This window comes from Periplaneta americana, chromosome 6 (assembly GCF_040183065.1).
Source record: "Periplaneta americana isolate PAMFEO1 chromosome 6, P.americana_PAMFEO1_priV1, whole genome shotgun sequence".
NCBI classification, from domain to species: Eukaryota; Metazoa; Arthropoda; class Insecta; order Blattodea; family Blattidae; genus Periplaneta; species Periplaneta americana.
Genome location: NC_091122.1, coordinates 101,720,339 through 101,792,427, shown reverse-complemented (window position 1 = coordinate 101,792,427; position 72,089 = coordinate 101,720,339). Strand labels below are relative to the sequence as shown.

The 72,089-nt window shown below is 34.9% G+C and overlaps 1 protein-coding gene across 2 annotated transcripts; it reads left to right on the top strand.

The window, feature by feature from the left end:
- Positions 1 to 22,618: 22,618 nt before the first annotated feature.
- On the top strand, positions 22,619 to 71,006 carry LOC138701568 (prenylated Rab acceptor protein 1). 2 transcript variants are annotated; one of them, XM_069828591.1, is made up of 4 exons: positions 22,619 to 22,765; positions 34,141 to 34,362; positions 36,991 to 37,190; positions 42,540 to 71,006. In XM_069828591.1, the coding sequence occupies exons 1-4, from the start codon at positions 22,698 to 22,700 to the stop codon at positions 42,641 to 42,643; spliced, it is 594 nt and encodes a 197-aa protein (XP_069684692.1). In that variant the 5' UTR covers positions 22,619 to 22,697; the 3' UTR covers positions 42,644 to 71,006. The 2 variants fall into 2 exon arrangements, with proteins under 2 accessions (XP_069684692.1, XP_069684693.1); XM_069828592.1 differs by having other exon boundaries at positions 22,672 to 22,765; positions 34,151 to 34,362.
- The last annotated feature ends 1,083 nt before the right edge of the window (positions 71,007 to 72,089 follow it).

Genomic DNA, 72,089 nt, shown 5'->3' with positions numbered 1-72,089 from the left:
AAAAATAATAAAGTCAAAAAGTGGAGGTACCGGTAATATAAATATGAAAAATATAAGTTAACATAACTTAAATCAGCAAAGAACTTCTTTGGAGAACAATCATGTTGTGTTTCATCTGGATCTTAAATGTCAGCGATTTCTTGCTCTAAATAACAAAAATAACAATCTCTCATATTTTTCCATCTATTTTTCACAGCATCGGCTGAAAGTAACAAAAGATACAAATTATTAGGTTTAATTTTGTCCTATCACAGTGTTAATATATTTTTCTTCTTCTTTCAGATTTTTAGCGACTGGAGATAATTTGTACACCAACAGGCCATAGTTTTAGGGTTGGTTTTCAACCATTAGTGCAATTGTGATGGAAGTATGTGCAGCTATGTGAGAAAACATGAGATCTGAATTCATGCCAGAGCCTTCACGACGACTATGGGAAAGTTGAGCTCAACGGTTTGAAGAAAAATCGAGTTTTCCAAACCGTGTTGGCGCCAAAGATGGAAAACACATCACCATCAAGTGTCCTGATAACGCTTGGTCATCTTACTTCTCATATTTGAAGAAACATTCCATCGTGCTTTTAGTTTGAAAATTTGCAGCCTACTTCAGACGAGCGGCATAAAAATGAAACTGCTGTAGGCGTAAATCCAGGGTTTAAGCCACAGTCGCATTTTGCTACTCCACTCCTAAAAATGTAACACACTTTGAATGTAAATGTGCAAAATTTCGACAATCACATTGGAGTTCAGAAAAGAAGATGGTAATGGATAAAATGAAATCAGAGATGTGTTTGAACTAATTTGAATTTAAATGAAATGCTAATGGCATGGACAATGTTCAAAAAGGTATTGAGCAATGTTCAGGAATTGATTTCAAAGAGTTGGTGCAATTCATGTAAGTTGAGTGAACAATTTCTTCTAATTTATTTACATAATTCCAGCGCATACTGTAAATTGTGAGCGAGCATTTAGTTGCATGAATCTTGTAAAAATTAGAATTAGAAACCTCCTTTCAATAAAAGAGTTAGCATTCGGCTAACAATAAATCTTGAAGGATCTACTAGTAAAGAATTTCAGTGTTTAGAGTTCCCATCAAATAACGTATTTTAATGTGATGTAAATTCAGTAGTAATTGATTCTAAACATACCTACGTCTAATGATTTACTTACATAAGTATATATAGAGTGTGATAAGATGTATTGAAAATAATAAAATTCCGACAAACAAATTACATACTGTAACTTTTTGTTTCCACATACTTTATTCATTTTATCTTTCTGCACAATTATTTATAATATTATACAAGCATTTTGCAATTTGCACAAATATATATTTTTTTCATTTATGCATTTTTGCGACAAATATTTATTAAAACTTGCGTAAATCTACAAGCCAGTATGACATCAAATTATAAATAACTAATCGCACTTATTGTTTACATCTAACATTGTAGCTATTCCTTCTCATATTGCCTGCTGTATTTGTACGATGTGTTCTGATAATCATAAAGCCACGGATTTTTCTTTGTGAATTCAATAAAAAAATTCCACGTTCATTTACAAGCAATCCGACATCGCATTCTGTGAGCACATACATCTGCTGAAGGTAACTGGTCTTTGTGGCTGTGGTTGGAGAACTAAAATCCGCGTATGTGGTCACCCACTACGATAATCTGATTGGCTGGGGACGTTAGGATATCGTACATCGCGGACGTGTCAGTTTGGGCACCTCTTCGCGATAGTGTGATATTGCGTTATCGCGAAATCGTAACGCTATCGTAACGCATTCCGTATCACGTCTGTTTGGGGGAGTCTAGTACTTGGTTTTCCTCAAAAGGGGCTATATTAATTACTAGCCGTACCCGTGCGCTCCGCTGCACCTGTTAGAAATAAATATAAAGTAATTACATAATTAAAATAGGACATTTGATCCAGGGAACAACTTTTACAACAGCGCAAGATAATCTGCTTAACTCATTACCCAATTTTTTTGCATTGCATTTATGGCATATATATTTTATGTATTTTAACACGATTCAATTGAACATAGTTAAAATTTGAATTATAAAATAATGGATTGCTAAGCTAACGTACTATTACTGCATACTAAATATCAATACACTCTTGTTGTTCGTTAATTCTCTGAGATAAAAATGAATTGATACATAAAAATTATTTTAGGAAATACATGAAATGAATGTACAGAATAGCCTATCAAGTTTTCTGTGCATAAGAAGCTATTTTAATCTTACCTGTCCTCAATTCACTGAGACATTACTGTAATAACATTATAGCATTATGTCCATCTAGAGAAACTACACTTTCCAATGGTGAAATAATAATTATTCAAATCGGTTATTTAGCTTCCGATATTACTTCTTACAAACGCAGAAACATTGTCTGTAGGCTATGTTTAATAGCTTTCGATTGTTGATGTCCAAGGCCCCTGTTTCGATAGTTGTTGTCCAGGGCCCCTTATAGACGAAGTCATTTGTTATTTCATTGCACCGTCTTAGATGGAGTTATTTTAATTTTAAAACTCATTTATCTCATTAAATATCAGTCCTATCAAACTTTTGTAAAGAATAAAACTTATCGGAAATCAATCATTTTCAAAGAAACTTTTGTTATGTAACATTTTTTACAAAAATCAATAATAAGCGAGATATTTCGATTTATTTAATTCAGGCCCCCTTATAACCCCCCTTTTAAATAAAGTATTTTGAATGCCATATAGCCTAAAATCTAAGTTACAACGAACTTAATTTATATTCCAATTTTCATATAAATCGGTTCAGCCATTATCGCGTGAAAAGGTAACAAACATACAGACATACAAACAAAAATTTCAAAAATGCGATTTTCGGTTTCAGGGTGGTTAATTATATATGTTAGGACCAATTATTTTTGGAAAATCGAAAATTACCGGAAAAATTTCGGCTACAGATTTATTATTAGTATAGATAGTGCGTTTGGTAACTTAAAGTTATGCAGTGAGAGACAAGTTTAGACTTGCAGTATTTGTTACTCATGTTTGAGTTAGAGAAAATAGATGGCATTGCTAGCCCTGGAGTTGATGAATGCCAGATCAATGAATGGAAAGTATCAACTAATTTACTTGAAGGGTAAATTACCAGTGATTGCATGTTTAGTATGGCAACGGAGTACAGTCATTTTTCCTGTTGGATAGTTAATAAATGTTCTTTGAGTGAATTTAAGTTTGTATTATGTGTTTTTCCTGAATCACCTTGGCAAAGAGATTGCCATCCCGATCATAACGTTCTACGGCAGGGTAAGCTTATACTTTGTAATATTGTTGGTTCAATATTTTTAACAATTAGTCAGAGTGCGCAGTGCCAGAACGTTCCAAAGGAAACTTATGGACACATTACACTAAATAAAACTTAGCTATGATACGCAATAAAGTTATAATATAATAATTCACTGAGCTCCATACACTGAAATAGAAAACCCGAACATATATTACGGTCTGGTCTAGATCGAAAAGGCATTGACTGTGCCGTATTTCGCATGGTTGTGAAAAGTTGTGTAAACTGTGAAATGTTCGTTATCGGTTGTAATAACTGTAAATGGCTAAAATACAATAATTTGAGTAATAATATGGGACAAGGAGACGTTTGTTGCACTATAAATTCTAAGAAAAAGAGGTCAGAGTTATCCTACCGAATGATCCATGCAGGCGAGTTTATAAAATATAATATATACTTTATGAAAATAATATATAAACCTCATGTATTTCGTATTTCAATAGTGGAAGGAAGGCGTTAATTTTTCAGAAGAACACGATATCAAAAGTACAATACATTTATCGTCTGCTAGGGAAAGAGTCTGTGATGAGGCAATAGTAGCGATCCTGGTGGCTAGCAACTATCTATGGATGCATATTTCAACTGTATATGTTTGCATATTTAGTAAGTATTGAGCTTCGCAACTGTATATATATATATATATATATATATATATATATATATATATATATATATATACTAAACTGTGGTTGTAGTGTGTCATCAAGGCTTTTTAACTTTACCGATCATCCCATGCTTCCTGACTATACCTGTTTCTTTGAAAGATGGGACATGAGAGTTAAGCGGCCGAGCTTAGAACTACAGTGCCATGTTGCTAATATCAACTACTACGCTGCCAGCTGATGGAAGCTAGCAATTGTCGTTAAGATGGCTGACGTTAGAACATTGACAATTGACGGGAAGGTAAGAAAACGATACAAAAATCGACAGAGAATCAAAGACGAAACGTACCGATGCTAACATTGTGTGTGCAATAAATGTCGCCAAGAGAGCACTCGCCACGTGGGAATTGTAAGTTGGTAACTCAACCGTTATTATAAAAACAGACCATAGACATATAAATGTCTATGAAACAGACCTACCATGCTATGTAACATTCAGTTGTTTTTTCGATCGCAACGCTCCTGTCATGTCGCATCTTTCAAAAAAATAAGTATAGGCTTAAGCCAGGGCTGGGCACATTACGTGATTCTGAGAAATGAGCGCTGTGTGCTTTAAAGAGCGGTTGTTCCGAGCGCTGTGACGTATGCATACTGTACGTCATTCAGTGTCGATGCAGTGATGGACTCTGCAGTATGATGGCGAACATTGAAGATGGAGCTTCCGCTCATACACTAAAGCGGCCCGCTACTCCCAATGTTTTTAATGTATCATGGAAGGAGGTGTTCTTTTTCGTAGAGAGCAGTGGATTAGCAAAGTGTTTAATTTGTCATAAAACACTCCAACTGATTAATAAGTTCAATATCCAACGGCATTATTCTTTACAACATGCTACTGAATATAACAAATATGTTGGTAATGAACGCCATAAATTAATACAACAGCTTAATGAAAATGTTTCTCAGGTATATTAGAGTATATATTTGATATTTATATTGCATTATAAGTTATTATAGGCCTACGTTTAGTAATATATAATTTTAAATTATACAAATATTATGTTATAACATTGTATAGCATATTACAGTTTTTGATCTATCATATACCATATGAAGAGTTCGCGGGAAAAACGATGAATGTCACATTTCTGTTAAGGATTACATAATGATGTAATTGAGTCTATAACTGCAAGATGTAGTGCTGTTTCAATAGAAAATAAAGGAAAGGATTACTGTATCCGTGGTGATAATTCTCCTTTTTACCATTTTTCATAAGAACAACATTAAATTTCGCAGTGTTCCATTGAATTAGATAATGACATCAACCTTAAGAAAACTGTGGCATTCATCGTTTTTCTCGCGAACTCTTCATATCATATCATATCATATCATATCATATCATATCATATCATATCATATCATGTAAAGTTACATATATTATATTATATTATATTATATTATATTATATTATATTATATTATATTATATTATATTATATTATATTACTTATATTATATTATATTATATTATATTATATTATATTATATTATATTATATTATATTATATTATATTATTGTAATCCTTTATTACATATGTTTATATTATTAATACCCTACCATTATGTCTGATTGTAATCCTTTATGTTTATATTGTTAATTGCCTACCATTATGTAATTGTTAAAGCACTGTGCGTATGGATTATGTAAATAAGCCTAATGATTTGTGTGTGTGCATAGAGCGAAGTTTATTTCATTAAATGAATAAGAGTGTTATAAAGTCTGTACTGTACAATGGATTGATATAATATCCTTATAAACTGTTATGTACTGACAAACTGAATGACTAGAACGACCGTGGCTCTTGTTATATTAATGCAGGGAAGGTAGCTGTAATGTGAGTCCGCTACTGCGTGAGCGCTCTGCTCCGGCTTGCCTTGCGGAGCGAGAGCAGCTCTGGCCAGCTAAATGGAGCCGCTCTCATGCCCGGCCCTGGCTTATGCAAAATAACGGCAGTGACATCAGCGAATAGGGATTATAAAGAATGGACACTGAGCGAATTTTCCTATGTTTTGTTTTTTCTGTGCGCCGGCGTTTAGTTCCACTTTCAAGCGCTAGAGGTTAGTGTAATCGAGCATACGCTAGATAATAATTGAGTATAGAGTTGAGACACAGGATCCAAACATCGCCTACCTTATTGCATAATCCAGTAACGCTTTGCTTCAAATAAATTCGAGTTCACAGCTTTTCCTTATTTCTCAGTGACTAACTAGTAGTAATAATAATTTTTTATATTTCAGATATAATAAATTATATTATAAAATTATGTATCAAATTCGTTTAATATTTGTATAGAATCAGTGGCGGTTCCTCCATGGAACAGAGGGAACAGGCTGTTCCCTTCATTCCTGCCCCCTTCTGAGATAGTGAGATGTACTTCAGTCTAAAGGGTAGGCCTACTTGCAGTTTTAGAAAAGCGAAAACAGCTATCGGTAGCAGGTTTATTTCAGTCAAGTGAAAACGACTCGAGCTCTTCTCGTCTGCTGTGCGTGATATTGTGAGTGGGAGTCGCAAGACTCGCAACAAGAGGCCTATTAGCAAGAGGAGTAGAAAATATTCTACTCCTCTTGCCTATTAGTCCTCTTGACTCGCAAGCAGTGTGTTCTCCGAAACAGGCCGAGCGGTCACGAACTTAGTCGAGCATCGCTGGAAGCTGTAGAGTTACCTCTTCCCTCGCGGAATATTGAGAAGTGTCGAATATAATGTTTCATCAAGCTAGTTTATTTATGTAGTGATAATTCTGATCATTCGATCAACTGAAGTCTAGAGCGTTTAGTTCTATCAATTTTGCAGAGAAAAGCGCGGTTATTTTGAATGGCAAACCTACTCCTCTCCTTACAGAACTTAAAACTAAAACAAAATCTTATACAAGACATTTTCAAAGTAGCTACTATAATTCTGTTAAATGGTTAACTGGGTGCTCGTCAAGCTGTAAATTGTATTGTTGGCCATGTTTATTGTTTGTTACTGAAAAGGAGTTTGGAATGGCTCAGGATTCAGTGACATAAACAATTTTCATAAAGCTAGTGGACGCCTTCATGCTATTACAGCATTAAAGACATTTGGTTTTACGAGAATCGACACCCAACTGGATGAACAACGACGTCATGATATAATTTTACATAATGAAAATGTAAAAAAGAATAGCAAATTCTAGAACGTCTCATTAATGCCACATGTATTTTAGCAAAGCAGGAATTGGCATCAGAGGGCATGATGAGAGCAGTAAGTCATTGAACAAAGGGAACTACATTGAGCTGCTTAATTTGATTGCTGAATATGACGAGAGACTTGCAAACCATTTGTCGACAGCAACTACTTTTGCCGGAAATTCCAATAAAATTCAGAATGACCTAGTTAATTCTGTAGCAGATGTAATGTTAGACGAAAAAGGACGTGAAATTTCCAATACTCCCTTTGTTGCAATATTACTTGATGAAACAACAGATATTGCAAATAAGTCACAACTTTCAACTATGTTGAGATACGTGACGAAAAGTGGAAAGATTGAAGAGCGATTCTTAGGATTTACTTATGTTAGTCAAAATCGAACGGCTGCAGCATTGGCAGATCACGTGTTTAAATGTCTTTTTAAATACGATATTGGCCCGAACAAACTTGTTGCGCTGACTTACGATGGTGCTTTGGTAATGTCAGGAGAAATAAGCGGCTTGCAAACCACAGTACGACAAAAATATCCCAACGCACTGTTTTTGCACTGTTTCGCACACAGACTTAACCTCGTTCTTTCTCAAGCAATGAACAATATAAAACAATGTAAAATATTTTTCAAGACGTTGAATGGACTAGAAGCATTTTTTTTAAATCATCAAAGAGATCTCATGCCCTGGATAAGGAAGTAAAGAAACGATTGCCAAAAGTTGCACCCACTAAGTGGAATTATAGTTCTCGGATTGTCCAAAAAGTTAATGAAAATCGAGAGAGTCTAGAGAATTTGTTTCAGAGTATTGTGGACGATCCTGATGAATGGGACACTGAAACTTTTATCACGTCTCGAGGATTTCTGGCTTCACTTCAAGATTTTCATTTCCTATTTCTCTTAACAGTTTTTATCTATCACCGATACTTTGAGGTTTTGCAAAATAAATCAATGGATATCAGTTACTGTTTGGATAAAGTAACAGAATTCAGAGAAATTATCAAAAACAGGAGGGAAAATTTCGACACGTTTTGGGAACATCTGAGAAGTGATCATGAACCATCATAAAAAAAATGATCTTGACGCAAAGACAAGTTATTTGCGTTTATACAACGAAATAATAGACAACATTTCACACCAACTTGCAGAAAGATTTCAAAACTTAGGGAAGCTTAAATTTCTTTAGCTTCTGAACTCCAAAAGACGGATTTAATATCAAAAATATTTCCCTGAAAGTGCATTCCAGTCTTTAAAACACGAGTATGGAGAGCATTTTGATTTTCCCGGGTTGAGGAGCGAACTAATAGCAGCCTATAATATAGAAGGATTCAATGGAAAAAGTGTAATAGAAACAATTACATTTCTGAAACAGACAGACCTTGCTGAAGATAATTTTCCAGAACTATATAAACTGTGTTGTCTAATTTCAACAATTCCAGCTTCTAGTGTTAGTGTGGAACGATCATTTTCTACTTTGAAAAGAGTGAAAACTTACTCTAGGAACACTCAAACTGAGGAACGATTGTCAAGTTTGTCCTTCATTTCTATTGAAAAAGATTTGCTGGCCTGTCTCAAGAAGGAAGATAGTTTCTACAGTAAGGTCATTGACAAGTTTTTAAAACAAGAAAGGAGAATGGAATTGGAGTACAAGTAAACAGCTAATACATGTATGCTTGATAAAGTTAACGACTTTTAATTTAGGTTTATTTATTTTCAGTTAACGGTATTATTTATTTAGGCCTAATAATAATAACAATAATATAATACGAGTATAATTAATTTGCTTTATATTAACATATTCTTTTTGTGTTTAAGTTGTAAATAAAGTAAAAAAAATGTAAACTTGCTAAATTATAATATAGATTATTATTATTATTATTATTATTATTATTATTATTATTATTATTATTATTATTATTATTATTATTATTATTATTATTGTTGTTGTTGCTGTTGTTGTTGTTGTTAGTAGTAGTAGTAGTAGTAGTAGTAGTAGTAGTAATAGTAGTAGTAGTAGTGTTTCTGACCTGTTCCCCATCGAGAAATAGCACCGCACGCCACTGTATAGAATATAATATAGGTATATATATATATATATATATATATATATATATATATATATATATATATATATACTTTTACTTCTCATAAGAGTTTTGTTTTTCCATTGTCACTGCTATCAAATCATTACCGGTAGGCTAAATATTTTAATTGTTGTTGGGGTCAACGTCTCAACTCTCATTACAAAGGAACTCTAGAGTCTAGAGATTACAGTTAATGACTTATTTATTATTTAATGGATCCAATTTATTTTATTTGAGTACATAATGTACCTAGATGTATTAATTATGTGTTATATTTCTGCTGTGTCGACTGCTAGCTGGTGTGATGTCAGCGCCAAGTCTAGGGAGAAAGCAGAATCTCACGCTCTAGTTGGCTTGAAGGTCATTGAAATCAGTCCGGCTACGTCAAAGGTACCGACGCGTAGTGTCCATTAGTTACCTATACGCTGGTGACATCCAGTTATTGTTGTCACTTATTTTCGGACATCCTATCGCCCCTCACGACGCGACGTCAACGTCCTAGTTAACATGTAGCAACTATCTTACTGATGCCGGTAACACAATTATTATTCGGTGACATCCTCGATCGTATATGTATATATGATCTAGGGTGACACTGGTCATTAGCAGTGTAGCAAAGTCAGCGGTTTTGTAGCTAAATCTGGTGTTTTTAAGACTACAGTATGGTCAGCTACAGAATTTTACCGTAAGCGGCTAGCAGGGAGAGATTATGATTGCAGGGAGAGAGAGAGATGATATTTTAAAGGTTTTTATGCTCGTCCATGCCGAAATGTAGTAATTATACATCCTGGTAGCAGTCCTTTAATGCATGTCATTAAAGTTCAGGTTTTAGATTATTCTCGGATATGCAATCGAAAGACGAGGGAAACGTCACGGAGGCTGGAAATCCAATACTGTCGCAGAAGGTTATGTTCTGTTACTATAATAATTAGCGTTAATTGTAAATAATATTCAAATAAATTCAATTTGTCATCTCGTTTTTCAATTCTAAATCAATTTCCAGGTTATACATTCTCTGCATTACATCAAGGTCAATGACATTATTGTTCCTCGGAAAAAATCAATACTTTCGCGTCTGCGCACATCTCACAATTTCGAGCTATGAACAAGGTCACTTCCGATCTTCTGTCAGATACAAATAAAATGAATATTTCTGAATAATTTCAAGTTATAAATATGGTCGAGCATAAAAAGTCGTATGAAACTTGCCTATAATGGTAATTAAGACGCTCGTATGAAAATTATGAAACTCGCTTGCGCTCGTTTCATAAACAAACATACTTGCGTCTTAATTACTATCATTATAGGCTCGTTGCATAATGTACTATTTTTTTTTGTAAATATGTTATAATTTTTATATGTACTTGCGGACAATGTTAGTTAATCATAAACCAGAGTTTAGTATGGTGTTAACACACTTTTTCATTGTGCGAGTATACAATATCAACGTTTTATGTGAACTCGATTTGGTGCAAACCACGTCCATTTCCTGCCTCATCCATTGTTGTATTCCGCATTCGTTAACCTCTTAATCTAGGTCTAGGGTATGCATTGTTTTTGTAAATGAATTGATGTATTTAATCATAAAGAATAGATAATGAACTGAATTATTATTTTCATTTATGATATACGATATATTATTTAATTTATCATTTCGCATTATACTTTATGTACCGGTAACAAAGCTATACTTAAAACTTAAAACCAGACTCATTGTTATCAGGCACATCTCCAGCTCAGTGTGAAATCATATTTCGAACCGACTGGTGTGACTGTGAATGTGTTTATTTCCGAAGTGTCTAGGATATTCTTGATCTACTTCATCCCATTTTGAAGAAATATGCCGCAGACTATATACGTACAAACGTTTAGTGATATGTGGGGGGGGGGGAGTTGAAAGATTGGGTGGAAGAAGTTGCCGGTGATAGTTCGAGCTTGGTGTAAATGGTGTAAGCCTGTAAGGTGATATGAAATGCAAAATTTTCGGATTTAATTACACATGCTGATAATTATACACACAAAAAAGAGCAGTGGCGTATACTGGTTAAAGGGTTTGGGCTACCACTGACCCTATAATAATAATAATAATAATAATAATAATAATAATAATAATAATAATAATAATAATAATAATAATAATGATTTATTTAACCTGGCAGAGTTAAGGCCATACGGCCTTCTCTAACACTCAACCAGGAGTAAAGACTGCGTTACAAAAACACTACAAATTTACAAATTACACTACAATTTTACACACAAAATTGAATAAGATAATAATAATAATAAAAAATAAACAACAAATAAGAAGAAATCGGACATAATATATAACATACAGAAAGAAAGAAAAAATCATAATAATATGTGAACAGCAGGTCAAAATAAATGAGGCATACAAAAAAAGACAATTATTCATAATAATAATAATAATAATAATAATAATAATAATAATAATAATAATAATAATAATAATAATAATAAAATAAGAATATTAATAATGATGATGATGATGATGATAATAATAATAATAATAATAATAATAATAATAGTAATATTAGTAATAAAATAGTGCAGTACAAAGTATACAGTGAATACAATATTTCTAAGTACACACAATAAGAAAAATTAAGATTATATATAGCTCAACTTATCACATTAGAGATATAACATTATCGGAAAATATGAAAACAAAAATATAAAATAAGTTGAATATCATTAGAACATAAAAAAAATGTGAAAACGTGGAAACATGCAATACAACACTTGTCATAATAGTAAGTTAGTTTGGCAACTCGTCATAAGATAATTTTCTAACTTTGATTTGAAAGAATTCAATGTTCGGCAGCCCTTGACTTCAGGCGGCAGAGAGTTCCAGTGACGAGAGGAAGCAACAGTGAAGGATGAGGAATACAGAGACGATGCGTGAAGTGGAATTTCTAGCGTGTTATCGCGTTGTGATCGAGTATTAATATTATGATAGCGAGAGAGAGTATGAAATCGAGCGAATAAATAATAGGGGGATGAAGAGTGCATAATTCGATATAAGAGAGAAAGTGAGTGCAGATTTCTCCTCTCATGTAACCTAAGCCATGATAACTTCTTGAAAGAAGGTGAGATATGATCATAGTATCGAACATTACAAATGAAGCGGACGCACGCGTTATGAACGCGCTGTAGTTTCTGAGCGGAATCAATCCTGAGATCACTGAACAAAACGTCGCAATAATCGAAGTGAGGTAGAATGAGTGTCTGTACCAGCGTCTGTTTTAATTTAGATGGATAATGATACAATCTTTTTAGTGAATGGAGAATAGAGAATGCCTTCTTACATGTATATTTAATATGCGTATCCCAATTGAGATTAGATTCGAAATGTACTCCGAGATTTTTGACGGTAGAGCTAAACGGGATGATTGTTTTATTCAGTTTCACAGGCGGAATATTCAGGTCGTTGACTTCAGGAATTAATCTACGGTTCGCGAACAGAATAGCCTGTGATTTACATGCGTTTAGGTTAAGCCCAAATTGTTGAGACCAGGAAGAGATGGAATCAAGATCTTCATTCAGACTATTAATGCTATCGTTTAGTGCGTCGGGACGGGCTGAAATATACAATTGAACGTCGTCTGCATATATTTGATATCTGCAGTGCTTAAATGAGTTGGAAATTCCATTTATATAAATAGAGAAGAGCAAGGGGCCTAATACTGATCCCTGAGGAACTCCTGTATCTACAGTACGCCAGGATGAGAAACGATTATTAGATATGACACGCTGCTGGCGGCCAGTAAGGTAGGAGTACATCCAGGTGATAGCACTATGAGAAAGGTGTAGCGTTTGTAGTTTAGTTAATAGTAGATCGAAGTCAACAGAATCAAAGGCTTTGCTATAGTCCAATAAAACTAGTACAGTAGCCTGTCGTTTATCCATGGCTGCGCGTATGTCCTCAGTAACATTCAACAAAGCAGTAGAAGTGCTATGGCCATTTCTGAATCCTGATTGTAAAGGGTCTAAAAGATTAAATTCTATTAGGTAGTCTGACAACTGCTTATGAATGATGCGTTCCAGAGCTTTAGATAAAACGGGAAGAATGGAGATTGGCCTATAGTCTTTTGCGGAAGTAGGTGAATTTACTTTAGGAAGTGGGCGTACCAAGGCTGTTTTCCAGAGTTGCGGATAAACAGACGTGATAATTGAAGAATTGAAAATATGAGTTATTACGGGAAGCACGACATCGACTAACTTATTGATAAAGACTATGCTTATGTTATCAGTGCCTTGTGCTTTAGATTTAATGCTTTTAAGAGCCCTTCTTACTTCAGAATCAGTAATGTGCGAGAAGAAAAATTTTTCGCGAGAAGGTGGAGGATTAGCTAGGAGAGTATTAATTGTATTTCGTTTTGACTGTTTTTCAGGTCGTATAGTGGGAGGTGAGGTAAAGTATTCATTGAGTTTATCAAGCGGTATGTTTATAACTTCAGCTTCTGATGCTTTCTTCCCTACTCCCATATCACGTAAGTTATTCCAAAGACACCGAGGGGGAATGGACGGGTCGACGAGACTCAGGGCGTGACGGCGTTTAGCATTCCTAATGCTTTGTGTGGTTTTGTTTCTAAGTTTTTTGTAGTTGTTAAAGTTTTCGGCAGATTTGTTGTGTCTGTACTTCCGGAAAGCAGCGTCACGTGACGTCATAAGATTACGAATACTGTCATTCAGCCATGGGGCAGGTCGGTGAGTGACACGTCTCTTCTTTAAAGGTGCATGTTTGTCGAATAATTGTATTACCATGTCATTAAAGGTGGCAACTTTTTCGTCAACTGTAATTAAATTAAAAATAGTATGCCATGGCATTTGTAGGGCGTCAGAAATTAGTTGGTCGTTGTCAATGCCTTTTAGATCTCTGTAAGTAATTACCTTAGCTGCAGTAATTACACACAAAATATATTTTAAAATCCCTATAATAAAATTCCTTACATATTTATGTGAATTCCAGACGTCTTGATTGGGACGAAAATACGTTGATGACTTCGTCATTGAAATTACAGTTGGGCCACTTGCAAAGTTTCTGTAGAAATGACTTTTCAATGGACATCAGTGCCAAGCCGGATAAACGTTCTTGTGTATGAGTTGATCTACAGTAGGATTTTATTCTCTTCAACGCAGAAAATGTTCTTTCTACCAATGCTGACGTAGCTGGTATTGTCACAATTAATGTTGCCAATTTAAGGACTTCAGGAATAACTTGGTTCAGCTGGTTTTCATATATGGCAGATAATATTTCATGGATAGGTTTGTTCGAAAAATCAAAGACTTCTGCTGAATATATTACACTTAATTCATTTTTCAAACGTATTTGATCAAAGTGACTGTTATAGGACTGAAATAATTTGTTTAGTGCCTCATTCGGGAAGTTTTCTCTATAAGCAGAAAATTTTTGAGAATCTAGAAGATGTGTGAACTGAAGCTTTCCATAATCAGAAAATCTGTCAGTAATTTCCATGTGCATACGTTCTAGTGTGCTGTAGTACAGCTGCCTGTATTTCAATTCATCATCTCCTTTTCTTCGCTTTAATGGTGGTTCCATTGTATCGGCTGATGAATTTTCATTTTCCATATTACTCCATATGGACGGAAACCCACTACGTCTGAACTCGGATAAAGTATTTTTTTAACTTTGATACCTCTTGCAAGTATTGCAAGTAGTATGCTATGTCTAGACTTTTCGTCTGAAGAATATTGTAGAGCACATCTATATGTGCGAACACTCTAGCATAGACTTCAAGAAGAAATATATTCTGAAACTGTGTGAAAAAATTCTAATATCCTTGAGCCTGCACAATTACAGCATCATCCCAGTTTTCTTCAGAGTCATTACAAATGATATTTTTAAAGAAAGCAGTCCGTTTTTCTCTGTATTCCTTTAATGTATTTACAAGCCGAGATGTAAAATTCAATCTAGTTGGTGCTACTTTTGGGAGTTTCTTGTTCATAAATTCCTTGAGTTTTCTGATCTTTTAGGAGATGATGAGAAAAATGCAGCTAAACCCGACAGTGTTTTGAAAAAAAATGCGGCATTCTGGAATGGATGAAGTAGTTTGTTGCAAAACTAAATTGAGAACATGGCTGTAACAATGGACAAATAGTGCTTGAGGATACTTTTCTTGAACTTTTGTTTTTAAGCCATTAATATTTCCCGCCATAACTGAAGCACCATCGTATGTCTGTGCAATTAACTTATTGCCGACATTGTATTCTGCTATAACACCTTCCACATGCTGAAACAATGCAGCAGCAGTTTTGTCCGAACTGACATTTGTGAATCCTATAAACCGTTCTTGAACATTGGCAGTACTGTCGACGTATCTTAAAACAGTGGACAATTGACTCTGATTAGAGCAGTAACTTGTTTCATCAACAACAATGGCCACAAAAGGTTTTATGTTCTTTATCATAACCCCACTTATAGCAAATATTAAGTCATTCTGAATTGCGAGAGAAGTACCACGAAATACTGTTGAACTCTCAAGATGATTGGCCAGTAAATGGCCAAATTCACTTAAGGAACTTAAATATTCAATATAATTTCCTCTATTGTCTGATTCCACACTCTCGTTATGACCCCGAAAAGCCAATTCTTGTTTTCCTAGAAAGCAGACTGCGTTAATAAGATGCAGTAAAATTTCCCGATTTTTTTTTTTTCACAAGAGCATTGTGTTGGTTGATGTGTAGAGCTTTTCGCTTATCTAGCTGTAAATCAATTCTTGTCTTCCCAAAGTTTGCAAAGTTCATGCTACTACAAATATGAGGTTTTGATTTGTCGTATTCTAGGACTGCCGTTCGAAGGGAGTTCATATTAGAAGACCCCTCTTTTGACCACACATTAGTTTCGCGGCTAAATAACAAACATGGCCAGCAAAATAGTTTAGACAGTTTAGAAGTACCACACAACCAATTCCACTTACCATATGATGTTGAAGTGAAATGGCGTGTGTACTCTCGCTGTTTTTCTTTTACGTCCATGGACAAATTTAACTCAGGAGTTGGTCTTTCCATTTTCACATTTTCAACTTTGTCGTTGTTATGTACGACGGTTAAAAGGCACTTTTAATAAACCTTCTATTACACATTACACAGTCATTTTCAATACAAACCTATCCAGAAACTTGTTCTGCCATATTTTTCACAATATCACTTAATTGGGAAATTAAAAACTTAATAATTCACAATTAATATAACTCGTAGACACTCGAACAAATCACATATTTAAAATAATGTACTGCAAGAACACAATCACATTCAATTGCTAGCGTACTAAGCGTATTGCTGCTTCGCGCCTGCGAAGAAACCAATCACGAGAGCGGCAACTCGCCCGTTCTACAGTGCACGATGGAAACAGAAGGGGGTAGGGGACGGGCAGTTGTGCGAAGGACAGCGTGAGCGAAACAGTCACAGGCTACCTCACGTAGCAAGCGGTTTCTCCAGCGATGCCGCCTTGACAACTTGTTTCTTTTCGAGAGCAGAGAGCGCATATAAATCTAACAATTACTTTAATTTTAATTACTATGGTAAAACTAATAATACAAAATTATTACATTATGTTATATTATAAACTTTTTCTTTTGTAATTTCCTTGGGCTACCGCGTGTAGAGCCCGGGCGAGAAGTTATGGCACCAGCGCGAGAGACGCATTTTAGTTCGTTTGCTTGGGCTCGCCCTCACACTCAACTGGAGGGGTGTTGGGTTAGTGGTTAGCCTGTATTAGATCACGATGGCAGTGGCACAGCTGTCTGCCACTGCCATCGTGATCTAATACAGGTCGCAAGGCAGACCACGTGACTCGCTTAACAGCTGATCGCGAAAGGCGGTCTTTCAACCATATGAATTAGTTGTAGTGCATGAAGAATAACATATATTTCTCTGAAATGCAGTGCAATTGCGTCAGTAAAATTTTAAACAGTGATTGTGAGACACTTGAGACACAATTTACTTGCAATTTAAGGTATAATATTATTTTTGGTGTGAAAATTACATTGTTGCAGGCAAAGTTCGTATGTGTAATACCTGCCTTTATTTCGATTAAATATTGCGCCCTTATGTGGTTAAGTGAAATTTTGGTCTTATAAACAGTAGGCTAAATATGTGTAATAATATATACGTGAAAGTGAAACATTGACTGGCATGTAAAGTAAGTTGTGATTAGGCCTAAGTGCAGCGTTACCGATGTTACTCTTGTCTAATCCATTATTGTTAGTTTACCGTATTTGTCTTATTAAATTTAAATTATTGCGCCCTTTTTATTTGTGAATAACCTACATTATACGAGTAAATAATACGACGCACAGTGGGGTATTTGCATCAAAAAGTTGGCCAAAAGTATTAATTATCATAATAAAATTATTATTGTGTTCCAATCGCATTTAATTGGGATAATATATTAAATTAGGATGCAATAAGGAGATTATGGCACTCGGAGAGAAATACAAAATGTGTTTTATGCTATTTATTGATTTATCCAAGTTCTTTATTTATTATTTTAAATCGCAGCAACTTCAAGGTTTTCGACTAATATGACTACCTATACACATAATTACAATTACAAAAAGGTAATCAGTAGTTTCATTAGAGTAGGTATACATTAGTAGTGAAAATAAACTATTATTGCATCATGTATAAACTTACATTATATGAAAGCCAAAAATCAAAACGAAATTGTTACATTTTAATGATAAATATCTTATAATGATTAGGCTATGTAATGTTTGCAATTTTTACACTTAGTCAATCAATTAATATAGGCCTAATGGTCTAAAACATATATTCTTCATACAACAGATACAGGTAAATTTATATCTCTATAGCAAAGATTATAGTTTATTTACGTAAATCTTATTTCGTTATACAAAAGGCAACAACTCAACTGAAATTAAATTTAATTTCTTCTGATTAAAGACATAAATATATAATAGTATACGAGTACTTTGAAAATAAGTTAACACTAATTATATATGTAATTATGGAAGTATATAAGATATTGATCTAAAAATATGTAGATGTTTTCCATGTCATGAATATATAAGTTTATTACTAATTTTTGTTTACCTAAACATTTAGCTCACTTTCAGTTTGTTAGATACTCTATTAATGAGATTATTCCCAAGATTCCTCATCAGAAGACTCTTCAGCTTCACTTGCAGATTCATCGTCTTCATTTCGATCAGCAGAAATCGTAAATAAAGAAGGTAGTAGCATTTCTGTGGTTTCCTTTAAAAATGGTTTCATTCTCTTCCTCGGGGTTGGTCTCATGCTTGTGAGCAGAGGATCCGAGCTAAGCAGCAGCCTGTTTATGATATCTAGTTTACATGACTCTCTAGAAAACTTCCTGGCATAATTTTGGCGATAGGAACGGAAGTGCTTATTCCTTGCTTCAGCTGCTTCCTCTGACAGTTGTCCAATCGGTAAAAGAGCATTTTCAATTACAGTTGGGCCATGAATTAAAATCTTATGCATTGTGGGGGTCATTGGATGCCATGAATACAGCTGAACATATAGTTTTGCTGTGTCCATGGTGTAAGCAGCGAATTTTAGAGTATCAACTTTATGTCCACTTGATATAACTTCTAAAATGACTCTGAATCGATAGATCAGTTCAACATTCATACCTGTTATTTCAGCGGACAAAGCAGGATCCATAAAAAATCTTCGGCTGGTATTTCCATCATTGCTGTTTCCAAACCCAGGTTTAGGAACATCTACAATAATGCCCATTCTATTCTTAAATTGATTTTGAATGTCCATCTTCCTCTGTTTATAAATCTCTTTGTCATTTTTTGTTCTCAGTTGCCATTTTTTGAGGGGTAACTTATAAGACAAGTGCAGTAGACTCTCAAATAATCGAATTCTTGCATGCAAGATGGATAATCCAAATTTGAATGTGCTTTGATCAGCTTCCCTTCTATTTGATAAACTGTTAAATTCTTTTGATGTGGCTCCGCAGATATAACATTTCATAGTAGATGTAGTATTAGTGGCCGCATTGCATATTTTGGCATCGATCATAGTTAGTATCAGTGTGTGTTTTATAACCAAGTTTCTTCCATTTATTTCAATTTTCGTTTCATTTAAAGTTACTATTTTTGATTCCAAGTAACCGATTACTTCTCTAGTTAAGTCAGCTGACTCTTTCACAAATCTAATCTTAATGGGTCGACAATATCGAGGAGAAGAAGGTGTAGGATTTTTCCATATTACCTTCTTTATATCTGTAACGCAAACTAACTGTAAAGGTACTAGTGAGCTTTGAAATATATTGGCATCTGAATCTATATCAGTTTCAAATTTCTGTTTAAATTGAGTCTGTTGAGATCCGTCGCAGCCCCATTTGGTTATTAATTCTAATGTATTGCACTCATCTTCACTCAAAGATTGCACAACTTCTTGCAAATATAACAATAATCGAGCAACAGTGTGGTTTAACAAGTCTTGCAAATTTATTTCTGCGCAAGTAGCTGTCACTTGATAAGATTCAGGTACAGGGTAACAGTCTTTCTTAGCTTTCTGCAACACGGAGTAACATGGGTAAAGCGTTTTGTCGCTGGCTCTTACGATCTCGTACTGTCTTCTTGATACACCTATAAAGAAGTATATAAAATAAATATTTTTCATTTGTTTGTGTACATCTGAAGTCTGATTAATGTAATATGTACCAAGTCAGCGATGTATGAAATGGAGGGGGAAAGGAACTGGTCACCCTACCCTATGCCTCTTTGTTGGTATCACCTGTGAGGTTCAGACCTGTGTTTGGACAGTTGACTTAACAACAACAACAACAATGGAAATAGAACAGATAATTAAGGAACAATAAGACATAAATAGCAGGTGATAAAGTAAATTACCTGCTTCCACAAACATAGAAAGAGCTTGTAGAGGTGACAACTGCCCTCTTTTTTCTTGTAGACTGCTGGAGTACGCCTTCCTGTATTTTGTCGCTCGCTTAGGAGATTTAGTAATTTCCTTAAGAACTTTTGATGCGTCTGGTTTTCCACAAGCTCGCAGCTTCATCTGGGTGGCAAAAGTCAATTCCTCGGTATCTACTGTTTCTCTAAGTCCTTGAGTCTTCTTTTACTTCTTTCACTGGAGTCGCCGAAAGATTTTTGTGGCCGTCCGAATACAGTCGTAGCCGTTGTCATTGCTTTGGGTAACTTCAAGGTCCCTTGAAGCCAGATTTCATTATTTTTCCTGAATAAATTATTTTTTCTATTTGCACTCAACCATCTCCTTTTTAACTCTGCCTTTGTATACGAAAATGTATGTTTAAAAGCCTTAATTTGTTCCTCTGAGTAATTCTCTTGCATCAGCAAATATTTTTCGAGATATTCTAATTTTTCGTTGATATCACATTCTTTTTGCTCTTGCATGATATCATATAATTGTTTCCTTGACAAAATTTTGATTTGAGATGGCCCTAGTAAAAGAAAATATATATATATATATATATATATATATATATATATATATATATATTTGTAACAGAGTAAAAAATTGAAAATTAGTATTTGTTACAAAAATGTATGAAAATAAGCAATTCGCACGAGATCGCAGCCAATTTCTTTTCTATTACACACCCAAAGATCTAGTCTTTGTAATAACATAGGAAATAACATCGGGACTCACCCTGAAGTACACTAAATCATTAAACAAAAACTTGGGGTCGTAAAAAAAATACTGAAAATATAGATGGTTTTCTAACCGCAATAACTTTGTAAATATATTTTATATAAACACAAAAAGCCGTCAAAAGTGAAGTACATACCTTGCTGAGAAGGATCCATCCTGTAACAGGCCACACTGTTTCTTTAAAACATAGAAAAACAATAATGAACTTGTCAACTTGCTCAGAGCGTCAATAAGATACACGTATACTGTCACAAACACTCAACTTTCGACTGAGCTGACGACCACATGATGAAGCAGATGAAACACAAACTGTTATCTTATCGCTCTCCCACTATTTCTTTCTGTCAGGGAGCAAGAATTTCAGGGGTAGGACAATATTGAAATATCGACTTCTGGCCAGCTTTTTGATGCAAATACCCCACTGTGCGACGTTTGATAATATACACAATTTGAACTAAAAACGAGATACATATAGTATATTACGAAAAATTATACCCTATAGTTTTCATTACTGTTACGGTATCTAGAATTGTAATTAGTTGAAATAAAGCACTCATGCTTCATTACGAAATTCTTGCACATTCATTTATGCACGTTTCAACAATTTTCAGTTGCATCGCACGCATATTTTAATGTGTTGAAGTTATAGGTTATGTTTATTCTATCAGTACTTGTCTTATTTCCATATTCGCAATTATGCATTATAATTAAGCATAACGCTACGTATAACTTATAAATGCAATTTGTCTACACTTCAATTGTATTTATTCGTTTCAGACGGTACTCCAGTCTGAAGTCTGATTAGTTTAATATGTTACTAGGGCTAAACTAGCGCTGAGGTAGTTCCCTTCGTATTCATACATCTTGCATATACAAATTAGTTCGGTTCGTTCAGGATTTTAATATGCCTTGCTTATAGGATCAAATGCATCTCCACAAAAAATAAATTCAACCATTTTCAGTTCAGAAATTACCGGAACTATACCTCAGCGCTACTAAGTAATATAACGTATGTATATTTCATATGAGGGACTGTGGTGAATTTTCTATCTATAAGTAAGGACGGTAACCGTGTTCTGAAGTTTATCCTAAAACTATATTCTTCTTTATTAAATCTCAAAACAGTTTTCGTTCTCAACTTAAGCCTAAAATGTTGACGCAGATAGGTTATGTTAACATGGTAAATTATCTTCACATAAAAATAACACAGTTTTATTTATTATTCCTGCCACATTATGCAATACATAAATTGAACTTATGCACATATTACATTGAATAAAAATTTAATTGTATTATTTATTTGTTCCCTACTTTACTGGGTTGTAATGAATTGTATTTATCTAACCTACCAGATTAACACACAACTGTACATACACTAATTTCGTAGAAGGGACTGTGGTAAATTTTGTACATACAAGTTAGGAAGGTAGACGTGCTAAATTAAAATCACAATATAAATAATTCTTCTTTATTAAATCTCAAAATAGCTTCCATTCCAAACTTAAAATGTTGATGCAACCAGGTTATGTTACCATGTAAAACTCCGTTCACATTAAAATAACACAGTTTTGTAATTATTTCTGCAACATATTATGCAATAAGAAGTGTGAAGGGGTCTTATACACACATTACACTAAATAAAATTGAGCGCCGACACGCTATAAAGTAATATATTTCACTCAGCTCCGTATAGGCAAATAGAAAAGCCCGACTCATCGAGTGACGTCACACAACCTGCATTACGGCCTAGTCTAGATCACGATGGCAGTGTGTCTGCTCATAAATAGTGGTCAATTAAGGCAATGGCTGACGTGGAAATAGGTGTAACTGGTAATATTACACCGCAGGAGCCTATTAAATTGTCTAAAAGGTAAATTTGGGAAATTAGGTGATGTAATATATATTTTTTTCTGGTTGAAATGAGAATTTTGGTGAGTATCTTGAAGTGATTTTCTTTTTACGCTGTCAAAACATTCATGCTGGCTTGTAGGTTATGTTTTTTAAATTGGGTTTCTAACCCACCCTGTTTCAAACTCCGAGGTTATTTTACGTTGATGGAATGGTGATGGTGAGTCGAGGCAGAAAATTTGCTATGAGTTTCTTGATTTTTGCAAAAAAAAAAAAAAAATCGGATAAGCGTACCTGGTCAGTCCGATCCGTCAATCCAAGGGGAATTTAAATCGATGCCCAAGCACAAGGTTCTCCGAGCACAATTTCGGATTAGTACACTAGCTCCTGACTTCTGAACTATGCTGGATGCTAGAAGACTTACAAATACATGAGACATGAAAGAGAATGGCCAATGTTGGTCATTTCTGAATATTCTTGATATAAATTCAAATACTTGGAACAAACGTTCTTATTGTTATCATAAAAAATGCCTATTATATGTCCAGAAGTGTTTAACATTTTAGTGCACACGTGATACAGGTAACATTTTATTCAAAGCACACAAGTGACCCACATTTTACAAAACAAGCAATCCCCCTCGACCTTGAAGTGAACAGTATATTACTACTTCTACCGGTTTTCTCCAAAGTCTTTGGAAAAGTAATGTATAATAGATTATATCATCATCTTGAAAGATATAACATTTTAGACCCAAAACAGTTTGGATTTAGGAAAAATAAAACCATGGAAAATGCAACATTTGGTTTAACTGAAAAAATTCTGGAGGCAGTTAATAAACAGTTCTAAGTTGGAGGTATTTTCTGTGATTTATCCAGAGCATTTGACTGTATAAATAATAAAATGCTGCTAAACAAATTAGATTATTATGGAATTAAAGGCGTTGCATACCAATTGTTTCACTCGTATCTCATAGACAGAAAACATAAAGTCGGGTAATTATGGAGTTTGACTACTGCGCGGTATTTTTAAATAAGGGGTCTTGATTATTGATTAGTTTTATAAGGTGAAAACAGTGTTTTGGTTTTTATTTTTCGGAACTGATGAGAACCTGTTACTGTTTTTTTTTATTAGTAATTTATTACGATTTATACGGTTGATTGGTAGCTCGGTTTCTGTGGGAGTGGTTGTGATTGCTTGCTGAGTGGGGGAGTTAGATAGGTTGATCGATTAAAATAATCTGTGGCGCTACAGCCCGTGAAGGGCCTAGACCGACCAGCCGGCTGCTGGCCTCACGCCCACATGCCGAAGCAGAGGTGGACGATCATCCGACTAGAATGGAGGTATCGTGTGGTTAGCACGATGATCCCCCCAGCCATTATAGCTGGTATTCGCAACCGGATTTCGCTACCTATCGTAGCTCCCCAAGTGCATCACGATGCTGGGTGGGCACTGGTCCCATACACTGGCCGAAATTTCATGAGAAAATTTCTTCCCCCATGAGGACTCGAACCAGCGCGCATTCCGTAACGCGAGTCCTAGGCGGGATGCCTTAGACCGCGACACCAATGCGCGGGACAGGTTGATCGATTGCAGTATTCAAAGATCTGTCTTTTGTCTTTATGGCTTCGATGGGAGTGGATGGTGTGTTGTGCACTGGGTGTAGAACGAGTGAGGTAGAATTTATTAGATTGAGGAAAGAAGAATTGCGTGAATTCTTAATTAATCATGGTGTGCTATCTGTTGCGTGTGGCAATTGTGGGGATATTTTGAAAGCAGATTGGGAGAGGAAGTGTCAGAGAAGGGTTAGTCTTTTTCCCCAGAAAATTAAGGCATATTGGATTATCGACTTAAAGAACGAAATGTAGGCACATCTTAAATGATTTTGAGAAACGTAAATCACTAATTTCTGTAATATATAGGCCTAACTCTTGATGACTTTGTGCGCATATATTCGATATGTTTTTCCCACCTTAAACTGGAGTCTATAATATGTCCTAGAAATTTGGTATAGTTTTGTATGTTCTCTTTTTATTATTAGATGACAATAGTCTTTCTTTGATTAAGCAAAAAACCATTAGATTCAAACCATAAAGCTATCTGTAATAGAATATTGTTGGTTAAAGCATGTAATTCATTCAGAGCAGAGCTAGAACATAAGAATGTAGTGTTATCAGCATACATAATTTTTATGGCTTTAGTGAATTCAGAAAGGTCATTAATTGCTGTTGAGAATAGTAGTGGACCAATTAATGGGCCTTGTGGAATACCATAATGTGTACAGGTGAGACTTAACCAATTTTTACCTATTGAGACTAATTGCCTTCTGCCATGAAGATAAGTTCTAAAAATATTTAGTGTTATCTCTCGAATACCTTAATATTAAGTTGTGATCAACGCAATTGAACGCTTTGGAGAGATCACAAAATACAGCATTAACTTGTGACCTTTTTTTTTTTTTTTTTTTTCAAAATTTCTTAAAATTTCGGTTATTAAAAGCTCAATTGCATCATTTGTTGATTTCCTTAGTTCTAAAGAGATTTGAATTTTCAAAGTTGTCATAAATTTTATTGAAAATTATATATTCAAATATCTTGGATAGCACTGGAATGATAGAGGTTGGTCTGTAACTATTTGGACTTGATCTATTGCCTTTTTTTTTTTTTTATAAATTGGGATTATTTTCGAAATTTTTAGTTGATCTTGAAATATACCTTGTTTTAGACAAATATTGATCATATTTGTAAGAGGAATATAAATTGAATTTAGAACTTAAAAAAAAAAATCATTCGAAATCATAAACGTCTTTTGAATTTGATTTTTTCAAAGTTTTTAGGCCTATTATGTTCCATATCTCTTTAATGGTGACCTCTCCATTTAAAAGTACATGAAATTTTGTCATTTCTGGTTCGTATTTCCATAAATTTAACGCTCTGAGCTATCTCCTATATTTTGCTCTCAAGTCCCTCTCTGTAAATGAAGATAGATTCTGTTTATTTTCAAATTCAGACGTGGATTGTTCTCTCTTGTGTAGTGTGTAACTTACCGTAACAATGTCTCTTGAAGGGATTGCAAGTGGCTGTGGTGTTTCATCTGTTATACGCAAAAGGATACATTTCACTCTTAAAATAAATGCAGGCATGGTAGAAACGAGAAGATTTTATAATTCCAAAACTCAATTTCTATTTTAAAAACCTCGTGTTATATATTATATATTATATTTTATACGTTTTTCTAATATACAAATTTACCTTCAATATCTTAACGATATTATTAGGTAACGGTTTTCACATCCACTTCTATATAACTACCTTCACTTGTAGGATATGCCACAGGCCAGAGTGATAGAACATAGAACCCCGGACCTCTAGGTAGGTATAAGCCTGAATTAAACCTACATATGAACAGATATGCTTATATTCTTATAGCCGGATTCTTAGCCAGAATATAGAACCTTGGACCTCTAGATACGTAAAAGTTAGAGAATAAAATAAAATTAGATAGACCTTAGTTTTACAGAGAAAAATAAAGTAATCTACAGTTTCATTATGAATTATGTATGAATACATAATTATTATGCTTACGTTGCATTATGGGTAGCCAGATTCATAACCAGAATATAGAACCTTGGACCCTAAGTAAGGTATAAGTTAGAGAATTAAATTAAATTATAACTTATAGGCTTCATTTAGCAGAGGAAAAATAAATTACTTTTCAACTTCAATATAAATACTAAATTACGTTTCTACGAACATGTTTACATTTTATTATCGCTAGATTCGTAGGCTGCCTCTACAAACAAACTCTATCTCATCTTTCCTCGGGAGAAATAACAATAATAAATTGAGCATTGCTGTATAAGGAAAGTCTGAACATTTGGGTAAAGTTTCTCGCCCTCAATTTTTTCAGGAGAGAATTTCCACATGTCAGATAGTGCAATACAATATGCAGCATTCCTTTTTAAATTAAGACATTCTTTGTCTGACATTAGCAAAGTAAATTTCTACATATCTGTCACTTTATTTTGCAAGTTAGTCACTCCAAGATCTGCTGATCTGTGAAGCGAAGAATACTAAAAATTGGTATGAAAATTACTTCAGTAAGAGTAATTATATTTAAACATTACACATAATGAAGGAACAAGTCTCGACCCATCGCTCGCTGCACCCAGGAGCAACTGATATTGATATTTTCTCTCTTTATCTGTTGTCTCTGTCTTCCACGTCTCATACACCGTGCACTAATGCCGTACTTCTGCTAGCACTTGATTGGCGTAGGCCACATGCCTTCTTATTCTGAAAGTGCTATAGTAATTTGGTTTTCATCTGTTTTAATACTTCAGAGTACCATTTGTTTTTTGCTAATATTTAGTTTTACTTTCTTGACTTGAATGATAAATTAAAATATTCTAAAATTAAATTTAAAAATGTATTAAAGATTTGAGCCGCATTTGGCTCTTGAACATTGAAGATGGATTTCCAAAGAATATTGTTTAGCTATATAACAACAAAAATTCATTACTCTTTCAGCTGTAAATAAACGCTTTTTAATAATTTGAGATTGGTTATATCTACTTCTCAAGTGAATATTTAATTGCAATAATAAAGCAGAGTGGTCAGAATATGGAATATTATTTAGGGCCTACCTAAATGGTGTATCATTCCCGCTGACTATTTATAAAAATGTTATCGAGGCATGCATTTCCTCTCTTTGGAGTGGTAATTTCCTGGATAGAAGTTGAATTGTCTTAATAGATTTAATAGGTCAAGTACAGTTATTTTCTCTGTTAAGATATCAGAGTCAAAATTTACGTCTTCCTGGATTACTACTGTGTAATTGGACCATTTAGTGAGTATTTGAAAAAGCTTTTCGAGTTGAATTAAAAAATATTTGGAATATATAAATACAAAATAATTATCAATTTCAATGAGTCAGTCATTACTCCTGAACATTCGAAATGAAATTCTACTTTTAGGCCTAGTTCATTAATTTCCATATGAATGAAGTCTAAATTGTTTTTTACAAAAATAGCTGATCCTCCATGAATATGATTAGATCTTTTAAAACAATCAACTAAGTTAAAACTATCAACATTTATTTAGGCCTACTTAGTCAATATTATACACACACAACCAATGTTCCATAAAACAAAAAAATGAATAGGTGTGTAAGTTACAGAAAGTTTCCAGGAGATTAATTTTGTTATTCGAATCCTGTATATTAAGATATAGGCTAAACCATTTGTTATTATTTCATTGTTATCATTTGTTGATGTGGAGATTATATGGCCTGCATTTGGGGGTGCCTCCTTTGAAAAAACCTAGTGACCAGAACTCCTTGCAGCCAGATATTGGTGTCCAAAGGTCGTGCAATATTATCGGAATTTATTGCAATTTTGAAATATGCATAGCCTAATAATTTGGAAATTTTTATTTCAGTGGCTCGCATTGTGCCTCCAGGAAACTTTCTTTCACAAAGGACTCTAAGCTTTTTACTGTTGTGGTTGGGTCTAATCTAGAGACAAATAAGTATCCTTTCTTAGGAACAGTTTTTATTCCAGTATCATTGGTAATTGACTTGTTACCAACTACAATTCTTTTGTTTTTACTAGTTGATCTTTTCTTCCCAATAGTGACCCATTTGGTTTCATCATTATTCTGATTGAATGTTTTGGTTTTTCTAGGAGAGGTGGCCTTGTTATTGTTATTGTTTACCGTTATGACCTCGTCTTTCTGATTAGGTTTGCTTGAGATGGTAGGATTGCAAGCAACCTCATTAACCACGGAACGTGCAGTGTTAGCTGAATTCCTAGCCGTCAATGTTGAGATTACGTTGGGTTTGTTTACTGCTTGTTGTTTTAGTTAGGACAGCACTAAATGATGTATGTAACTGTGTTGGATTACGTGGTGATTCCGTAACCTTGCCTACCTTATCACCTACTAGCAAAGACACTTGATTCTTAAGTAGGGAATTCTCTTTTTTTAAATCTTTTATGTCAGATTCAAGGGTTTTGACATAATCAAGCACTTGATTTAGTGTATCAACTATGTTTTGAGTATTTAATCGAACTGTCTCTATTTGTACTGCTAGAGATTCAACATTGCTTAACTCTGGCTGACATATCGTTCTCTCAGGAGAGAGAACTTTTTTTTTGTTGGAACTGACTGCCACAAACTGGTGTGCTGTCACCCTGCATTGATCTTGCTGTTGTTAAACAGTCTTCACATCGATAAACAGAGGATCCAACTGACGTAAAAGCCTCAAATTCAGCATCACCAAATTTCAGGCAATCAAGGTGTAAACATAAGCCAAATTCCTACTTTGGATGGCTGAAGAGCACTTCTTGCAGGTATCTTTGGTAGGTCTCATGTTGAGTTACATTAGCAAACACACACGAAACAACAATTTCTTTAGTAATACTTCGTTAAGTGTTGATAAGTTTAAGATAATTGTTGTCAGTGAGGTATCCGTATATCGAAATTTCCCTAGAGCATATTATATTTCTTGGTAATTATGGGTTTTCGACAATTTTTTCAAACTTCAATTTTCGCCATCAACCCAACATTCTTAGGTTAGGTTAGTTTAGTTTAGGTTATAGTTGATTTCCGACAAATGAAAATATTTCTATCATTTTTACGACGGTAAAATATGGCGAAAATGGAAGTTTGGAAAGAAATTGTTCGAAAGTAGTCAAACTCCATAATAACAGAAAGTCGAAATTAGTGCCACTATGAAATCTGCCTCCACATGGAGAACTATTAATAATGGAATTTGACAAGGATCAATATTAGGTCCCCTATTTTTTCTAGTGGTCATAAATGATCTTGCCCCCCTAATGAAAGATATAGGTTATATCATATTATTTGCAGATGACACAAATATAGTAATTATAGCCAATAACTCCACATATTCCAATCTTCAAGAGAGGTAATTCTCTTCAAAATATGTGATTGGTTCTCAGCCAATAAATTAGTATTAAATTGTAACAAAAGTGACATAATCTAATTTAAATATGTCCAAGTTCAACCTGGCAAAATTTCAAGCGCAATAATTAACAATAGGTCCGTAATAGTAACAACAACAATCAAATTTCTTGGCTTATAAATGAAGGGTCCAGGGAAAAAAAACTCGTTTAGTCACATTTTGCAAATTTTTCAGGAGAGCATTTACAGACTTGTAGAACCAACAGTTTTTTCCCATGTAAGCCTTCCCTTAATATGCTTATTATTTGGAACCAAGCGAGTTTTTCTCCTTTATGATTAGTGGATCTTAAAGATCTCAACTTTAACTGCCAGATTCAATTAAAATATAAAAATTACTAAATTCGGACTTATCATTTTTTTTTCCTCTGGACCCTTCACATTGATGTGTTAAATTGGAAAAATCACATTAAAGAAATTACCCCCAAACTAAATTCAGAATATTTTGCTATTAGATCTATACAAGAGATAGTAAATATCAGTACCTTAAAAAATATACTTTGCACACTTCCATTCGGTAATGAGTTTTGGAATAATATTCTGGGGAAATTCTACAGATAGTAAGAGTATATTCCTACTACAGAAAGAGTAATTAGAATAATAGTAGGTGCCAAATCTAGGAAATTGTGTAGCATCATTTTTAAAAAACTACAAATAATGTTCATGGCTTGTTAGTATATTTTTTCATTAATAAATTTCCTCGTATGTAATCGTGAAAACTTTGTAACTCATTCAACAGTTCATAGCATGAATATCGTCAAAAAATGACTTTCATATTCCATCAGCAAGCCTATTGTGCTGTCAGAAAGAAGTATTTTATATGACAGTAAAAATTTTTAATAGCCTCCCTATGGATATAAAAAAATCAAATTCAAAACATAAGATTATTTAGGACGAAATTAAAGAAGTACCTAATTTCTCACATGTTCTATTCTGTAGGTGAATTTATGACATTCAACAATGTTGCATGAATATTTCTGTCTTGTATTAAGTATCGATACTACACCTTTGTGTTGTACTAGTATATTGTAAAACTCTTCTGTATATATTTCAACTAGACTGTGACTATAAAATTAAACATATTTTTTGTTAAAAGAAAAAAGAATGGGCGATTCTTATACTATTTTTCGTGCTGATTTCAAATCTGTTTTCAACATTTTTCTATCACTCAGAGTTTTTGAGTAATTATATGAAATGTAATTCAAACTTTTCTAGTATTGATACTTTGTAACATTTTACCTAAAATCACATTTACTTACCTAAAATGTATCCAAAATAGACTTTAGTCTATACTTGGCTTGTGAAACATCTCTTTTGAGTGTCCAGCAGTAGTCTGCCAGAATATTTGGGCTCCATTTTTCCAGATAGTGCCTTTCCATTTCAGAAACATCCTGATGAAAACACTCCCCACATTCGTAGCTCACTGCCCGAAGGTTTTGAAGAAGAAAAAAATAGTTATTTTGAGAGAGATATTACACTCCATCATGTTATAGTTCTGAATCAGCTCGCTGACAAGTTGTCTGTAATTTTCTGATCTGTGGTTCTTAGAAAGTAGTAGTCTGTTGAATGATTTTTAGGTTCCTGACAAATCATTGGAACTGTAAAAGGCATACCAGTTAATAGAACTACGTGGAGTACAATAGATTTCAGGGGTCCAGTTTCTGTCCTCATCTGTCTTGCAATCAAAATAACATCGTAATCCTGTTTAACTAGTGTAATAAAAATTGGCCTTGTACTTTCAAAGTTAACTAACCACAAACGTAACACAATTGTTTATGCGATTTACACAATATATTTCGAGGTATGTTTCACTTAATAAGATACATTTACCACATTTAAAATTAGGACAAAGAAAACACGTTATGAAACTTGTTTCATAAATGTAAGTTCCAACTTATCAGAGAATTAATAGTCTTATGAGGAATAAAATTTATTTTTATGAATTGCGACTTCACAAGTAACAATGATCTAAAGTTTTAAGTCAATTTTTAAAGCAATAAAATGAAATATTTGAAATATTTTCTTTCCATTAGCATGTTAAGGACTGTATACAGCAACAAAAATAAATAAATTTTTCTAAAATAAAAAAAAAAGAAACAAACAAAGAAAGAAAGAAAAATGATGTGTGTAGAAAAATTCTGACTTCATATTTGGAATCAGCATATGAAATTACATAAGAAACAGCAGAAATTTTACATTTAACAGAATCACTGTTGACCAGTGTAATTAAGACATTATAGTACTATTGAGTTTTTTTTTTACATGTTCCATATTCTATCTTTGAAGCGATGTACAAATACCATGGAATGTAAATAAATACAATACAATACACAATGTTCATTGGTAATTAATTGTATGAAATATAGATGTGTTAAAACAGTAGTTCTGTATGTATTCTATAGAGCTCTGTGATAGAAAGTAAAATTGAGTTTTTATATTTGTATGTTTCTCAAATAAGATTTTCTGGAATCATTATCACTGCACATTAAAATGTAGGACCAGATGATTGGCTATTAAGGTTCAGTGTTATTATTTTTTAAATTAAATTAAATTTCCTAAATTATTTCAATATTTAACCTGCTAAGCATATTTTACTTCTAATGCTGTAGTAGGCTACCTAGTTTTAATAGGCCTAGTAATCTTTGTTGCTATTACAACTGCTGCTATTGCCCTTGATAGCTAGCTTTAAACGTAGGTTCACATTGTACAGTTGGAAAGTGCAATATCTTTCTCTGATCTGTTTTTCATTATCGAAAACATATGTTCAACTGCAGCATCATTAACAGAGCTATCAGTTTCAATAAATTTGATAAGATTTCTGTGGAAAATAATCTTATTTCTTGTTTGTCAATGTACACTATCCACAAATTGTTCACCCAATTATAAAATGTGCGGTAATAACATTTTTAGGTATTTCTAATGTCATCAAATAGGAATTGTGAATGTGCCTAACATTGCTTACCTTTTCAAAGGAACTGTTGAAATTGTTCTCCTTGTGCTTCGAGACAGATTTTGTAGAGTCAACAAATTTTCATTTACATGTTTCTCAAAGTTTGGCTATTTCTCCTCGTATGTTGTTTTGCAATTCCTGTAATGTTCGCAGATTTGATTTATACAATGTGCTTCACAAATAAAAATAATAGGGCGTTAGGTCTGAAATCAAGTTGGCCACAACCTGCACTAATTACTTTGTCACCAAAGATGTCATCAAATCACTTGCAATGAAGTCCGAGTCGTATGAGCTATAGCCTCGCCCTGCTGAAACCCACCATGTAGTCATTCTTCTTCAGTTAGATGGGGAAAAACTTGTTCCAAAATTACTGATAAATACTGGGCAGCATTGTTTCATGGGGGAAAAAAAAGCCAATTATTGTAGTTGCACTCATGGCACACACACTTGGACCTTAGGATCATGTAGCAGACTTTGGTCGATGATTTTTTTTATTTTGTGTTGACCAGTACTGATTATTTTGTCTGTTCACTCTGCTATGCACGTGAAACCATGCCTAGCCACTGGGAGACACTATTTGCTGATTTAAATTGCCGACCAATTTGATCTGAACAAATGTAACATTTTAAAATTTCTTTTCAGAACGAAAAATTACATTAGTTTGGATCAAATTTCTGCTCATTTAATGAACAAAACTAAAATTCTTTCTATCATTTATTATCATAATACACTGCTCTCTGAAACTGGCTGAGCTTATTAGGAATTAAATCAATGGCTTTCCCAAAACACTCTATGAAATGTTTCATATAAAACAATTTTTACCTCGAAAAGAAAACAAAAACGAGGAAAATTGTATTTAACTTTTTTGTTTGAAATATCTCAAAGAATAACCACCTGAAATTAATGACATTACTTACAGTTCACGCTGTATATATCACTTCCATCTTGTACAAGTGAGAAGTATGTTCAGATTGATGTAACTGTGTTTCACTTATGATAATGACAACAGAAACAGAAATAAATACGTGAAACATAAGACATCAATTTGCAAGAGTAGTTACAAAACATTGCAATAATCTGAAGAAAATGCTTCAATATCATTTTTGCTTGTGTAAGCTACATATTGAGACATACCGAACATTTCTATTTGTCAGTTCATCATCTTTATGTGCTGTAATTGGCTAATAAAATTATAGAGCATAGGCTAGTGAATAAAATCATAACATTAATGGGCACTGGTATTGAAATTCATATATTAATATATAGTAGTAAAATGGGAGCTTCAAAAGGAATGCATAAAGATGAGCAAAAGTTTTTTGATTTCAGCTATACTGAATTTTCTACAGACAAAAGAGGAATTTTATTTAGGGGAAGGAAATGTTGTGACATCTGAATTCTTACTGAAATAATCATTCTGTATTTACTTGTTATGGTCTTAGTATGTAAAGGTAATTTTGCTTTATGTAGCATGTTCCAGCTTCCGATGCATGTTTCCCTGTCATCTCCAGCTGCTCGTGAGTGGTTTGGCCAACGACGAGAAAACATTCGACCCTGGCCTGTGTTTGTGAACACATCAAACTTCCGCTCTCCATCCAGCATCCCCAGACTCAGCAAAAGAATAGTTAGGAATGTGGAGTACTTCCAGAGCAACTACTTCTTCGTATTTCTAGGACTGATTGCATATTGTCTGTAAGTGTTCAGAATATTTCAAGAGTGAAGGAAAGATATTGATTTGTTTGGATAATTTTTGTGAAAATAATAAAATGCATGAGGCCTTCATATATATATATTTTTTTTTTTCCAAATTTATGGTTTACATTAGAGTTTACTTCGTTTGGCATATGACACCTTAACTTTCGTGGCATGAACCATGAGTTTGCAAATGTCACGATTCAAATTCCAACTCTTCGAAAACAGAACTCATGTAAGTCTTAGGATCGATTTCAAAAGGCTGAGTGAGAACATAGCCTACAAGCAAATGGAATTGGCCTGCCCCTAAGCTTGGAGGAGTTGTTCTTCATGAACTGTTATTTAGCACTAAAGTCTCGACCCATTCACATTACAATCATTGTCCCTTCAAAATTTATAAATTCTACATTGGGTCATAAATTAAATTAAATTGTGGTTTATTTAAAGACACTCGGAACTGCAGAGGTTATATCAGTGTTGCCAGTGTGCTGGAATTTTTTCCCACAGGAGTTCTTTTATATACCAGTAAATCTACTGATATGAGCCTGTAACATTTAAACACATTTAAATTGCTTAGACCTGGGCCGGGATCGAACCTGCAACCTCTAGCATAGAAGGCCAGCGCTATACCAACTACGCTACCGAGACCCACATTGGGTTATATATCCCAAAATGAGGCAGATTTTGAGCACTTAGAGTTAATATAGCTCTTTTATTGTTTCAAAGATCCTGTGCAAATTCCCTCTTGCATTTTTAGCATACAGTGAGATTTGTCGTGAATAAAGTGATTAGGAACAAGCTCCTGAGTACTTTGGTTTCTGATGTTTGCATTCTGTTATCACAATATTGTTACATCATTAATTTAAAATAGCCTTTGTATTTTGAAACAAAATATACTTAGTTAAATGATGAACTACGTACATGACGTAAATATGAAAAATTAAATGCAACCAAGTGAGATGTACTGCCTGATAATAGATGTATATGTCTCACAGAACAATATGTGTCAAAGAAAGAACATTATTGTTTCTATACATCTCAAGTCTGATTAGTGTAATATGTAACTGGTCAGCGATGTATATAATGAAGGGGAAAAGGAACTGGCCATTCTACCCCATTATCTCCCGGTGTACTTGCTGTATGAGTGATGCCTTATTGGTGTCACTTATGAGGTTCAGACCTGTCTTCGGACAGTTAACTAAACAATACAACAACAACAAACACTATAAAACTACAGGCCAGTTCAGTAATTAAAATAGGATCTCCACATTCAAGTCTATGATATCATAAAGTAACCTTCATTTGCAGACAGCAATTATCCCTTGTGCAGACTATTAGGTTAACTTGGCTTGGTCCCTAATTCAGTAACAAGATTAGAGGGTTTGTTGAGGCGATAGTTATCTCTTGTGCAAACAACTGTCTTTTGTATAAAAGATGAGGTTGTCTTAGCACTGAGTTAAGTGACAGGGTTAGGTGGTTTGGTTATGGGGTTGCTATCTTTTTGAGAAAAGATTGGGTTGGCTTAACCATAGCTAATATTACTTCTGGATGGGATGGGATAGGGTGGGAAGGGTTCTTCATCAGATGCATAGGATATGTGTACAGTAGCAACATCTTTCAGGAAAGTTACGAATCTGAGTATCTGTCGCAGATATCGTGTGTCTTAATTATTGGTTGGGCTAAACCAAGTACCGTACCATTTCAGATACTTCTTTTCATATGAGGATTAGAACAATGTCCTATGGGATAATACCACATATGCCTGCCTATCGCTTACATCTTAACTAGGAAATAATTTCGTGGGAGGATAACACTTTGGTCAATTATGTAATTGACGAAGTTTCGTACCATCCATTTAATTACTTTTCTAGTATCCTGATGTAATACAACTATTCTTGATATGCATCAGAAATTCGTCTTATTTCTGGCATAATTGCTGCAAGTAGCTGTCATTGTGTTCAGTGCTAACTATGTGAGCTGTGACATATTCCTCCCCCCCCCCCTCTTCCTTTTCTACTTTTAACCAATAACAGCTTGACATGTTATTCTAATGTCATACGTCAACGTGACTTAATATGAGTCATAGGATATATATGAATGTTATTTCTTCAACTGCTTCCATATCTCTGTGATTATGGACGTTGAACTGTGTCACTGTTTTAAATCCTACCACGTTCATATAGAATGTAATAATTGAGAGATGTAAGCCAAGACAAGAGGCAGGACATTGAAAACTGAAAGAGAGACTAAAAAAAAAAAAAAAGAGGGAAAAGAGTAGTAGGAAAAGAGAGATGATTCGAAGAGAAAGCCGTCTTTCAAGCAAGCTTCGTATTTTTTTCATATGTATGTCACTGTGGTCACGCAACAATGGCTAATGTTACATTATACATATTAAAAATTTTTGCCAGATGTGTAATTGATGCATAGCCAAGAAACCTAAAGATGGTTCCACTTTGAAAAATGTCTATGTGTTACTGTAGCATAGGTGTGTTGTGGTTTACTTCTAAAACTTTACATCTTGATATGGCTTTCATTGGTATAGTGCATTTCCAGTTTACAATCTGTGCTTGTTATTATAAGTTGAGATGAATTTACAGATAGCCAATAAAATCAATGTGTTATTTTCAGTATCACATCACCACTCCTCTTAATTGCTGTTGCTGCAAGTTTGGGTGCTTGCTACATCCTATCATTGAAGAATTCAGAAAGGAAAATCAACATAATTGGATATGAGCTCACTCTAGCACAACAGTATGGCTTGGTTGCTGTGTGTTCTTTACCTTTGTTCTATCTGGCAGGTGCAGGAGCAGCAATATTTTGGGTCCTTGGTGAGATCACACTTTGTTTCACTTGTTTGTACTACTTTGTGAAAATGACTGAATTTTTGTGTACATTATGTTGAATTAGTGGTGGAAATTTTTTTTATTAATAGAGCCCAGAAGTTTGGCAATATACCTTTTCAAATTAATTTGTTATAATCTTCTCTACAAACGAACATACAGTAGCTGAAACTCCTGTGCCACGATAAATTGATTGATCTTATGTTCTCACAGGAAAATGCGGCATACATTGAAATGAGTGGAGCAGTGACAAATGACAGGCAACAAATAATTATTTGAAACTAACAACCTAATATAACGCATTAAATGCATGCGAGATTTTCACAAGAATGTTCTTAGATTATGAAGTGTCCATGTCAGGTTTCCCCTTATGATGTTTGAGTCCTGAATTACCAGCAACTGACTCAGCCATGATGTGTTTGTCTATGGCCATTTCTTCTTCTTCCTATGCATGACTGAGGACTGTAACTAAGCACTTAGGTACAAATGACCCGTTATGCACCCCATAAACTATAAATCAACCCAGGAGACCACAGTGGGTGACCAACTTAGCAATGCTGCTGGATTTTATTTCCTGAAATTCTTTGGGAGACAACTGAGGTAACAATGCCTGATATGGCTTAAACCTGGACAATCCAGCGAAATGTGAGATGGCTCAACATCCATCTCATATTTCCTACAAATTGACCCAATAAGTTTATATATAGTATGTAGATGCTTATTCAGATGGCAGTGTCTGTTCAGAAGTCCTGTTACCCATCTTAAAGTTCTCCTTTCCAAAGTCAGGAGTTGTTTAATTAAGTTAGTTTTTAGTTCTGCAATAAGGAGTTTGGCCTCTCTCATGGCTGGTGTAGATCTCCAGACTCCTAGTAAACTCATCAGGTTCTCCTTTAGAGTCTGTTTAAATATACAATTATCAATGTCACACAAGGTTCCAGGCTGTAGCATTATCCAAGATCCAAGCTTAGCCAATATGTCAGCTTGTTCATTGCCATGCATTCTACTGTGTCCAGGGACCAAATGAGTTGTACTTTTCTGGATAAGTTTGTCTATGGCCATTATAGCCTACACTTTTACATATATTGCAGAATGTTAACGGCACGCAATTTTAACACAGCACAGCACTGACACTACAATTATAGAGCCTTCAAATAGATGTTCATCCATGAGAGTGCAACCATGCGTGACAGCTGGAAGCATGCTGTTTGCTGGCAGAGTCGGATATTCATAGCCCCTTAAGTCAAGTGCATAGATTGCTCATGCAAATTACAATTACAATAATCGCCTACCTTTGTCATAGAAGATGTTGGAAATGATGTCCTTGTGCCGCCACACATCTCTTACACCTTTTAAGGCAGTAACACACATTAGTTCTTCAGAAATTGCTACAATTTCCCTTTTTATATTGTCTTTCATTCTTCCAACTTCTGTGGGTTATTTCAATACTTCATTTATTTATTTTTTTAATTTTCCCCATAGATAGAAATTGCATGCAGTAAGATCTGGGTATCGAGCCGACCATATTACCTTATTGATGATCCTGTTTTCAAAAATTTTCACAGTTAATGTTAACGAGATATCAGCTGTATGCACTGTAGTGGAGTCTTGTTGAAAAAATGCCTGAGCACGTTCAGTGTCAGATAGTTCTTCTAGGAATGGTGTGTAATTATGTTATCCCTCTACTTCTATGCATTCTTGGTATTCTTAAAAAATATATGGACTTTATAATTCTGTAAGCATTCACTGCGCACCATACACCAATTTTTTGTGGTTATGCAGTGAAATTTCCTTTGAAGAGGTGAAAAAATTCAAATATCTTGGAGCAACAATAATAACTATAAATGACACTCGAGAGAGAATTAAATGCAGAATAAATATGTGAAATGCCTGCTATTATTCAGTTGAGAAGCTTTTGTCATTCAGTATTCTCTCAAAAAAGCTAAAAGTTGGAATTTATAAAACAGTTACTGTATATTGTCGGTTGTTCTGTATGGTTGTGAAACTTGTACTCTCACTTTGAGAGAAGAACAGAAGTTAAGGGCATTCGAGAATAAGGTGCTCAGGAAAATATTTGTAACTAAGAGGAATAAAGTTACAGCAGGATGGACGAAGTTACACAACACAGAACTGCACACATTGTATTCTTCAACTGACATAATTAGGAACATTAACTCCAGACGTTTGAGATGGGCAGGGCATGTAACACATATGGACGAATCCAGAAATGCATATAGAGTGTTAGTTGGGAGGCTGGAGGGAAAAAGACCTCTGAGGAGGCCGAGACGTAGATGGGAGGATAATATTAAAATGGATTTGAGGAAGATAGGATATGATGTTAGGGACTGGATTAATCTTGCTCAGCATAGGGACTGATAGTGGGCTTATGTGAGGGTGGCAATGAACCTCCAGGTTCTCTAAAAGCCATTTGTAAAAATCCATGCCGAAAAATACCGGATAAAGCTGCGTTTATTTTTAGGGTCATTTTGGGATTCATCAGGCCTAATAGAACATATCTTATTCAGCAAGCAATCCAGCAAATGGTTGTGTAATTTATTGAGGCTATAGAGCTGCTTGATTCCACTCGGTAATCCACTGGTTACCTGAACTGATTTTAAATAATGCCATCATTGGGTCACCAGTAGACTGATACATGGGACAAACCATACGTAAAATTCTTCTTCCACAGGGAACGTGTTAAGGAATCATTTGCAAGAGTAAAAATTGGATTTTCCAAGCTCTGCAAGCTTAGACTAGCAAATGCTGTATTGCTGTTTTGGAGCGTTTGGCACCCATTCTGTGCATGTGACATACATCATCATCATGAATGATTCTGAATTAGGTCCATTGATTCTGTTTCGCTACTCCTTTTGAAGGTGCTCTTGGTTATTTCATCTAATTGATTGGCTCAAATCTCTGCATTCGGTTGATATGAGAAAGCTTGTTTGGGGATTCTTTCTGCACTCATTGTATTTACATGGTGTTTTCAGTGTTATTGTAGTTTAATTTTTTCTTTTATATTCTGAACTTTGAGAGTTTCTCAAATGTGTTTTTTTTATTTCTGTACCCTAGTAAAGCCCAAGAGAAATCTTAAGAACTTCAGTTTTGGAGCATGTGCATATACGAAAATATAAAATTGAGCTAATAGTGATTAGAGTAAAACAACTGATGAGCATCGAGATAAATTCCTACAAAAACTGTCACAATTGACATGCTAAGATATAAATGCAGTTGAATAAACAATGAGACAGTAATTTAACGAGATTAGTTTTGGAAATTTCCTTTGAAAATTGATACTTTTATAACGCCATTATTTCGTGGTTATACAACAATCAAGTTTCCATAATGGGCTGAGGTTAAATCTTAAAGCAAATGAATATACAGTGGTTTGCAATTTTACAGAGCACTAATTTTTTTTCTACATCATAAAGTCCACAACTTTCACTGAAATAATGCTCAAGCTGTAATCCATTTGTACTTATTTAAAAGGTACGAATAATATTTTTATATGTTTGAGCCCATTATGAAAAAAATCATTATTCTTTGTTTTCATGAGAAACATTTTGAAATGCATGCTAAATGACATTTTTGTGCTAAAGCACATGGGAAAGATGAATTTGAAATATAGCTAGAAATTAAACATTTTAGAACATGTGATAGAGTACAGCAATTTCCTGTGTGATTAAGTAATATACATAAATATCAGAAATTCCATGTATCAATTCACATCACCTATCAGAAACTGAAGACTGTTGTATATAAACTTCGAAAAGTGATGGGAAGATGATCATGTTAAACAGTGAGCTGGATTATAGCATTATATCAGAATTTGTGGTATGTAAATATGGCAGTAAAAATGGTATATTCAGTGTGTTACTTAAAGAAGATACAGATATAATTTTAACATTATAGTGGACTATCTTTAGGTTTTATTCTCCACGTTCAGACATGAAACCTATGACTAGGAAATTGGTTTTAGTGAAAATCGACTGTGTATTTAAACAGGACGAATTTACAGTGTCCAAGCTGGAGGAAATAATAAAATGCAAAGGAAACATTTATTTCACTATAAATTGAAAATGTTTTTAAATTTTATTCACAATTACAATTAAAAGTATAGGATACATATTACTTAATAGCTTAAAAAGTATTTCAAATTTCAAAGTCAAAATTTTTAAACCATTCTCTTGTAATGTTATTTACAAGAAATGGATTTTTAGGTACTAAAAGCTAATATTGTAAATAGCTGTAGTTATAAACGAGCAAGCATTACCCTCCTTCAGGTATAAATAATGCTGTTGGGTTTAAAAGCAGTAGCCAGTTGTAGCAAATTATGAAATTCTGTATTCACTGTTCAGCTTCTGCTGTAGACTTGTTGGTGGCTTTAATAGACGGTGCTCACTTTTCAAAATGCAAGTTCAAATGAATAATCTCAACCATTATTTACAAATAGCAAGTAGATTCAGTAGATTCATTCTCCATTCTTTGTGATTCAGCTGTCCCCTGGCAAATTTTTTAGTGTGTTGTGAAGAACGCCTCAAAACAGTTCTAACCAACATCATGTCAACTCAAGTACACTGTGTTGTCATTTTTAACTTTTAGTACCTAACAATTCGTTCCCTGCCTATTTATACTTTACTGTCTGCATAAAAATAAAGCTTGTTTGAGTTAAAAACAAGCCAAATTCTTTTCTTTCAGTGTAGTTCTTTAATAGTTCGAGAAAATCGAATCAAATTTACCTTCCATTTTGAAGTTCTGGGTGAATGATAATTCACAAGATATTTAACTTATTTCTTTGATATAATGTATATATTCATTGTTATATGAAGTAACATTTCTACAGAGTTTAATCGATATTTTAAAATAACCATTTAAAATTATCCTTAAATGTGTTTGTTGATTTGGCACAGAATGATTCACTATGAACACAAGTTATGTCCAATTGCCAAAATAATTTCAACAATCTCTTGTCGCTCATCTTCCATCCTTCTTTCCCTTCTCTGGTCTTGTCTTTGTCTTCTTTTCTTATCTTCCTTTCTTCCTCATTCTGGTACTCATCTCATCTCATCCCATCTCATCTCTTTCCTGTTCTTCCCTCTGTACTAGTCTTTTTCTTTTCTCCATTTGACATAGCTTGCTTCTTTTTATTCTTCTTCCCCTTTCCTATTTTTTTCTCTCATTCCTCCAGTCTTATCATCTCCCTTTTTCCTTCTCCTTCGTCTTCCTTACCTTCTTTTCTTTCTCATTCTCTTTCGTAAGTTGTATCAAAAATGGAAGAAAACCAAATTAAATCTTTGATCAATTCCAAATGCAATTTACTGACCTGATTTTTTTTTTCAGGTGCATCAATATTCGTAATTACACTACACGCAGCTTTCTACAACATCGATGCCATTTTAAATACAGAAGAGGAAAAAATAGACCTGATGATGGAAGAAGTCTAGTATTAAGAATTGTGATTTGACCACATTTCGAAGACTGGTTGGTCAGAATGAAAATGCAAATTTTGTGCACCTGAAGTTATTTATGTTATGAAGATATTTTATTTTGAATTATTTCACTAACTATAATATTATATTCTTGTTTGAAAGTGATTTTTATTATTTAGCAAGGGGGAAAATGTATAGGAACCAAAGTTTACTTGAGAAACTGATTACATTGAAAGTATTTTCGTGATGCACTGGAGAACTGTTTCATGGCACTTGGTTTGTGCACCGTAACCATTACAGATTTGGAGTAATGGGAATATCAATATTATGAATGCCATCTGAGATGACATGTTTTAACCACTGGCATAACTCAGATGGTAGACACGTTAGCGTACTGATTCTGAGCTGTGCTGGGGCTGGGTTCGATTCTCACTTGGTCTGATTACCTGGTTGGGGTTTTCCGAGCTTTTTCCCAACTGTAAGGCGAATGTTTAGTATTGGATAACAGCATAGTTAAATAACCTATTAAAACAATGACATGTTTTTTTATTTAGTAAGTTACCCTGTGAACTGAACTATGAACTTCACTATGAAAATTCGAAGTGAGAAATAATATGGGAATTGTGGTTATTATCAATACTGCTGCTAACACTACTTCCTACCATACTCACAGTGTTAAGTGATGAATTTTGTTTTCTGTCACAGAACTTGTAATTGAAGGGTTCAGAGCCATAGTGGGCCAAGCGCCATTTATTAAAAACGGAGAAAGCAAGGGTTAAAGTTAAGTGAATACCATAGTTTAATGAAGATTGACATATAATTTAGTTTTAATGAGTATACTTTATATTACTTGCTATATGTTTCCATTGAATTATGGTAATAACTTCATTTTAATCCTTGTTTTCTACGGTTTTAGTAAATGGAGCTTGGCCCACTATGGTTCTAAACTCTTCAATTTGTGTGACTACAGTGACATATAGCGTCAAAAGGTAGAATCGTGCATAGAGGACTGCTGCCAACTTTTATATTTCAAAATTCAAGATTATTGTCAAGAATCATTGTTGTGACACTAGTACAACGAACCAGAAGGCAATTGTTAGGTTAACTGAGATCATAAATTATGTTCTAAAATAGCTGTCACATTGAGTTATGCGCACACGCGCGCGCACACACACACACACACACACACACACCCACACACCAAAAAATTAAAACTAAACTTTAAAAACATGAATGAAAAGAACATTCCTAGTGCGTATGATTAGGTTTTATATGTAAAATTTGTAATAAATTGAACAGAAAACTATTTGCTGTAAATATTTTTATATAATTATCAATATAGGAGTGGCTGAAATATAAACGATGTTTTAAACAATGAAAACAACACTTTATTATACCACAGTTAAAACACACTTTTGGTCAATGTGACCTCTCCTTGTCTTAAATATTGCTGCAGAGGTGATCAAGTCAAAGCTTTCAGGACTCTGGAAGTTTCTTTCCTCTCAACATACCTTTTGCAAAGCTCTAATGTACAGTATGTTTCGGATCATTGTCTTGTTGGAAAATGAAATCTCTTCCCATCATTCATATTCCAGAAGGCACTACGTGTCTTGACAGGATGTGATGGTACTTCTCTTTTTTCAAAACATTCTTCACTCTCACTAGTTCTCCAACTTCACTGTTCCCAAAACAGCCCCAGATCATAACACTATCTTTATGTTTCACTGTTGACGTCAGGCAGGTTTCCATTATTGTGCTTCAACTAGGTTAATGTATCTGAAGAACCAGTGTTGAATTCAGATCTTTTTTCTCAGGGGGAATTTATGCTATACCTGAGGGCCTAATGGGAGATAGAACTGACAGCAATTAAAGCCCAATAATTCAGATCTTACTTAACAACAGAGGCAGTCTATGTAAAAGGGAATGTAGAAGAATGAAATCAATTAAATAAATAAAGCTTTCATTCGTTTATATTGTTTTAAATACTACTAAATGTATGTATGTAGGCCTATCTAATGCTCTTGATTTGACAATGAAGTCATTCTCCTTTGTGCTTCCCAATATTTCGATGTGATATCTTTAGCTATTTGAAGGGCTGTGCGGCTTGCCAGATGACCCATATCCATTATAGATATTAACTTAAAAGAGTTAATATGTTTATGTAAAACATGATCTAGTGAATATGAACTACCCTTCTATGTAAAATTGTCACCTAAAGCTGGTGTCCTTTTTACATAACTTAAATTTAGTGCAAGGAGAAATTACTCGCCAATTAAATTAGACGAATGCATCTTCCAATATCTCTTTTAAAGTTTGTAAAGGGCACTGATATGAATATCCCACCTGGTTTTTGAAAAGCTTCGAGGTTATTTTATTTTTAAATGCGTTTCACATAGTTTACAAAATGCATCACCCCAAGTAAGATTGAAATACAATTAATCATATTTAGTTTCTCATCGTTTTTTATGTTTGATTTCACGTCCAACCATTTTATTCATTGATTCTTCACTAACAGCACTACATGAAAGTAATTCAGATGGAATTACTAGTTCACACATTTCATTTTCATTAAAGCCAATATTGAGAATTTGTTTCATTAAATGCAATGGAACTCGCTGGCGTTGGTCAGTTGGCTGAAGTGCTTGCCAGCCGGTCTGAAGTTTCTCTCGGGTGTGGGTTCGATTCTTACTTGGACTGCTTACCCGGATGGGTTTTTTCCTGAGGTTTTCCCCAACTGTAAGGGGAATGTCAGGTAATCTATGGCAAATCCTCGGCCTCATCTCGCCATCAATCCCATCAATGCTAAATAACCTAGTAGTTGATACAGCATCGTTAAATAACCACTAAAAAAATTCAACAAATATGCTTTCCATTGACTCCTCAATACGTCCTTTCTTTTTTAAAAAGTAAACAATGTCTGTTGTTTTGGCATCATACAGTGAAATACAGTCGAACCTCGATATCTCGAATCATTAGTTGATGTCAAAATGGATTCGACTTATCGAAAATTCGAGTTATCGAGATATGGAGGAAAAATGTTAAATTTGTGATATACTAGTCACAAAATACTGTATGTAGGCTACAACATATAGTCCCCTAAATTTATGTAATAAAAATGGATGTTCATAATGATGAAAGCTTTATTACTTTATCTAAGTTAAATTTAACAATACAAAATGTAAACGGGCCTTTATCTACCTTTTCATGAATTGAAGAAATGTATCTTCTGCTTCATTTTCTGTGTTCGAGCTTCCTCCACAAAGTTCTCAACCACATTTAGTGATGTAAACACAGACTCACTCATAATGATTATCCCTGAATAAACATTCTTATAGTTTCTAAGGCTTGCAATGCCTGATGTGATGTTGGCTGCACATTTGTCACATCTTCATGTCCTTGATCATTGTCTTCTCCAGCTTCAGAATCTTCATGATGCGTTACTGCATTAATGATGTCTTCATCTGAGGAGTGCCCTGCAACAATGATGTCAGAATCTACCTTTTTATATGCCTCGAAGTCTGTTTCCTGGCACTCGAAATGTTCCTGGAATGTAGACCACTCTTTGGGAACCAGTGTAGCTGTAGAAACTTCAACTTCTCCGTCTACGCACTCTTTAGTAATGAAACCAACTTTCCTGAAGCAATTTGCTATTGTTGCAGGCTACACATCTTCCCAAATCTGCAGAATGTGGATAGCATCCAGGAGATTAATATCATTGACAGGTTTACTCATTTCAATGTTCTTGATGATCCTTTTTATTGGTCGTTTCCGGTAGTGATGTTTTAAGTTCTTAATCACACCTTGTTCCATTGGCTGCAGTTTTGATATACTGGGAGGGAGGTAGACAATTTTCACTGCTTTTAGATTGTGGACAAGGACTTTTGGATGAGCAGAGCAATTGTCACTAAACAGTAACATTTTCTTATTTTCCCGATTAAACTTTCTGTCAATTTTCTCTATCCGAGATTCAAAAATGGAACTTGTCATCCAAGATCTTTTGTTGTTTTTTTACAAAACAGGCAGCGATGTGACACCCAAAAAATAATGTGGTTTAGCAGATTTACCAATAACTAACAATTTGTTTTTCACTTTCTGTCATATTCGCTGCTACCATTACTGTAATTCTTTCTTTACTTCTTTTTCTGCCCTGACACTTCTCACCTTTAAGGCCAGAGTTTTATCTGGCAAGCACTTAACCTTTCTGCTGGTGCATTGATTTTCGCAACGAGCAGGCATGTACTGGACTTTGAACTCAAATCATGTAGTTTATATTGTATTTAGAAAGAATAATTGACTAACTATGTTCAAGTTTATTGCAGACATAATATTACAATGATTTATTATTTTTATTATTATTATTATTATCATTATTATTATTATTATTATTATTATTATTATTATTATTATTAACTTGTATAGGCTACAGTATCTTATATTTAATTGAATTATAATATTATCACTAAAATCCATACTCTAAATTATTTACCTACAGACTGCAATTTATAGAACATGTACGGTACCATAATACTACAATAGTCTATTTAATGACTTAACATAAATGGTTTCAAATAAAGACAACAGTCTATATGAAACATGCGACACTAGTTAACATATTATAAATTTTATTACTGAACAACAATGTAATTTTATTATCTCAACAATAGGATTTGCTCTCCACACAGTAACACAGTATTCATTAGTGCACTCCACTGACGACAATGACAATTTACTTGGACTATTACGAACAACAATGAACTGTTAATCTTAACTAATATATACAAAGCACTATTTACAACACAGAACGGTCAGTTCTCAGTTCACAGCTCGTTTGTCTTGGCTAGTTCTTCTAGCTCAGTCACTCGTGTTCACAGAATCTCGAACCACAGACCTTCAGAGACGATCCGCTGAACTTCGAACTCAGGTCCCCCAACTGCGGTCCACTGCACTCGAACTCCGGGCTTCAGGCTCCACAGTTACGGACACAACTCAAGTCGCGCTCTGGTCTCGAAGCTGGCTTCACTGCTACACAAGACTGGCTTACTGACTGACTGACTGACTGAATAAACTGTCCCAAGTTCACTCGCGTGCGTAATTTATACTCACACCACAGTTTCTGGAAAGTATGAGTTCTCGATATTTCGACGCGCATCCAGATAGCACTCCAGAGAAAGCACTCGAACAATCCAGACCCCTCTCCTCTCTGCCACGATCGCTCTTTCCCCTGTCTTCTCTCCGCAGCACATGCCACAGGGAGCAGATGCGCGCGCAACCCGCCCAAAACACGGCCGACTTAGCATTTCCTTCTGCTGGTCGTGAGTTCGAACCTTACGTGGCCGTCACATTGCTCCCTCCTTAGGACTGGCCGCCCCGGACAGTCCCTTGATAGGCCACTAGTCGGTCCAACGTGTGGGGTCCTCCGGCTGCTCCCTCCTTATGGTGGTGCCACCCCATCCTGGGCTCGGCTGGGCAGTGATACTTGTACTGCGTGGGCGCCGTCTTGCTTTTCCCCTTGGCCCTCCAAGGAGAGCTCGCTGGCCACGGGTTGGTCTTCGGCGTCCAGCAGGAACACTTCATCCCGACCAAGATGGAGTATACGGCGCCGGACACCCACCGTCGCGTCGAGTAACCGCATGGCGTCGAGTCCCAGGACGATGTCCTCGGTGATGTTGGCGACGAACACCCACATCTCCAGTTTCCTCTTCCCCAAGGTCAGGTCCAGGAAGACCTCTCTTTGGATGGGCAAGCTCTTGCCTGAAGCAGTCCGTAGCTCGTATTGGCGCAGCTGCGTCCTCTCAGGTAGGCCACACACGACGTCTGGTCTGGCGATAGTGAGCATCGCCCCGGTGTCCACCAGTACTCTGCATGGACGGCCTCTTATCCGTCCTTCAGCAATTAGCCCATCGTCGCATCTTCTGTCGACCAGTTTCAGGACGAGCCGAGGGGACGGTGATGACGGCGCTGACGTGCTCTTCCTAGCATCGGCCCCCTCTCTCTCCTGTAGCCAGGTCGGTCGCAACTCCTCCAGAAGTGCCCAGGTTCGCCGCAGGACCAGCAGGTGGCCCCTCTCGGTGTCAGCCACCTCTCTCTCCTGCCGGTGGCCAGATTGGTCGCAATCCCTCCTTAGGTGTCCCGGTCTCCCACAGGACCAGCAGGTAGGCGCTCCTCGCCTCTGCCGCTCGGGTGGCTTCGGTTGGCGCCCCCCAGCATCCGTCGCTGTGACGCTCCTGATCCAGTGCGGTGTTGAGACTCCCGCCGCCGACTTGGCCGCCTCCATCCTGAGGGCCGCCGCCAGAGCTGCGTTGATGGTACGATACTCTGCCAGGAGTAGCTGTTGTCTGATTTTGGGGTCTCGAACTCCGCTGCCGAAGGTGTAGGCCGCCTCTCCAGCGATGAAGTTATGTGGTAGGCCCCTGAGGGCCTTATGGGCAAGTTGTTCCACCGCCATCGCAAATTCTTGTAGGGACTCGCCTGACTGTTGGACCCTCGTTTTCAGTTGGGTCCTGAATGCTGCCGCAAGTTGATGGTCACCATAACGTCCCTCCAGGGCCGCCATTATCTCAGCGGCTGTCCCATCTTCTGGAACGCTGTGAAGAATCTCCGACGCCTGTCCCTGAAGCGCGGCCAGCAGCTGAGTAGTTTTCTCTGCTGGCGTCCACCCATTGTGCTCTGCGATGGCCTCGAACTGGCGACGGAATATCGCCCAAGACGTCGTACCATCGAACTTCGGCGTCTTGATGTTGCAATGTCTGGCTGAGGGCGATGGTTCCACATGGCCACTACATGAGGTCCTCAATTCTGTCGTCGATCTTTCCACGGCCCGTTGAACTTCCTCGGCAATTATCTGTTTCTGTTCTCTAGCCTGGCGATCCACCAACGCGAGGATGTGCTTGTTTTCTATAGCATGTTGGTCCATCAGCACACTCGTTTCCTCTTGACGACGTTCGAGAGCGCGAATTTTGCCGTCAAAATGGTCTACATCCTGTCTCAACTCGGCTACTGTCTCGTTTATAGTTGTAAAATTCTGGTTTAGTTTATCCAAATCGGCCTTAAGTTCGTCTTTCACGATGGCGACAATTCCATCTACGTGGGCCGAAATGCTTTCAATTTGTGTAGTGACGTCATCTTTCACTCCGCTTATGTCACTTTTCATCTCTGTTTTCACTTCACTTATGTCGTTCTTCACTCCACTTATGTCGCTTTTCACCTCACTGATGTGTTTGTTCATTTCCTTGATGGCTTCCAGGATCTGCTGTAGGTTCTCCATTATGTCGATAATGTCCCGATTCTGACACCAACGTAAATTTTTCTACTGAACAACAATGTAATTTTATTATCTCAACAATAGGATTTGCTCTCCACACAGTAACACAGTATTCATTAGTGCACTCCACTGACGACAATGACAATTTACTTGGACTATTACGAACAACAATGAACTGTTAATCTTAACTAATATTTACAAAGCACTATTTACAACACAGAACGGTCAGTTCTCAGTTCACAGCTCGTTTGTCTTTGCTAGTTCTTCTAGCTCAGTCACTCGTGTTCACAGAATCTCGAACCACAGACCTTCAGAGACGATCCACTGAACTTCGAACTCAGGTCCCCCAACTGCGGTCCACTGCACTCGAACTCCGGGCTTCAGGCTCCACAGTTACGGACACAACTCAAGTCGCGCTCTGGTCTCGAAGCTGGCTTCACTGCTACACAAGACTGACTTACTGACTGACTGACTGAATAAACTGTCCCAAGTTCACTCGCGTGCGTAATTTATACTCACACCACAGTTTCTGGAAAGTACGAGTTCTCGATATTTCGACGCGCGTCCAGATAGCACTCCAGAGAAAGCACTTCGAACAATCCAGACCCCTCTCCTCTCCGCCGCAATCGCTCTTTCCCCTGTCTTCTCTCCGCAGCACATGCCACAGGGAGCAGATGCGCGCGCAACCTGCCCAAAACATGGCCGACTTAGCACTTCCTTCTGCTGGTCGTGAGTTCGAACCTTACGTGGCCGTCACAATACTTTTACTCTGCACATACTAAACAAAGTACCTGTTTCTTAGAAAATCCATACTCTACTAAATTATTTAGCTATACACTGCAATTTATAGAACATGTACCATAATACTACAGTAGTCTATTATTTAATGACTTAACATAAATGGTTTCAAGTAAAGACAACAGTCTATATGAAACATGCAACACTACTTAATATACTTTCACTCTGCACACACTAAACAAAGTACTTGTTTCTTAGAATGCTTACGACATGTAAATTTGAAATATTTATCACATTTCATGGTGGTGTCCGAGTTCTTTTGGCGTCCACACATGGAACACATTCCTCGCTTTTTCCGTGGAGGGTCATTCCATGGTAACTCACATTACAGATTGATGTAGAACTTATATTATAATGAGAAATAAAATACATTTATTGCAAATCGAATTTTCTCTCTGTCAGTCACATTTGCCTTAAGCCCAGATCATATGTAGCAATAAAGAAAATTACATTACTGAAAAGTAGTGCATAAACAAAAAATAACTTTTTGGTAACTCAAATTACATTTTGGAGACATAACCTTTACATCATCTTCGATACAACTGAAGTTCTGTTGTATTAATTGTAAATCTCCAATGTTCTACTTACTCATGGAGAGCTGACATTTCAAATTAACAAATTTATTAATTAAAATCATTACTTTACATTAAACAGTTATTCCAAAAAATAAAATTCAGGCAACTCACATTACCTCTCTGGTAACTCGCATTATATACTCAAAAATTAAGTTTTATAATGTCAGTTCCTAGTGAAATATTTTCAACATTTTAAATATATTTTACATTAAATAGTTAAGTCTATCTTAGAACAATATTTAACTATGAATATCTCATCTAATATATCTGCTCCTGACAATAAACAAAAACAATTTTAATTTTCCATACATACAACTTATATTATGTTCTGTCTCTATCTTGATTCAGCTGTTGTGCTGTAGCCTACTGTTTTACCATCACAAACCTTTAAACAGTGTACTTTAGCAGTACCTTGAAATGATTTAGCATTCTTTAAAATAAATGTATAATTTAACCTTCCGTTTCTCTGAAGCAGTTCGTCTTCTGTCATCAAAATTCCTCTGATTTGTGATGTGCTTTCCATTGCGTTCACAAAGTCATTGGCTCGGTTAATAGTATATTTTCTCTTTAAAACATTCAACCAAACCTGACTCTTCACAGAACCACCAATGCCATCAACACGACCTTTTCTGTGTGAGGTTGCAAAATAGTTCACATTATCTTCTTTTTATGTTTGCTTTCCAAAACTTGTAAAACCATCGCAATATACTTATTTTTAAACTGAGAGCTTGGACCATCAGACCAGATTTGGATTATTTTAGAAGAAGATGGAAGTTCTTCAAGAAGTCTGTCAATATATGCTAGTACTGTATCTTTTGAATGATTGCGATTATCTGACACAAGGACATAAGGATGCAAAATTCCAGAATGCCACAAAGCTGCAGTGAAGAGGCTTATTTGGTTTTGGTGCCAATGAGCACTCTGAATTTTATCCTGCGAAATACAGGTATAATTTTCAGAGAAATTAAGATGAAGTAGTGATATATCATGATTTGATTCCACTTCCGTCTTTGTTGTTGATATGTCCTGGACTGTTCTCTTTTTATGTGACAGTGTTGTAGGAATTGGGGTCCAATAGCAACTAAATAATCTATCAAATCTTGTAAGGTTTCTTTTTCTTCAACCTTCAATAATCTTCCTTCACACTCTTTCTACACAAACCACTTAACATCAGTTTCACCAATAGAATCTGAACATGTTTCACTGATTTTTGTGGTCATTAATTCCTGGCAAGAGGGGCAGTTACCATTCCAGCATTCTTGTTTTGGATTTTCACAAACAAAACTTTCTGGTAAATTCTTATTATATTCAAGAAAATGTGGTACAATCTTTTGAAGTGCGTCAATTGCATTGATGAAATTTTCATGATATTTGCACAAGCAAACATTATGAGGGAGTTTATTATTCAGGAGCACATGCTTCGGTCGTAATTAAGCAAATTTACTTTTTCCAATTATCTTTCCACTTTCAGTGGAGAAAATTCCATGTGCCTCTTTTAATGAAAACATTAAATGCTTAATCTGCATTTTATTTTTCCCAAAAGCTTCCCTCACAGTTATCACATCTTTCCTCCCAGGAGCTTGGCGGCTAATGTCATCCCTTAGGTAAAATGTTGTAACAGCTTTTACTGTTTCAGGATTAAGACTTGTTGACTTCTTTGAATTCTTTGATTGTGGCAGTGGTTCAATGTAAGTTTCATACAGATTCTTTATGATTGCAGCTTTTTTTCTCGGTGAATTGGGAAGAACACGTTTTATACGAGCTGTAGTTTTTCCTAGCGTTCTTTTGCTTTTGTATGGGGGTGAATTAGCAGATGGTCCTGGAAGAGGTGTATTCTTGGTAGTAGACTCCTTCTTAAGTCTTCTATATTTTGGAACTCTTTCTCTATTCAACTGTTTTCATTCTTCAGTAAGTTTCTTTCGATTTACTTTACTCAACTTTTGTTCTTGTTTTTTTCTTAATTTCTCTGTATTTCCTAACTGTCTCTCTGTGTTTTTCCTTATATTCTTCATATTTTCCCTCGTCTTTTAATTTCTGTCTTCTCGTTCTCATCTTTTCAGCTGCAGTTAATGGTATTTTATCTGAAAAATTGAAGTGTACATGTAACAATATAATTAATATCAAATTCAGTTTGATATAACACAGAAAATAACATAAATGCTCATTTTAGCTTTTCATGTCTAGTATAACACGTTACTATATTGAAATCGTGTAAATTGAATACATTTTACTTTTTTATGGAACTTCTCTTTAATTGGTAACTCACATTACAAAGTAAATCATCTCTGCTATGAGCACAAATTACAATTTAGAACAGAAACACGCGGTGTGGCTAAAGTGGTATTAGTCCCAATAAAGAAACAAATAATTATCAGTTTTCTGACATTGTTGCATACAACGTAAATAAAATGAAAATCTGTTCGGTAACTCACATTACATCATTTTGCTGAGGTTACATACCTTATAAACACGATATTCCTTAAACAGGCTCTAGTATATTGAAGAATAAGTTATATTCAACAAACCAGTGCACAGAATTAAACATATTATAAACATTTATCACGATATACTAACTTTAAAGTGACTGAAGTTTGAGCTCATAAACATTCCTCGAAACAGGACAGCAAAAGAATAACTGCTGTAAACAAAAGACTAACAGAAGGAAATAAACAGTGTAGCTAACATAACTGCAATCATTATACTACATGATAATGAAAACAAAAATTTCTATAGATACACTTCAGTTTCAGATGGCCATGTCTCCTTTTTTATGGAATGACCCTGGAGGGAGAGTAGCATCAGAATCCTGGTTTTCCTCAACAGGAGGGTGATATCTTTTCAGAACGCACTTGTGTCAGATGGAAGTGTTACTATTTGTGAACGGGTAGCCAGGTGTTCTTTCATCATGTTTAGAGCTAAGTTTTTGAGGAAAATCCTTCTTCTCATTGACTCATCTGGTTTGACAAAAGTGTAGAGTATTTGTGCATTGATCCCTGCAATGTTTAGGAATGTGAAGAACAATGCTAAAGGTCACCTTCTGGTTACACATGATACTGAATAAGAGGCACACATTTTATCAACTGTATCTACTCCACCTTTCGTTCTGTTATAGTTATTATTTTTTCTGGCATTTTAGTCTCGTCGTCAATTGCTGCAGAGTCATGCATTGTTGACAGGAGGATGACCTCTCGGTTTTTTCTAGGTACATAGGACACCATTGTCTTGTCTTGCTGAAATCCAAATTGTGTGGTTCTGACAGCTTTAGATTTGTGGGGAAGGAATTCCAGTGGTATTTCCTTCTTATTTTTTCTCATTGTTCACAGAAAAGTAAATCTCTTTTCCAGTAAATGTTCAGTATGCTCATGGCTTGTATATCAGTTATCTGTGGTCAAGTTCCTATTTGAATTCTCAATAGGACCTACAAGTCTTTTCACTATGTCTACCGGAATATTAGATACCTCATAATCCCCTTGAGGTAGTTTACTGCAGTAGACTTCCATATTCTCTCAGTAAAATGTTTTTGCATCACATAATGCGAACATCTTAGGCCATATTTAGCTGACTTGCTAGGAATGTATTGAATCCATGCGCAATGACCTCTAAAAGGATGCAGCATTTCATCAATAGTGCAATATTCTGTCATGTTATAGCACTTTATGCAGTTGGAGATAAATGCATCTATTACTGTGCGAATTGCAGCTAATTTATCAGATTCCTTCCTCTCTGTCCTGGTGTCCATATCATCGAAGCAAAGCTTCTAAGAAAGAAAAGAAATCTTTTGTAGCTCATAGTCGCTTTCAATATCTGGATCCCTATGCCATCTGAGGCCCATAGTTGCAGAACATTAGTATGTTGTTCCTTTTTTACACCTATTAGGAAAAGTAGACCTAATAGAGCCATTATTTCAGACCTGGATGTAAGTTTGTTATCTCTTTCCCGAGATTGATTTGTATAATTTATAATTTCATCAATAATATCACAGTTAATCATTTTGAGAAAAGAACTCAGTTCATCTGAAATGTCCATAGAAAACTTCGTAGGACCCGGATTAATTCTTACAATATTTTTGTTCTTAATTTTAGAATGCTTTACACATTCTGTTTTTGCCCACAGAGTAGTTTTGTCATTACCAATAAAAAAAAAGTCACTGATTTCATCCCTGGAATCTTCAGCTTCTTCTTCTGAACCCTCTTGCTCTGAATCACTTTCATGATTACTGTCTTCAATATTTTCTTCACTCAGGTCCCCATCGCTGTCCCTTTATTCATGGTTAGAATTAGGTTCATCCGAATCTTCATCAATAAGCTGGCATATAGCTTTAGGTCCCAATCCTCTAGGCCTATAATGCAATAAAATTAAAATTAAACCGTAAGGTGACTAGAAATTGAAACATGGGACTAAGGTTTTATTACAATTTAGACTATAAATTAATAATAATAATAATAATAATAATAATAATAATAATAATAATAATAATAATAATGAAAAATAATATAACTACAATAATAAAATAATAATATATAATATGTCACCAAATCATACATGATAATATAAGAGCATACTACATATATGATATAATTAACATATTATATAATATATGTAATTACAACATATAGTACCAATATGTAATATACGGTTTATCATGTACAAAATTACAATGTTTGATGTGTCGCAGTCCTTTACATAGTACATTATTATATTATATTATATTATATTATATTATATTATATTATATTATATTATATTATATTATATTATATTATATTATATTATATTATATTATATTTATTTAATTTCCAATGACAGGTACTGAGATTTACATCTTTGACCTAAACACAACTTCAATATTAAAAATACAATAAAATAAAAACAAATAAGATAGAGAATGCAAAAGAAGAAGAAAATATCCTTCATTGTCTCATTAAGTTCCTCATCTCCGAGTATCAGTCACATTCTTTCACTTTAGTTAAGGTTGGACAGTGAAGTAGGTGGTTCCTGTTCATATCTTCATGTAGATCACACAAGGTACATCTTGGGTCTGGTAGGAAGCCAAAACGATGGAGGTGTTGAGCTAGGCAGTCATGCCCAGTGCATAAGCGGAACTTTTCAACTGCTTCATTTCTTGGTCTATTTGGTATTTGTAAGATGTCCCTTTGTCAGTGTTTTTCTTGTGTTCTGCTCTTAATATCTTGGGTGTAAGCTTCTTGGATAACATTCTTGATGTTTAATTTAGCTGTAAAATAATAAAATATATGTTATATTACATTATATTATGCTATGTTATTATTATTATTATTATTATTATTATTATTATTATTATTATTATTATTATTATTATTATTATTATTATATTACATTATTCATATAAACATTATAGTGAGAAATAATTTACAGTACAATTAGACTACTAACACTTTCTCACTATTATTCACTAATCTTAACACTAACTCATAGATTCTACAAGTAAAAACAAGGTATGCTATAAGTGGGCACATGCTGGACAGTGACCAACAAATGCATCTATGCTCTTTCAAACCATGACAGAAATTGTAAAAATACCCGCAGATACAAGCCACTACTGGCTATTGTTGGATGAAAGGGTAATTAAAGAACACCTGTTTTCAGTAACCTGTCAGCAATTATTTACAACAGAAAAACCCAGCATGTTGGTTTTAAACCTATGATGTGTTCTGCTCGAGGTTTAAAGAAAAGTCCTGTTTCATCTGCATTGAAGATGTTGTCTGGCTTGTATCCTTCTAGTAGAGTAGAGAGAAAATGTTGGTACTCGTTGCAAGCAATTCAGAAACATCAGCACTCTCTCCAGATAGCATCTTCTGAATAATATCGTTGCAAATTTTACATTCTCCAACCACCCTGTTTCTGCTTGCTCTCGAATAATATCACCTGATACAGGAATATTCTTGTCTTTTACATTCCGCAACAACTGCACTATACTCTCTTCGAGCTGTGGAAAGCTTGATGTTTTGAGTCTTTTTTGCTTTGGCTGACACACAGATTCATCAACTGCTTTCATAAGTTTCTCTTTATCTTTTAAAATCGTCTACAAAGTACTAGCCAGAATACCATTTTCTTGTGCAATATCTTCTTTTTAAATCCTTTCTCTGCTGCTCAAATAATTTTAACTTTATCACCCGAACTCAGTGATTTTAGTTTCATTTTGTGGTGATACCGATAAGCTTATATTATTTAACTATAGCAATTTTATTTTCCACCTTTGCTTATCTTAATGTTATTAGTTTACATTAATGTTTTCGATACTCTTATTGTATCATCTTCAGATGTTAGGATGTTATGTCAACATATGTGATGAAAACCTAGCCTCATATTGTGTTGTGGGTTGTTCAAATGCATAGAACCTATCATGATTTCCTAGTCTAGCTAGAGTTGATCATAGCTGTGAATTAACCTAATTCAGTGTCTCTAGTTGCTTGTTAAGATTCTGTTAAAATTCACTATGAAGGCCCGTGTAGGGCAGTGTAAAATTATGTAAGAACAATAATATAACATATAAATATAAAACAAATGAAGTATACACTATAACACTATAAACACTTTGAACACTTGTGTGGTTGGCCGTGTTAGCCAGTTGTTATGTCGTTGAATTGGGCTGCTTCTGCTGATCTTAGTTAAAATCACTGTCTTAATACCGCACTTTTTGTTCACTGGTTTATCTGTAGTTTTGGTACTATGTGTTATTGGAGCCTTTGTAGACTTTTCACTTTTTTTTTAAATTATATTGTTCATACTGACTAATGTGAAAATCATTGATACAGTTACTATGTGTCGGTAATCAGTCGTATGTGATACAAGATAATTTTCTGTTGAGTCCGTGAATCTAATACAGCCGTGCGTGTCTGCAACAATTTACATTATATTAATGAATTGAAATAGGATGGTTTTGTTTTATAGTTTGGGTTGAAAAACTACTTCGCGTAAGACTTATGTAAGGAAACCACTTACATTTTAGCTATTGTCGAACTGTTCTTGTTTGGTGCTTGGCTGGGACTAGACTGGCGGGCTCAATCACAATATTTCCTAGTGTACGTCATCTGGTATAGGAAGTGGAGGGGGTGTTAGTGGAACCTATGTGGTTGTTGTACATGTTTGTTTTGGCGGGAATAGTTTAAATAAGTTAAAAAGTGGATTGTTTGTGTTGGCTATTTGTTCGTTGAGAAGGGGTTTTCCTGAGTTGAATTCTTTTATAATATGGAATTGTTCAGCTGTGTCTATTGTGGGGTGCGAATTGTCGCCAACTAGCCTTTCCTAAAATCTACTACATAAAAAAAAAAACTGACCTTCAAGAACAGAATTACCTGAAAACTACATAACAGAATATTTTAGTTACTGAAAAATGACATCAAATTGATATATAATATTGTGTGAATTATATTTTTTTAGTTAGAAAAGCCTGAAATCTTTGGGGGGGGGGACATCTTGAAATCTGGGGAGGGGGGAATTCCCCTCCTCCCCAGACGTTCCCCTGAATTCATCACTATGAACAACACGTAGGGGTGAGGCAGCAAAGCATGACATTATACTATCCTACTACTCATTGAGGAAGCAACAATTATGTACTAAATCGTAATGCAATGTTTTATTGAACAGTGTGAGGGCAGAGTTGTTATGCCTGATATAGTTGAGGGACTTTTCTTATCGCCAGCCAATCACATATCTAGAATCCACCTGTGAGCAGTAGATCCCCTTGCTGTCACTCATTATCCTGGTTGGAGCACTGTACTTGTACTCTACATTGATAGTGGACATACTGGCAATGATTTGAGCCAGACTTTTCAATTTTTGACTTGTCTGTTTAGAACAATCTGTCCCACTGATCAGTTATACGGCTCTTATATTGTTTAGCACAATGTAGTTTCTAAAGCTTATTCCCATATATTAGAAAAGATTTCTTTTGGGGGATGGGTCTAAACTAGTCTACACAAAAACGATTTTTCACTATTGCCATAGATATAAGTTGCTTCCTGGTTTTGTTAATTTCCCTAAAGAGTTTGGCAGCTGACTGTTATACTTGCTTAGAATAACCATGTATAGCCTGGCAATAAACAGTTCAAACTGAGCAGAAACCAAGTGCTCCTACCAGTGATACTAGAGTGGGGATTAAGTTTTTTGTTATGAAACCCTTGAAAAGTAAGGTTCTGCTTCTGTGAAGTATGGTTTACTTTAGATAGTGTAAAATAGCATTGTTGTATTTGTACTATGTTAGTATATTTCAGGTCAACCTTAAAGTGTAAAATAGCCTTTTGTTATCAGTTAGTAGGAGTAAAAGTATGACATGTGCTAAGCAGTCTATTGTCACTCTAGACCATAACACAGTGTGAATCCGATCAAAATTTTCAGTTTTCTAAGCATTAACTATATAGGGTTACATCCTAGCGAAGCACCGATTTAGTTTTATAATCTTCTATTTTTTTAGAATCCTATCTACCAAATATAAATATTCTTAATTTTTTAAAACTTTTACTGTTGATCGGTTTCACCTCAATAGAAGAGGTGAATCTGATCACACATTATTTTACCATTTAAAATCGGATACATACAACTGAATGTGTGAAAATGTTTAATTGAAGTTTTAAACAAGTTTTTAAAGAATGTTTCAATATTTATGACAAACTATAATTGTAACAGGATCATAAATGATTTAATTAATATCGTAGATTTAAAATTAAAGAATGTGTGTTTCCCATATCGCAAGATTTGTTGCACCACCTTTCGAACTACCTGTCCTACTTCAGTGGCAGGACATATAAAAAAATGCTACCTCTCACATTTTTTGGAGAAATTTCAAACATGATTGCTCTTCTATTTCTCTATCTACTCTGCCAATGAAATGCTTTATTCTTTTCTTAATGGAAAATTTTATAATAGCGAAATTATTTTCTGATACCTTAATTTATCATTCATTGTCTTGTAAGAGACCTCACATCCTTTCGAAGCCTTTCTAATGCTTATCTCATTTTAAAGCTTTCACACATTACAAAGGTACATTGGGTTGCAATTACACCTTCTTGTTGGTCCTAGCTTCTTTGGATATATCCACATTGTTGAATTTAACCTACAACATAACAAAAAGAAAGTAAAGGACCGTAACTTAGTAACAAAATTAATCCCAATCATGAACTACTTCTTCTTCCTTATATACACGTGTGATCAGAGTCCCCTTCCAAAACAACAACACTACATTAAAAATGACCTAAAATAAAGACGAAAATAATTTTATCTCTAATAGTTTACACTAACCCTTAAGGGACTCCTATGAAATTACAGATTGTGCTACTTTATTAACAAAATATGTAGTGAAGTACAGTACAAGTTTTCTTTAAGAATTTTCCAACTCAAAAGTGTAGCACACTTCGGAATCCTTCTCGCTACTGAATACAATGAATTGCGCGTGATTTAAATATCAATTGTTGCTGACCAGTTATCTTTCTTAGAAACACGAGTGTCCAACAATGGTTTCAAATTACCAGCAACATCTGTGCACAATTTTTTGTTAAAAATAATAACTGATGGGTTTCACAATACTATATCAGATTCACCCTGTTTTACGGTACCTGTCTTAACATATACTTCTTGGTCGTCCACTATGTGGTCTGTCTTTGTTGGTGTTTGCTTCAGAGCTGAATGAACTCTATATTCGGGAATCTTCAGTTATGCAACAATATTACAGTTTGACCATCCAGCTCTGTTACAGGCATGCACGGTGGCATGATTTTCGTCACATATATTGACTTTTCTTCGCATTAAAAAAAAGTTACGCAGTTTCAGCAATACCTCCAATTTCCACTCCGAATTACAATACAATCAATGAAAACAACTGACAAACTTTTAGTATAAAAATGAGTACTGTAATTTCATTTCAATAGTACATGGTTGCACTCTCGAACATCCCTGATTTGAATTGTCTATCAAAAGAAGATCAAGACACAGGAAATTTATATTATTTTTATTGGGAAGTTCACCTGAAATATTTTCGTCACTGATATGGATGGTGCTGGTGATTGTTGTCTGTCGATGTGGAAATTACGAAAAATAAGAATTACTTTTATAAGGTACAAATTCCAGGAATTTGCACTTGAGATCCTAGAACCGTTTTCTGATGAGGCAACTTTTCATTTGTCTGGGGAAGCTAACTGGCACAATGTTCGAATATGGGGCCCTCAAAATCCTCGTATAGTCATGATGCATATTCGGGACAGCCCTAAAATAAATGTATGGCGTGACCTTATGCAGAATATGATAATTGATCCTTTTTTTTTTTTTTTTTTCATTGAGTCTACTGTCACAGCACCTCTGTACTTAGACATGCTAGAAGAATACGTATTTTCACAGATTGCAAACAAATAGTCCAACATAATCTTCCAATAAAATGGAGCAACACCTCACTGGAGTATCATTGTGAGTACAACACTGGACAACATTTTCTCAAATCGTTGGATAAGACGTGGCAGTACAATAGCATGGCCTCCTCATTCTCCCGACATTATTGCATTAGATTTTTTTTTTCTTTGGCACTATGTCAAGGACAATGTGTAGTCTATCAAAGTGACTGAACTCAACAACTTACGTAATTGCACTGTGAAGCAATAGTGACGTTCACACCAGATATGCTACAGAGAATCTGGACTAAAATTGAGTAGATTGTCATTTGGATATTGCTCATGTTACCAAGAAGACTCTTGTAGAAACCTACTACTGTTTGTTTTTATAAAAGTGTTTGAGTTGTATTTCCTAATGAAGGTGATAAAAATGCTCCTGCATTTTCCTTTTTCTTTTGAAAGACAGTTGAATTCAGGGAAGTTTGAGAGAGCCATTTGAAACGAAATGTTGAGGGAAGAAGAATTTCTGTCACACACCCATGTAGGAGATTACAGGGGAAGCAATAACGATAACACCTTTCAATATAGATAATAATGGAAGAAATAACTACTATACTGTACCAAAGGATAGTGCCAATAAAACCCTTAAATATTCCGCAGTCTTCAAGAACTTTTAATTATAACTTCCGAAACCAGAGTGCACAAAATTTATAAACCAAGAACCCATTTCTGTTAATAGGTAACTTGCATTTAACATTTATAGAAAATTTTGCAGGGTGCAATTAAACTTTCTGACACTGCTATATGCATACACACACCATTTTATTCTAATTATTATCAAAAATGGAGATATGGGTGTAAACAAAAAAGAACTCCAGATTATATTTAAAGTTTCGTTAATTTTTGCAAATAAATTATACTGTATTTTGACTTGTGGTTATACCTTCTCATTATATGAAGTAAGGTATGTGTATAGAGCAAGTATTGTGGTACTAAAAAAACTCGTTCTGAAATGGTCACGAAAGCACACATTTTCAGCATTGCTGATAAAAAAAAAGTGCTTTTGTTCACGGCATCTGTTTCTTTCTATAATGCTTTTTGCTTAAGAACTACACGAATGTTATTCAGATTGAATTCCTTCAACAACGTTTACTAAAAATTTCATTCATTCATAGTGTTCTGCCCAAGGGCAGGTCTTTTTTCACTGCAAACCCAGCATTCTCCAATCTTTCCTACTTTCTGCTTCCTCTTAGTCTTCACATATTATCCAAACACTTCACTTCAAAACGGAAAGAACTGAAAATTCACACTACAGGAGAGTAATCATTTTTTGTGCCTAAGCTGTATATTTATTGTCACTTGATGATATGTGTCAGTGGAAGAACAATTGTTTGTATGCATCTGAAGTCTGATTAATGTAGTATGTTACTAGTCGGCAATGTATGCTGGAGGGGAAAGGACTGGCCACCTTATGTCATTGTCTCTTGGCTTAGTTGCCTCATGAGTGATGTCTTATTGGTATCACTTCAACATTTTTGTCACAAAATTGGACAGTTAACTAATATATTTTTGCCCTCAAGTAGAACATCTTGCAAAGCAGAAAAGTACATAAAAAGGCTGTCTATTTTGAGAGAAAGTAATTTTTAAAACAGTTTTCTGATTCATCTGCAAATTCACAGACACGAGGTATCACTTCTTAGCCATCAATATGCATTTCGAATGTTCTTTCAGGTAAATAAACTATAAATAGAAATGTTACTAATAACATGGTGAAGAATTGAACTGTGAAATGTGTTAAATATACATAAGAAAGAATGTGTAATCTTCGAGACACTAGTTCCCTTACACTGTATACAGGGACGATTTTAGAAGCACATTTTTTGTTTTTGTATAAGTACCATTCAATGTAATGTTTCCATTTGTTTAAAACAATTATTTAAGAAAAGAGGTAGTAAAATCATTTTTAGATACCTGTACTATCAATACCAGAAAGTGTATTAGTTTGTTTAAATTCAAACACATTTCAAGGAAGTCTGGAAGAAGAAAGGGAGCTATAATGGCCATCTCTCGCCAACACCTAAATACTGATGAATATGCTCATTGCCTTTTATTAATATTTTGTTTGTCGTAAAATAATAGTAAATTGAAAATATATTTAATCTTTATATAGGAATTAAAAATATATATTAATTTGTATAAAAAATGAAAATATTAAGACTACTTAATGATCTCACATTATTTTTAAAATGTTAACATGTATTTACATAAAATCAGTAAATGGTTTTTTGTATGTATTCAGAAATTAACTAATTTGTTTATATGACTTTACATATTTTTAATAACTTCTTAGTTTGTTAAACCATTCCAATTATTCAATCGAACTTCCACTGAAGTTAATTCATGTTTAAAAACTATAGCGATAATATTAATTTGCGAAAAATTCATTGCTGTCATTTATTTTAATGGCACAGGTAACCTCAGAATTTCATTACAAATGGCTGTTGTCTGTAGTATAACAAATAATCATCGCCTGCTTAAACGCATCCATGCATCTGATGGCTGCTTATACTGCCTGCTCATTCGATGGTCAAACATGTAACATGAATAGAAAAAAATTGTTGCTAGATTGCAGCTCCTACCGCCCAGAGAAGTTGCTTGTGGATATAGGTCCTATGCTTTATGTTTGTAGTATGTAATAAGGGTGTTGATGGTTAGGTCGGTGAGGCATAGGTGGGGTCGATGGGCATGGAACTCATTCCAAGGGGCGCTCAATAGACCTCAGGTCATGGTGCATGGGATGTTCCCCTACCACCCTCGGAGAGAGAGAGAAAAAAAAATGTGATTAAAATATTACTTTGTTTCGCGACTGTAATAGCTTATTTTTCCTCTTAACTAATCCTTTAAATTCTTTGCTCTTGAAAGAACAAGAAAATCGAAAAACTTTTTCTGTGCGGAACTTCCTTACATTACTAAGTAGAGGTTTGACGAATTTATCCACAAGAGTTTCTTATGGTTATTATTACACTTCAATATGTCACACTGGCACAAAATATATAGAATAAACTGTTCCTCTCCCCCCCCTCCCCATAGTTTGAAGCAGACATACAGATGAACATAATATATTTGGTGCTGCCACCTACCATTTCAGCAAAAGCATTATTAGAATGGTCTTATGAGAAGGCAGTATAAGCAATCATCAGATGTGTTCAAGCAGGCAGTGCAAATAATATACCACATGTTTCCAAGGAGCTTTCGTATATTTTGTTTACAGCTTTCTCGACACATTGACGTGGTTCACCATCATGCACATAGAGGGCACGTTTTGCTAGAGCATCTGTATATAAATCTGAAAATGAAGTCTTTTATACAATTCTGTCTACAGATGAATAATATTTTCTAATACAGTTTCTACAAAAACAATGTGAAACATCTGTTTCAAATAGTTCATTATAAATTGTAATTTGACCAATAGCTACATAAATTGGGTAGATGAAGTTATCATCTGATAACAGCAGTAAAAAAATTTATGCAAGTGGAATATGAAGATATATAAGTGTGATAACATAACACAAGGTTATATATAAGCTTTTTTCCACAATTTCCAGGGATAGATGTCAACATATGAAAAAAATTACTTTTAGCAACTTGAAAATGGATCACAGTTCTGCCATCTATCTGCAATATGTGGAACCCGAATCATGCCAAGTGAAAAGTGAAGTGGTTAGGCATTGGACACACACACACAAACACACACACACACACACACACACTCTCTCTCTCTATCTCTTTTTTGCCATTCATGTGTATTGTTTTTACCAGTGGCGTGCATTCTGGGTAGGCTAGGTCTGCTGCGCCTACCCAGAAGAAATTTATTAAATTTGTATTTAAAAGCAATACTGTTAACTTAAGAAAGTCTGCAGAGTCCTTAATTAATTTCAGCAAACTTTGGCTTGGCATCATATTTTCATTTCCTTTTGGCTGGTACTGTACATCGCATTTGAATTATTGTCCGCTGTGTGCTCGCCCTCGCGTCATCTTTCGTCACTGGAGAGTTGGGCTGCCGGCACCATAGCCTACCCGGCCTTGCAGTGAGCATAGTGTTTCCCTTCATAGTCAGTACATTAGAACAGCTGGCGCATGCGCCCTGATTTACGTGTCTTGCCCATTGCTGTAATACCTAGGCTGTTAGGCGCTATTGAAAGTGCGTTTGGTGATGAAATTACTGTATTACAGTGTTTATTTGAACTTCTGGTGGTAAAGTGAGTGTGTTATAGAGTTTATTTAAACAAAGTGAGGTATAACTAGTACGATATTGTTGTAATATGGCAGAAGATCATTGTATAATTGAACGGATTTTTAAAAAGCCTTTCGATTGTAGATCATTTAGCGAAAAAGTTGAAATTATAACTGTGGGGGGAAGACTAGTGCTGGCGCTTCCGAACTTAATGGTTTTACATAAAGAAAAGAGTAGAGAATATTTACGTTATTTCAATGTGAACCAATATGTGAAAACTAATTGGCTAACTGGATGCTGTCATCTTAATAAATTATTTTGCTGGCTATGCTTATTATTTTGTAACGAACAAAGTGTGTGGAACAAAGAGGGTTATAATAATTTAAATAATCTCAGCAATGCCATTGTCAAACACGAACAATCGCAGTGTCATTTGCGTTCGGTTGTTCAGCTGTCTTGTTTTGGAAGTGTTCGTATTGACACCCAACTTGATCAACAATTGAAATCGGATGTAGCATGTCACAATGAAATGGTGAAGAAGAACAGAGAAATATTGAAACGCCTAATGTGCTTCTTAGCCATGCAAGAACTGCCGTTCAGAGGGCATGGCGAAAGTGAAGATTAACTTACTAAGGCAACTATATAGAACTTTTACATTTATTGAGCAGCTAAGACACTATTCTTCGAGAACATCTAGAGTCGTCTACAACATTTAAGGGCACATCGAACAGAATTCAAAATGACCTGATAACTGCTATCAGTGGCGTGTTGATGGAATCTATTAAGAATGACATTTCCATGGCCCAGCATGTTGCAATTATTTTGGATGAAATATCCGATGTAACCAACAAATCACAACTGTCCACCACTCTCAGTTATGTCCATGACCAGACAGCACAGGTTCAAGAAACGTTTATTTCCTTCGTTGATGTGAGTGCAGATAGATCCGCTAATGGTCTATTTAATCATGTAATGGACATAGTGGCATCTTATGATATCAGAGACGAATTAGTTGGTCAAACATACGACGGTGCGGCAGTGATGGCTGGAGAAATAAACGGACTTAAAACCAAAGTTCAAGACATTTATCCTAGAGTTCTATTTGTTCATTGTTTCAGTCATGTTCTAAATCTAGTCTTATCTCTGTCAGCTATGAGTATTAAGGAGTGCCGGATCTTTTTTCAAACATTGAATGGACTAAGTAGCTTCTTCTCCAAGTCTACAAAATGCACGCTTGCTCTTACTGAATATTCCAACAGAATAATTCCAAGAAATGCATCCACAAGATGGAATTTCTCTTCCAGAATAGTCAATGTTGTAAAGGAGAACCGTGAATTGGTGGTGGACTTTTTTAAAAATATACTCAACAACTCATCAGACTGGAAAAGTGAAACTGTTGCTCCTGCGCGTGGATATTTGTCTTTCCTTTCAGAGTTTGAGACCAAATTTCTTCTAAATGTGTTATCAAAGATCTATGCATACACTGACATTCTGTACAACATTCTTCAGACGAAGCATTTGGATATTCTTTATTGTGTAGAAAAGGTTAATGAAACAAAACATATTGTTCTACATGAGAGAGACAGATTTTATGCATTATGGAATGATGTTTGTAATGAAGTCGAATGTGAAGAAGTGTCGCGAAAAAGAAAATGCCTGGAAAATGATGTCATAAAATACAGGAGAATATTTTTTGAAATAATAGACAATGTGACAAACCATATTACAGATAGGTTTGGAAATCTCCCTCAGTTGGAATTTATTTCATTGCTTGATCCAACCAAATTTCAGTCTCATAAATTAAATTTTCCTAATTCCGCCCTGGATGTGCTGAATGTAAAGCAAAGTGCAATGTTTGATATAGTCCGTCTAAAAAATGAATTGACAGTCCTATATTCAATGGAGGAGTTTCGTGGATAATACCCTCATGAACTGGTAACACAATTAAAATCAAAACAACTCCACACAGCATTTTTCGAATTGTACAAATTGACCCTACTGGTTTTGACCATACCAAGCACATCTGCATCTGCATCTGCTGAGAGGTCATTTTTTCCCTTTAGCGGATTAAATCATTTCAAAGATCAACTCAAGGGCAAGAAAGATTGAGCAGTCTACCTTTGGTGTCCATTGAGAAGAAAAAGCTGAAAGAAATCCGAAAATCCCCTACATTCCATAGCGATGTCATTGACGAGTTTTCTAAAAAGGAATGCAGAATGGAGTTCACCTTCAAGTAAATAAGGTAGGATTTATTTAATTACTAATTTATTTTATCATTAGTTTCCGAAGGTTTCTGTTTTCTTATCCTCCTCCTGGCTGCTGCTCTGGATTGATGTCAGAACTCACTAAAATTATATCAAATTATCAGTGTGTTCGAGATATTGTAAGTTGTATACCTATGTAGCATGCAAACATGAAGAGCCTACCCTAACGCAATAAGATCCGCACACCACAGGTTTTTACATATTTTATAGTATTAAAATACTTATTCTATTTACACACTAAAAAAATATTCATTCTGCTTAGCTACTGCTTAAACTACTGATATTTTTCAGAAAAGTGAATTTTTTAAGTAGGTCTTCTCTGAAACCCAATTTTGCAGAAATTCCTGACATGTCATTTTGAAGTTGGTTGAAATATTAAAGCATAACTCGAGCAGTTTCTAAACTTATTCTGGGTTTTCGAGATGTCCATATCATATTCATTGAAGAAAAACTTCTCTCCACTGAAGCATTACACGGAGATAGTTCAACTTCTGCAGTTGTGCAGAAGGAATCATATTCTCAGAGAAAAATTTAGAAATTTCACTCCATTTTGAGCAAAGAGTAACATTTTCTTCATTCCACTTTTCTCTGAAGTCGCATATTTCCTCAAGCAAGAAATTTAATTAAATAAAATATCTTCATCCAGGTCAAGTCCATCTACATTTGAAGATAAATAATGGACTCTCTCTTCAAATCTTTCTCTTTCTGAAAGAGATCTCAATAATATACATTCTGCAGATATCTTATTTTGTGAATAAGTAACCCAGGTACGAGATGTTCAACAGCATTTTCATAAAATTCACAAGAGACACTGAGAAATTCTATTGTGAAACAAGAACCATCTCCTTCTAAAGATTCCATTAGTTGCTTAATTGATGATGGAATAAATTTCTTTTCTTTCCTGGAGTTCAGTTTTTCTATTAACTTTTGTAACGATTGCAGTTATGTCCTCACCTTCAGTTTTAATCATGGCATCATGAAAAAGTGGCAGAGTTGTATTAACAAAATTCATCCACAGCAATGTGCAAGGATCATTAAACCATATTAACAATTAACACTGAAAATCCGGAGATATCTGTGGACACCTTATTAAATTCGGGGACGAATTTTGTCTGGGGACAAAAAACAAAATTCAGTGACTGTCTCCAGAAAACGGGGATGTCTCCTAATCTTACCATAACGAGTTATGTCATACTTTTTAGGAAGCTAATGAGTGTGAAATGTATTATCTTAGATCTTTTCAAATTCGGACACTATAGGGGTTGAAATTTTTGTGAAAGGCTTTACATAATTGTATAGTTGGTTATGAACATAAAATATACAGATTTATTACAATTCTGCAGCTACAAGGCAAAATGTGGTATATCATTTCTTGCTGTTTTTCAGGAGTGAATATTTAATTTGAGCAACCATATGAAACTATAGTAATCATGTTTCATAACAACGGGTTAGAGAAAAAAATAATAGAGATATGCATGTCATCTTTTATCACGATAAAGATAGCATCAGGATGCACAACACATCACAAAAATCTCATTTTTGCCAAAAATTGACATATCACCTTTTGCTTTGGAACCACAGAATTTGGTGTATTTTTCTACCCTTTATCTTTCGGTACTTTCTAACTACATCAATGAGTAGTAAGAATTTAATTGCATTGTTCACTTATTAACTCCTGTATGATAATACATAAAAGAAACAAAACTTTTTCACTTACTGAGTGATAGTGTATTTGAAAATATATTAAATATTTCAGGTGAACAGTCTACAATTTACAGAAATATTACCATTTCTCCTTTTCAGACACAAAGAATGCATTTCTTAATTGTTTTTTTATTTTCTTTACAAATTTGAGAGAAGCTCTGATGTCAAGAGAATCAATGCTGAGGTACTCGTAAAGTGGTTTCATATTTTTGGATAGTAGTTTTGCATCATGTTATATTTCACACATCATTCTAAGGAATTTGATTTCTTCATGTCCTGAAGCTGAATATGACTATTCTGAAATATTAATTGTATCATTGGTCCTAAGATGATATAACTTCTCTAAATTATGCTGGCCACTTCGAAAATTTAAACTTATATTCATATTGGATGAACAAACCTGAGCATTTAGATGAATTACAATATTTAAAAATGAAGTTTTTAGAGATTCAGACGGAAAAAATTGTAGGCAACTGCTGTTGCATATGCACTGGAGATATAATTTTTCGGTAATTATGTTGTACTATAGTATTACTATTTAATACGAGAAAAATTCGTACCGGCACCGGGAATCGAACCCAGGACCTCTCAGCCCTGCACGCTGAGCGCTCTTTCCAACTGAGCTATGCCGGGACATGATCCACGGCGCCGCCCGAACCCCTCTCGTAATGCTCGATTCCCGGTGCTGGTACGAATTTTTCTCCTATTAAATAGTAATAATACATATTGGCTACTTCATAGTAGCCGTGTAATATTCAATGAGGTGGGCGAGACCTCATACAAAAATGAATATGTGATGTATTGTACTATATTGTTAACATTTGATATCTCATTGTGGACGTATAAAAGAATTATGTCCGAAGAATGTTTGCCATCTGTTTAACTGTTACTTTAAATGTTATTTATTACTTTGTCACATAATACTGCAATATTTTGCAACAGCTTATACACTTGATTTAGATGGAATGGATAAAAAAAGAAAATAGGCTGTGACATCATACATAAAAAATTCTGAAATTATTATTTTTTTTAATCTTTCCATAGCATTTACCTGTTACATATATAAACTTCCTCATTCATACTGAATATGTATATATCTTTATAAATGTATTATTTATATTTCTGCACTATCTGTAATTTCTCTATTTGTAATTATTTTATACAACTGAATAAATTCAATATATTTATGTTAGATTTTATTTGAGACTGTGATTATATACAGATTCACCTGCTGTCTCACTCATACTTCATAAAATATGATCAGTGTTGCATTCTGTATATCCAGAGGAAATAAGGGATCCTAAACTTTGAGATAAAAAACCAGCCTTATGAGATTAACCACAGTGGTGGTCACTCAATGGAATGAAGTGAATGACTAGGTTCTAGAGAATAAAAGTTTTCATTTAATACATTTATTATATATTCTACACAGATCGAAATTGTAGTACATATGTTTGTCAGAATTTATTTTGTATTATGTTATTTGTATCATTGGTGTATGTCAGTGGCGGCTCTACAATAAGAACTGCAGAGCTGCAGAACCACAATTTAAATGGACCTGTAAAATTAAAAATGGAAAATGTGCTCTTATGTAATCTAGTTCATTGTTTCATTTATTTTTCCAATTCATTCTCCTTCGATTCGAGATTTTACTGTCTGTAGGAGCCTTGAATTGCTGGAGAATTTTATCTGTAGTGTACTTTTCGGATCTGTGCTCGGCAGTTCCTGAAGCTCAACGTAGGGTAGTCGGCAGCAGAAAACTGGTTTTCTTCACCGTCCCATAAGACTGCATTAGAGCTGCAACCGAAGCAGATCTGTTCGAGTATACAAAAGAACCGTCAACACCCTCATCTCTTTATGACCTGCGTTAGAACACAGGTTTCTAGACTACTGTATATCATTACAGTTCCAGTGTATTATAGTACTGTGGGTGGTGTGATGATTAGTCAGTGTGTCTAAGAAAATATTTTATATTAAAAATGAATGAAATGAAAATCTAATCGACCAAGCCTTTTCGAAATTAAAAGAGAAATTGCACGTTAACTTAAGAAATTAGGACATCCTACACCAAATTTAAATTTGGAAATTTCTGGAAAAAGTCCAAGAAATCATGTAGCCTACTAGTCATTTTAATACCGAAAGAGGGCGGAAGCGCATTATATAGCGAAATTTATAAACTTGTACTTGCTATTTGGGAAAAGGAAATTGTACCAGAACAATGGAAGGAGTCCATAATTGTACCTATTTTTAAAAAGGGGGACAAAACCAAC

Coding starts and splice junctions, on each gene's coding strand:
- LOC138701568 (XM_069828591.1), top strand. CDS start 22,698: ATGGCTGACGTGGAAATAGGTGTAACTGGTAATATTACACCGCAGGAG. Junction 34,363..36,990: donor GGACTGATTGCATATTGTCT/GTAAGTGTTCAG, acceptor TGTTATTTTCAG/TATCACATCACCACTCCTCT. Junction 37,191..42,539: donor AGCAATATTTTGGGTCCTTG/GTGAGATCACAC, acceptor TTTTTTTTTCAG/GTGCATCAATATTCGTAATT.